The sequence below is a fragment of the Bidens hawaiensis genome, unplaced genomic scaffold, assembly GCF_021521415.1.
Source record: "Bidens hawaiensis isolate Kalapana, Puna unplaced genomic scaffold, B.hawaiensis_p1.1 tig00003587_1, whole genome shotgun sequence".
Lineage (NCBI taxonomy): Eukaryota > Viridiplantae > Streptophyta > Magnoliopsida > Asterales > Asteraceae > Bidens > Bidens hawaiensis.
Window position 1 is genome coordinate 1594022 of NW_027491204.1, and position 72089 is coordinate 1666110.

Below are 72089 nucleotides of genomic sequence, written 5' to 3' on the forward strand. Positions count from 1 at the left end.
AAAACTTAGATTGATTCAGATGATAAAGATAACTACCTAGGCTAGAATCCCCAAAGTTACGGTTATTAATTAAATGGAAAACTCAAGTTATGGAACTGGAATCATGAAATAAACCCTTGACAGAAAACCCGAACAGGACCCTTGAACTTCAAGAAGACGCCTATGGATTTCTAACAAATTTTAAGACTCACCATTTTTATGAATTAAACTTCCTTACGGTTATTTAATAACTTATGTCTAAGTATCTTTATGACGAAAACCTACCTTACCGCGCGAAATTCAAAGATAGCAAAGCAGACTCAATTAACTTAATAGACTAAGCTGACAATCAAATCGAGACGGACTCCTTACGAAGACAAATCTAGTAAGCCCGACAAGCAAAGATCTATCAATAGCCTATCACCTTACAGCTTTCTAGGCTAGCAGCTCACTTTTATTTGTTTAATTGATTTTATTGTTTCTATGATTTTAGTCGATATTAATCACAAACTAGTCAAGAACACATAGTAAATGACCTAACAAAACCCTATCCTATGAAACAATCAACAAGGGCAATGTGAAACAATAAATCCAAGTAAACAAAACCAAGCAATCATACGCATTAATTAAATCAAACTCAACAATTTACTTAGAACATAAAATCCATAATGAAAAGAAATCCAAATAAAATCAAACCGAACTAAGGTTCATCACTACCTAGGTAGTTTATGGAATTTAGCATAACATCATAAAGTCTAAATCAAACAAAACAAGTAATACTGAAAACATAGTGAAAATCTAATAAACGAAAGATTAAAGGCGATAAAACCCGTAATTTCCAAACTTGAACGTAAGTCTTCACCGGCTGTCCTCTTGCCTTCAAAATCACCAATAAACTCGAAAAATAGCTCCAAGAACTCTAAAAATCAGCTGGTGGCTTCAGGTTATGTTCAGTTTTAAGTTAAAGATGTTTAAATACCCCAAAACAAGGCCCAACTTGAAGCAAAAACGAATAAAATCCACCAGCAGCATCCGTATGCGCCGCGAGACCAGGAATGGGAGACTGGCCGCGCGGCGTGTCTTCATAAGGGGGGCGGTCAGACCGGCCCGGTCTGACCGGTTCTCTGTTTTGACCCTTCCTGACGCGTTCCGGATCTCCGTTTCGGCTATTTTTAGCTCGTTTTTTGTCCTTTTTGATCACGATCAATTCCCGGAACCTACGAAACATAATAGTGTTAGTAGTATACAAATGTCGACTAAAAACGAACAAAAACTATTAAAATATTAAATAAAATATACACGGGAAACATAAACATTTAGCATTATATCAAATATCCCCATACTTATTCTTTTTTCGTCCCTGAAAAAGTTTGATGTAGTTGGATCAGAATTGGAAAATTACAGTCTTACAAACATATAGGTTAATTTTTAAAGCTCAGAAAAACGCAAAAACCGCGATCACCGATATTGTTGTCCACTTAAACCCATGCCTTAATCTTTACCGGGACAAATAAGATCCGACAATAATAGTACTCAGTGGTTTACACAACTAAGACCTGCTTATTTTCAGCTTTTACCGGACCAAGTCACCCCAAATTGACTTAAACCTCAAAATTACCAGAATTAAAACTTGTGTTGCTCGTTTTTTTCATGAATAGTTAAGACGATTAAGGGTATTGTTTATCCAACTAAGCTTAAGCATCAAAGTCTACCAAGCAGCCATTAGATACGATTAAGGTTCAATTAATTAATAGCTAGAGTTCCCCACAACCTGACATACCCCCGTTATCAAGCAATATCCCGAACCCATCACCATAGGTGAGCATGCAAAATTTCATCTGTAGGGCTTACATATAGCGTGTCCCTTGTGGTCCGTTTCTTAATGGTAATGAGACGCGAGCAACGGGACCCCACATGGCTAACAGCGTGGATGATCAAGTCTGTACTGTATTTGTATTTTTGTGATCATGTTTATAGACTTATAAGGGTTTGCTCTTTTTGGCTTTATTTTAAATATCCACAACCCCACTTAGGAATTGTGAATACCCAAATAAATAGATTGCATACAGACCCATGGTCTCCGGACCCGAAGCATCCCATCAATACAAGATTTAAGGTTATAAAACCATACGCTAATGAGGTGTAAAACACTAAACTAGTAGTTTAAGATTTATATCACAGGCTACACGACATACTCTAACGTTAAACCTACCCAAACATCATATGATAATGTATTCAGATTTTTTTAAACTTTATAACATTTCCACTTTTTCATACCAAAATTTGAGGCTTGAGTATGGCCCGACCTTTCATTACTTATCTTCCATGGACAAAACGCTTTACCCACAAAATATTTCCGTTTTGACCATTTTATCAAATTGCCCTTTCATTTTCAAGGCTGAGCCTACCGACACATCCCAAGTTAAGTGTGTTTTTCTTTTATTTATCTCATATTATTAGTAGTTTGAAAAACCAATTTCCAATAAAATCATCATCTCCCACTTTAACGCAACAAAATTTAGACTCAAGGGACATTTTTTAAAACATTTTTCAATTATTATTATTTTTTTATTTTAAATCAAACTAAAAACTCAAGTACGAAAACGAAAACAAAACAAAAATTAGTTAAAACACTTGTGTCCCATCCCCACACTTAAATTTTGCATTGTCCTCAATGCGGGCACGAGAAACACGACTCGAAAAATTAAAAGAAAAGCTAAAATTATAAAAATAAAAAGAAAAAAACCTAAAAATAAAAACAAGGACATAGAAATAAAAACATAAAAATAAAGTACAATGGAAAAGACTTAGCTGGCAATATGCGAGACTGTCAATGTGTCAGTCTATTTCCATGGGTGCTCTCCTCACCGACCGCTCAACATTGAATTGGTAACTCATTCCCTCTCTCTGAATGGACACGGCCACTCCTCTCGACAAACCTAAGTAACAGCAAACATAACATCTAAAAAATAAAGGTTACTTATAAGTTTTCAACATCCACCAACTTCCAACCCGCCAATACAACCAAATAGTCCAAAATAATATAAGTACAGACCAAATAAAAAAAACATCATAAAAAAATAAAAACAAAAACATCATAAAAGATAATAAACCCCCATGTCGGCTCGTCAACTCAAGACTCAATCCTCATCCTCCTTTTCCTCCGACTCATGCTCAAAATAGGGGAATGGTTCTGCATTATCAAATTCTGGATGACCCGGACCGTAAACCGGTGCTCTATAACCATAACCCGAACCATCTGGGGCACTCGACCCGCTCGGACCCGCAACATCCGGCTGTCGGAGAGAAGCAGGCAAACTAATCCTCAAACTAGTCATCAAATACCTCATATGCTCATCTTGCCTTCTCTGATTCGCTTCTATCATCTGCCTCAACTCCTCACGCTGCTCAGTCATATACCCCCGAATCTGATCAAAACCGGATTCCACCCGGTCATACAATGACTCCATAGTAATAGTCTCGGGACGAGGCTCTCTGACCGGAAACTGAACACCCGGTCTCTCGAACCTGTGTAGTGGCCTCTGGTGACGTGTAGGTAAACCGGCTCTCATAGCCGCAGCAGCCTCGGTGGTCAGCGGTGGATGAATCTACGTGTCACACCCCAAAACACGGCATAGGAGTATGACGGCTATGTTGGTACCACAAGTGTAATAAATCAGAGTTACGTTCAATTATCGGAAGACTTGAAAAACTTGCGGATTTAAGTTGTAAATATTTACATAAACAAAAGTCGGGGATTTAAAAAAATTCCCGAGCTAAGTTTATAGATTACTTGTTTACATTACAAAAATCACCACTATTAATATATTAAAGTTTTATACAAAAGATCCAAGCCATCGGATTAAATATAGCCATTCGACACTCCAAGCGCTAATCTTGTTCACCTGCAAAATGTAAATAATATACGTCAGCAACGAATGCTGGTGAACACACCTCGATACTACGCCTGCCTCGGCCCAACGTGGCTTAGGAATAATAAAGTTAATTAAAATATTTATAAATTCAAGTCTCTACTCTAGGTCACCTCAGCAAACACCGCAGCGTTCGACTTAGTTAAGTACCAGTAAATATACACAAAGATCGTACTTCCCGCGGGAAAGCATCCTACGATCAGGGTGGTGCGATGTGCCCATCGCGTAGTACCACCTATGAAAGGATCCAGACATACGTATACCACAGCCTGAGGGCTAGGTTTATACTTTCATTTATAATGGTTTTAGGAACACATAGTTTCCTTGTAAGCAATTTTCATATAACATGTTTGACTCGTTTGAAAACAAGTTTATAAAAGTTTAGGGGCGTATTCACCTTATCGCTTTGGGATCGGCTTCACTCACCGTCCGAGGGTCTTTCCCTTTTTATCTCGCACCTATAGTACGAGTATAAACATTTGTTAGTCGGATATATAATCCGGCTTAAGACCTTTAGTCTTATTTTATATCTCTACCTCGATGAACCTTTAGTTCATGTATTTCTTTTACTTGAAAACCTTTAGTTTAAAAGTAAATTATAAACCTTTAGTTTATATAAAAACCCGACGTTTCTTCTTCTTAAAGAAACATATTCTTTCTCTTTTATTATTTAAGAATACTCATTATTACTTAAATAATAATTTCATAACAAAGAATATAATCATATATACTTATACACATATATTTGTCAATTCATTTTCTTATTTCTTTTCTTTGTTATGTTTGTATTTCTTTTCTTTATCGAGGTATTGAGTATAACCTCGACTTAAGGCTTAAGCCTTTAATATAAAATTATATTATATTCATTTGTCATTACGCCTAACCTTTGTTGGCGTTTCGGAAACCCTAAGAACTCAAGCAGCACTCCAATGTAGCTTCATTTTTCTTGATCAACTTTGGCACTCTAACGACAACACCAATCTTCAACAATTGATTGCACGCCTTTCGAGAACAAACACCTTCCTTGGTCGTATGAGGGGGGAGGGTGGCACGCACTTCGAGGAAACGTTGACACAGAAATCGAGGATCGGGACACGTTTATCGAGGAATCGGAGCACGTTTTACGAGGTGGATCGAGGGTGTGGTTTATATATTCTAGAGAGATGTTAGAGAGATATAAGAGAGCTATGTTTGGGATGTGAATGGCTTGAACCTGAAGCCTTCTATTTATAGGCAAAATTTGGAGCCTATCGCGATACGCGATAGCCTCCTGGCTAAGCCTATCGCGATGTAGGCTCAGCCAGTCACCATGTAGACCTGCCACGTGGCGACACGTGGCAGGCGTTGGCCGCGTGGCGACACGTGGCGGACGTGTTGCCACCGTGTGCCACGTAGCACACGTGTCACAACCTATCAGACCACGTCATCGCGATACACGATGACGTAGGTTCAACCAGTGATCGCGTATCGCTGTTGACCCTTCCAGAAGTTTTGACCAAGCCCCATCGCGATACGCGATGGGCTTGTCTTTTGCCCCGTCGCATAGTGCGATAGGACAATAAATCCTAATATTCATTTTAAACCCAAAGGTTTGGAAATTGAAAATTTTAGTCCCTATACTTTGGAAAGTTTACATTTTGAACTCGAAATTTTCTCGATGTTACATCCTCCCCACCTTGAAAAAAATCTCGTCCTCGAGTTTGCTTTACAAGAACAATTGGGGGTATTTCTTTCTCAATTCCGATTCGAGTTCCCAAGTATATTCGGGCCCTCTATGCGAGTCCCATTTTACTTTCACAATTTTCAATGTTCTTCTTTTCAATTTCTTTGTTTTCGAATCTTCTATTTGAATTAGAAGTTCTACAAATTTTAAATTTTCATTTATTTCAACGTCTTTTAACGGCATAGTTAATGATTCATTGGTCAAGCATTTACGCAGATTCGAAACATGGAATACATCATGTATCCCTTGCATTTCCTCGGGCAGTCGAAAACGGTATGCAACAGTGCCGATTCGTTAGAGTACCTCAAAAGGACCAATGACTCGAGGACTTAATTTTCCTTTCTTACCGAAGCGAACAACGCCTCTCCAAGGCGAGACTTTCAATAATGCTTTGTCACCAACTTTGAATTCCAACGGCTTACGACGGACATCGGCGTAACTCTTTTGGCGATCACGTGCCGTCTTAATTCGTTCTCGGATTTGGAGAATCTTATCGGTGGTTTCTTGGACTATCTAGGGTCCAGATAATTGACTGTCTCCAGTTTCAGACCAACACACGGGCGTTCTACATTTTCGACCATATAACGCCTTGAATGGTGCGGCTTGGATACTTGTGTGATAACTATTATTGTACGAAAATTCCATTAGGGGTAAGTGGTCATCCCAACTTCCACCTAAGTCGATCACACAAGCTCGGAGCATGTCTTTCAACATTTGAATCGTCCTTTCACTTTGCCCATCGGTTTGAGGATGATAGGCAGTGCTAAGGTTTAACTTTGTACCAAGCGCTTATTGGAAGCTATTCCAAAAGTGAGATGTAAAACGACTGTCTTGGTCAGAAATTTTGGACAGCGGTACTCCATGTAAAGCAACAATGTTGTTCACGTAAATAGGCGCTAGTTTGTCCATTGAGTACGACTCATTGATGGGTATGAAGTGTGCGGACTTTGTTAATCGATCCACCATTACCCAAATAGCATTGTGTTGTCGAGTCGTCTTTGGGAGTTTAGTGATAAAATCCATAGTTATTAACTCCCACTTCCATACCGGAAGTTCGGGTTGCTGAAGCAATCCCGAAGGCTTTTAGTGTTCAGCCTTGACTTTCAAACACGTCAAACATTTCGCCACATGCGAAGCGACGTCCCTTTTCATCCCATTCCACCAATAGTTTGCTTTGAGGTTATGGTACATTTTGACGCTTCCGGGATGCATCATGTATTTCGACTTATGGGCTTCATTTAAGATTTTCTCATGCAAGCCTCCAATGATTGGTACCCAAATCCTATTACCTAGTCTAAGGATACCATCGTCACTTTTGACTAGCAAGTCAATGGTGCCGTTACATTTTTCATCGGAGATTTGATTTTCATTAATCGCTTGAGTTTGCGCGGATGTGATTTGTTCAAATGGATCGATTTGGAGTTCTAGGCGCAACGCTCGGACTCTTTTCGGCTTTTCGTGCTCTTTACGACTTAAGGAATCAGCCACTACGTTGGCTTTACCTTCATGATAGACTATCTCGCAATCATAGTCGTTGAGAGTCTCCATCCAGCGTCGTTGACGCATATTGAGCTCTTTTTGATCAAAGATATGTTTTAAGCTCTTATGATCAGTGTACACGGTAAATCTTACTCCATATCTTAAGTGCAAAGATTATGGTGCCTAACTCTAGATCATGAGTTGTGTAATTCTTCTCGCGCACCTTCAATTTACGAGAGGCGTAAGCGATTACTTTCTTTCGTTGCATTAGTACACATCCCAAACCAGAATGGGACGCGTCGCTAAAGACTACAAAATCCTCAGTACCTTCTGGAAAGGCCAATATAGGTGCTTGGGTGAGCTTTTGTTTAAGTATATCGAACGCCTCTTGTTGCTTTGTTCCCCATTCATACTTGATGTTCTTACGAGTTAAGGAAGTTAAGGGAACAGCGATTCGAGAAAAGTTTTCAATGAATCTTCGGTAATAACCAGCCAAACCTAAGAAACTCCGGATCTCGGTTGGCGATTTTGGAATCTCCCACTTAGAGATAGCTTCAATCTTAGCGGGATCGACTTGAATTCCGTTGACGTTAATGATGTGTCCAAGAAATTGTACCTCGTGCAACCAGAACTCGCATTTCTAGAACTTGGTGTACAACTTCTCGGTTCTAAGAATTTCAAGCAACGTTCAGAGATGGACTTCATGATCGGCCTTGGACTTAGAATAAATAAGTATGTCGTCGATGAATACGATAACAAAGTTATCCAAGTAAGGCTTGCAGATACGATTCATCATGTCCATGAATGCGGCTGGAGCATTAGTAAGTCCAAACGGCATGACCATGAACTCATAATGTCCATACCTTGTTCGAAAAGTAGTTTTCGAGATATCCTCATATTGGACTTTAAGTTGGTGATAGCCGGAACGAAGATCGATTTTTGAAAAGAAGCTAACACCTTGAAATTGGTCAAAAAGGTCATCGATTCGAGGGAGTGGATATCGGTTCTTGATTGTGACTTTGTTTAACGCACGATAGTCAATACACAAACGCATGGAACCATCCTTCTTCTTGACGAAAAGAATTGGCACTCCCCAAGGTGACGAACTTGGTCGGATGAAACCTTTCTCCATGAGCTTATAGAGTTGTTTCATTAACTCCTTCATCTCAGTTGGCGCTTAGCGATACGGAGCTTTGGCGATTGGAGCAGTACCGGGAATGAGATCGATCCTAAACTCTACTTCGCGATCGGGAGGGATTCCGGGAAGTTCATCAGGAAAGACATCAGAAAATTCGGAAACTATAGGTACATCCTTTATCTCCTTTGGCTTTGACTCTTCAGTGACGTAGGCCATGAATGCTAAGCATCCTTGGTTTAAACATTTGTTAGCCCTAATCATGGAAATTATGCTAACTTGGCCAGCGTCTTTGTCCCCTTTAATTCGAATCGTTCCTTTATCGGAGGCTTGAAGTTCAATGGTTTTGCTATTGCAGATGATACGGGCATGGTTATCAGATAACCAATCCATACCAAGTACAATATCAAAACCAGCCAGACTCATTGGTAACAGACAAATAGGTAGTATATAACCAGCCAGAAGAATTTTTCCGTTTTCAAGGGCTTCGGAGATCTTAACGATTTCGCCACTAGCAGTCTCGACGCTTAGAGTTTTATCTAACTTTATTAAAGGTTCGTTTAATAGACTACAAAAACTATAATCTATAAAACTCATATTCGCACCCGAATCAAATAAAACTCTAGCATAGGTGTCGTTGACTAGAAACGTACCGGTGATGGTTTCCATCAAGTCAGCGGCTTTCTTTGTGTCGAGTACGAAGACTCGAGCGTATCCTTTTCTATCCTTGCCACTTCCACCCACACCACCAGTCGCGGGTTTGTTCTTTGGGCATTCAAAACTCAAGTGCCCCATTTCCTTGCAGTTGAAGCAAGTCATCTTTTTCTTCCAACAATCAGCAACATCATGACCCGGTCGTTGACAATTTTCACACACTTTTGTGGACGGGGCGAAATTGCATCGACCCTTATGATATCTTCTACATGTCTTGAACGGCATGGCGTTTGAATTGAATCAGCTTTGGTTTACACCTTTGCCTTTGAATCGATTGTTTCCTCCAGTCCTCCTCTGATCATTTGTTGACATAACCTTCTTATCCTCCTCCTTGTTGCGGACCATGCCGCCCATCAAATAACCAGCTAACTCCATCGCGGATTCAGCGGTTTGTGGTAAGTGTGACCTTACCATGTCGCGGATTTCACGCGGCAGTCCCCAAATATATCGGATGACTTTTTTGGACTCGGGATTTACCACCTGGGGAACCAGACGACAATACTCGTGAAATTTTGTATTGTATTCACGAAGGTTTGTCCCCACGACCTTAAGATTTAGGAATTTTGTTTGGATTTGGTCGGTTTCATGCATGGGACAAAATTTTCCCATCAACAGAGCCTTGAATTCTTCCCAGCTCAAACCATACATCATCTCTCTCCCTTTGCTCATCAACAAAGCATTCCACCACTAGAGCGCCTCTCCCTTAAACATAAGGGCAGAGTATTGAATTTTCTCATTGTCGGAACATTTGCTCGTTATCACAATCGTTTCCATCTCCTCAAGCCATCTCACGGTCGTGATGGCTCCTTTGTCACCATGGAACTCTTTTGGTCGATAGTATTTGAAATCTTTAAACGAACACCCACTAATTTTGAGTTTCTTGAACTCTCGCCTAACTCCACCATCAGCGTTAAGACTCATGAACACTTTCTTCCCTATGCGAAGGTCTAGATCGAGGTTTAGAAACAGATTTTCGGGAAGGATTAACAGAACGAGAATGTTTCGAATTTCGAGATTGAAACCTAGCCATGGACTCTTCTCTCACCGCATCCTTAATCATTCTTTGTATTTGACTTTTATATTTATCGGGGATGGGTTCTTCTTGTTCTCTCTCGGGGCCTTTCCCCTTTTCTTTTAATTCTTTTTCTCTTCGTATCATCTCAATGTTGTTACTTTGTTCAGATATTTTATCGTTTTTCTTTTCGATTTAAATATGAAATTCAAACAACGTTTTCTTAAACATAAGATTTTATTATACATATATATATATATATATATATATATATATATCACAAAGGATATATATATATATATACTTATTCCACATTACATACATGTATATATATCGTTCCAACGATATATATACTTATCATCCTATCTTTATTCTTAAGAACGTTTCAACGTTCTTGATACATACATCTCACATATCATACATGTTTATTTTACACACACAACTTCATTTGCCACCATCTTCAATCTTTCAAGAGCCTTTTCACCACCTTTGTCAGCTTGTTACACTTATGAAGAAGCTTCTCTCCCATCTTCTTCTAATATCCCTTCCTCGGCTACCTTCTTTCTCCAATCGTCGGTTTCGTGCAAAGCACGATCCAAATGTTCTTCATACGATTGCGGGACTTTGTCGGGGTATCCATATTGTGGAGGTGGGTCGCGGTAACCCAATGTCACCATCTCGTAGTGATTCCTCGGTTCATGATACGGGACCTCAGTCATGTTGGATGCAAGGTAGAAGAAATTCTTAGCAGCTTGGTTTTGTTCTCGAATCTCATCAGCTTGCTCTTGAATCGAGGGAATTTTTCCTTGGAATGGTGGGAAGCTTGACGAAGCTTGGTTCCTGAGTTGCTCCACATATTGAACATACGGATCGACGGAGCCGTAGCTTGGGTTTTGGGAAGTGAGTGATCCATCCATTGAGCTTGATATCTCGTTGGGATTGTTGGGATGCTCTTCTTCCGGTTCTTCCTCATTCTCTTCCTCGGGATCCTCCTCTTCTTCGGGGTCCTATTCTTCTTCGGGATCATCCTCCTCCTCGGGTTCTTCTTATTCTGGTTCATCTTCCTCCATGGGTTGTATAGTTTCATTCTCCATTGAGGGAATTTTGAAACTTTCGTAGGGCATCATTACCCTCATCTTGGGCTTGCGGGACGGCCCTTCGCCATTGTTGGGTTGCGAGCTGAATTCGTTCATGGTGGAGCTTCCAGTAAGCCACCTTCGTGGGTCAGAGTGGCATTGCATCCAGTCGGAGGATGGGGATCTTGGTTCTTCCTTTATTGGTCGGTTTGAAAGGAAGGCATATGATGGGTGTGTATTTGGTAAATATCCAGTGGGGTAGTATTGCGGCTCTTGTGATGGTTGATAAGTGGAAATCTCCAAGGGATGGTACGTCGGTATTTCAGAGGGTTGATACATAGGTATGGTTGGTGGATGGTAACTTGAGTGTCTTGGTGGTTCAATTCCTTGTTTTGGTGGACTATCAAGAACGTCTATTGGATAATGTCTACTTCCGGAGTAGTACACAGGTTTGGTCAAGTCGTTTTCCATATCTTGGTCAAAATACGCTTCGTAGTATCCATCACTCATGTTATCCTCGGGGTAAGGTTCAGCGATTCCCGCTTCCTTGGCTTTGCGTACATAGTTTTCCATCCAACTTTTGAATGACATCTACATTATGGGAGGTTTAGAATGTGGAGGGAAATAAAATGTTACCAGCCTATCTTATCCCTAAAACACATAAACAATTATTTCCTATACTTGGATCGAAGCTTAGGTATTGTTTTATGATACCCAATTCGCTAAGATTGATGGCTCTGATACCAACACTTGTCACACCCCAAAACACGGCCTAGGAGTATAACGGCTATGTTGGTACCACAAGTGAAATAAATCAGAGTTACATTCAATTAGAGGAAGACTTGTAAAACTTGTGGATTTAAGTTGTGAAAATTTACATAAACAAAAGTCGGGGATTTAAAAAAATTCCCGAGCTAAGTTTATAGATTACTTGTTTACATTACAAAAATCACCACTATTAATATATTAAAGTTTTATACAAAAGATCCGAGCCATCGGATTTAAATATAGCACTTCGACACTCCAAGCGCTAATCTTGTTCACCTGCAAAATGTAAATAAAATACGTCAGCAACGAATGCTGGTGAACACACCTCGAGACTACGCCTGCTTCGGCCCAACGTGGCTTAGGAATAATAAAGTTAATTAACACATTTATAAATTCAAGTCTCTACTCTAGGTCACCTCAGCAAACACCGCAGCGTTTGACTTAGTTAAGTACCCGTAAATATACACAAAGATCGTACTTCCCACGGGAAAGCATCCTACGATCAGGGTGGTGCGATGTGCCTATCGCGTAGTACCACCTATGAAAGGATCCAGACATACGTATACCACAGCCTGAGGGCTAGGTTTATACTTTCATTTATAATGGTTTTAGGAACACATAGTTTCCTTGTAAACAATTTTCATATAACATGTTTGACTCGTTTGAAAACAAGTTTATAAAGGTTTGGGGGCGTATTCACCTTATCGCTTGGGGATCGGCTTCACTCACCGTCCGAGGCTCTTTCCCTTTTTATCTCGCACCTATAGTACGAGTATAAACATTTGTTAGTCGGATATATAATCCGGCTTAAGACCTTTAGTCTTATTTTATATCTCTACCTCGATGAACCTTTAGTTCATGTATTTCTTTTACTTGAAAACCTTTAGTTTAAAAGTAAATTATAAACCTTTAGTTTATATAAAAACCCGACGTTTCTTCTTCTTAAAGAAACGTATTCTTTCTCTTTTATTATTTAAGAATACTCATTATTACTTAAATAATAATTTCATAACAAAGAATATAATCATATATACTTATACACATATATATTTGTCAATTCATATTCTTATTTCTTTTCTTTGTTATGTTTGTATTTCTTTTCTTTTATCGAGGTATTGAGTATAACCTCGACTTAAGGCTTAAGCCTTTAATATAATATTATATTATATTCATTTGTCATTACGCCTAACCTTTGTTGGCGTTTCGAAAACCCTAAGAACTCAAGCAGCACTCCAATGTCGCTTCACTTTTCTTGATCAACTTTGGCACTCTAACGACAACACCAATCTTCAACAATTGATGGCACGCTTTTCGAGAACAAACACCTTCCTTGGTCGTATGAGGGTGGAGGGTGGCACGCACTTCGAGGAAACGTTGACACGGAAATCGAGGATCGGGACACGTTTATCGTGGACTCGGAGCACGTTTTACGAGGTGGATCGAGGGTATGGTTTATATATTCTAGAGAGATGTTAGAGAGATGTAAGAGAGCTGTGTTTGGGATGTGAATGGCTTGAACCCGAAGTGTCACACCCTCAAAATCCACTAACGGAGTTTTACCGTCAGAGGGTGTGAACTAACAGGATCGGAATCATTAGTTATAATCAAACCATAAATAAAGTTTTCAAACCACGAAAACGTTTAAGTGTAAATAAATGCGGAAGCGTAAAACCTTTAACCAAAAGTTGCGTAGTTGCGTCACGCAGGACGACTTATAAACCCAAATAATAATAGTTTAAAACAGTTTGCAAAAACAATAGCGTTCAAAGTAATGCATGATCCTATACCGCGTGCCCGCCTCGGCTACCTGAGAATAACATACTAAAAGTGTCAACACGGGGTTGGTGAGTTCACAAGTTTATATCAATAAAGCGTTTACGTTTGCGTTTTGCGTTTTGCGTTACCAGATAGTGTTAAATCAATTATATATCTATAGGTAGCTAGCCTATAAAGCAAGTATTACTAAGTGTTCGACACCGAAGCTGACTGTTTATCATGTGCCTTGCCACCAGGTCTATCCCGACCATGGTAATGTGTTAGCCAAAATTACACCCACTCGACCTCCAGTCGAGCTTAGCGTTGGGTGGGGTTTGTCAAACCCAGTAGTACTACTCAACAGTGACTCGCTATTATCCAATACTAAACGGTTCGGTGTGTGAAGGACTTCAGTTGTTTCGTTTGCCACTTAGCCTTTACAAGTGATATATAACAATTAACAAAATCTAATAGCGTTTCGGAGTATGTATTCTCCCCCAAGTGAAAAGCGTTTAAAAGAGTGAAAAGGGGAACGTGAAACTCACTGTTTGCGAAGAATTTCAAAAACAAGTCACCCAAGTGATGCGCGTCACAGAATACCCTCACTAGCGTTCTAAAACAACAAGGAGATTTTCTAAGTGTTGGAACTATTATCGAGTCTCTAGACTCGGCACATAATATCTATGCACAAGATACGGTTCGTGTTTCGTTTGTGAATTGTGTGTGTCTCAACAAACACATTTGTGATACGTTACATGTGTGAGCAACTATTTACGTGTCAAGTATTAATAGTGTACATTTCTAGCAATTATTCCCCGCAAGGGCAATTTGGTCAAAACATAACAATTATCTAGAAATTAGCACGTTTCATGTATTTTCACAAAGTTCAGCAGCTAGTTTCAGCAAGACAGAATTCTACTTGAAAGATTACTCTATTCAACAGATCATAGCAGTCAAAATCATACATGAGTTAGGTTTCCAGAACATATTTTATTGTATTTTTATTCCACATAGATCTCTCACAATGTCAAAACATTACAGCAAACTCACAGCAGTCAAAATCATGCGCAACAGAATGTTATTTGTTATTCCCGTTAAATGAAAAATCCAACTAATGCAAGACCAATTGGGTTAGGTTCTTAACTCAACATGTTAACTTCCAGAAGTGGAACCAACCCATTTGGTATTGTAATTCATTAGATATGCTAATTACAAAACAACTTAACAGCAGGTCTCACAATTCAGATTTGCACTTCAGTTTTGTAAAATAATAAAAGTTAACTTTTACTCGTCCAAAAATTACAAACTTGGACTTTATAGAAACTAGACTTAACATAGTACCTTGTAGTGTTAACAACCTCGACCAATTTCCACATTAACATTTAGTTACAGTTGTCTAAACATAACTTACAATCTGTCCAGTACCAGTTTTGACCTATAATCACATTTAAATCGTTTGAGCAACCAAAACACCTCCAAATTAGGCGTGGTTGGGTTTTCTTAAAACTAGACTCAGAGAACTACCTTTTAGACTCATAAATAGCTCGGTTTGCTTTTATATTTAACAAGTTACATGTCATTCAAGTTTAACTATCTCTGCTGTCAAAACTCAGCAAGCACAAACAATCGCCTAACATGCATCCTAAGCATACGACATAACTCCAACATGCAATAAAAATCATTAACCATAAAAATCAGTAGTAACCCTCTAGGGTTTTCAAATAATCAATGATTTAACATTCTTACACTGTTTAAAATCACATATGATCATCACAATCAATAACCAACGCATAATCAATCATATAATCAACCCTGGTTCATCCTACTCATAATTTTCGTGACCTAGGGTTTTAGATTAACCCATTAAAGATCAAAATTAAACATGTATAATACATAGGATAGTTGTTTATACCTTCCTAGCACCTTAATCTTCAACCAAACTTGAAAAATCTTGTGTGTATGTGTGTGTATGATTGACGGCAGCCAAGAGAGCAAGGGGGGGCCGATCGGGTTAGAGAGGGAGAAAGAGAGTTAAGGTTTTGGTTATTATTAAATAATAACATGTTACATCAAGGCCCCTCAACTTCTAATTATTACTTTTCTAGCCTAAAGTGACTTGTTTGCATCTTGAGTTAACGTTTTATACAATATGATCAAGTAACACATAAGCCTAACACTTAATTATCACATAATTATTGTTTGGATGTTTTTCGTTTATTCACCAATGGTTTGCGTCAACTCGTTTGCGTTTCGGTGCAATCCCGAAAGACTACACATGTAGTAATTGTCAAGCGTCATTTAAAACTCTATTTTAAATGAAAGGAGATGTACGTTATAGATCAAGTGATCTTAAGTTTGAATTGACGGAGTTTGGATTAACGGAGTTAACCTGAAATTGACTAGTGTCACACGTAGCCTTCTATTTATAGGCAAAATTTGGAGCCTATTGCAATACGCGATAGCCTCCTGGCTAAGCCTATCGCGTATCGCGATGTAGGCTCAGCCAGTCACCATGTAGACCTGCCACGTGGAGACACGTGGCAGGCGTTGTGCCGCGTGGCGACACGTGACGGCAGACGGTGCCATCGTGTGCCATGTAGCACACGTGTCACAACCTGTCAGACCGCGTCATCGCGATACGCGATGACGTACGTTCAACCAGCGATCGCGTATCGCTGTTGGCCCTTCCAGAAGGTTTGACCAAGCCCCATCGCGATACGCGATGGGCTTGTCTTTTGCCCTGTCGCGTAGCGCGATAGGACGAGAAATCAGAATTTTCATTTCAAACCTAAGGTTTGGAAATTGGCAATTTTAATCCCTATACTTTGGAAAGTTTACATTTTGAACTCGAAATTTTCTCGATGTTACACTACGGGCCCAACTTAACATCCTACCACACTAACGGGTCACTCGCCTTCAAATTACCCGCATTTCTCAAATCCTTGACTCCCACAAACTCTCTTCCGAGTCCCAATCTCATGTACTTCGGTTTAAACCTATCAAGCACACCCAAATTTTTAGCAATAACTGTAATGTATGGGCCCATGTAAAGCTTTGACATATTTTTGGTTCCACCACGTCTCGTCCGATGAAACGAACATGCTAAAAGACTTGTGTAATTAATCGGGACCTGATCTACCATCGCCAACAAACAAAATAGATCCAACCAGTTTACTTTGTTATCGCCCGAACTGCGACCAGTCAACGTATTTACCAAAACCCGATGAATAACCCGAAGCACCGGATCCCAAATATCCGAGCTCACCATCGATCCTGAAAACGGAAAAATCGCAATCTTGTTCCAAAACGCAGCCAACTCATCCTGACCAAAACTCACCTCCTGTTTACTTGTGAACGCACCCAGAATACTTGTCAGAAACCCCGGCTCCTTCACCTCATCCTCTGTATAAAACCCACTCACTGCCGCAAACTCCGCCATAGTCATATCATACAACTTTCTTCCCAAAACAAATGACACCGCATCCGACTGAGCAAAATTACCATCTTTATATTGAAACGTGCTCAAAAATTCTAATGTCAGCTCATGATATTGCGGTTCGTTTAAACATAGCATGGCCATAAATTTCAAGCCCAATAACTCCTCAACTCTCTCTCTCTCTTTGTCCAATCATACTCAACAAATTCCAATCTATAGTCTTAAAAATGAGAAAATCCGAATTAATTAACTTACACACTCTACCATATTCTTGCGAATTCTCCTCGAACTTAAGCAATGGACTATCCATAAGGTTTGGAGCTCTTCTATTTGCCACAATCGCCCCGGGTTGGTATACAATCTCACGAGTACTTGACTCCATAAAAATAACCGGGTCCGGCTCGCCTCACGGTCGCGGTGCCGGACTCCTTTTGCGTTTTTCTGCCTCTTTCGACATCCTAAACACATTTAAACAAGCAAACAAACATGGGAGTAAGTAAATAAACTAAAAATAATAAAACAAAATATTTTTTAAATTGTCGGATTTTAAATTTTTTTTAAACTGAAAATAAATTAAATTTTGAAATCCGGGTCACAAAATAATTCAAACCGACTCATTTAAATGAAAATTAAGTATGCGCGAGCGGTTTATATTTTCACTAAAAAGCTAACGGAAAACCACCATTTGTAGGACTTTTACTAGTTTATAAACCCGAAAACATTCATACCGACTCAACAAACATCACCTCCTCCCGGCACTTTAATTGTCCCAATTAAACCCAAGTGCTAACAACCCAAAAAATTGAGTCGAAAACAGCGGAAACACACTTTTGGTAAAATATATATTGCATAAAAAATTGTGTTCCGACTCGTTTTAACTACTAAAACATCAATAGTTCAACATCTCAAACCAAATTCCAACGCTTGATACACTCGGTATCATCCCAAACCGACCCAACTGCAACCGCAAAAAACAAATTTTCAACATATTCCAACCCAACCAACCGCACCCAAAATCTCAACTAAACTACCAAACCAAACCGCACCCAAAAACGAACCTAAACAGCTTACTTAAACAAAACCCGACAACAAAGTTAGAAAAATCAAAGCTAAAACTAACATTTGAATATACAAAGATTACAAAAATTACAAGAAATCATACCTTGGATAGTGAAAACCCGGATGAACTTGCAAAAAATTAAGAATTAAAGTGTGTGCAAGTGAGAGGATTGGTGAATTTTTTGTTAAAGTTGATGGTGGGTTATGATATTAGGGTGATATGAAGGTGATTTGGAGCTTTAATTTAAAGATTAATGGTGAAAAAATGGTGGAATATGATGGAGAAGGAGATTAAATCGCGGTTAGGGTTTTAAAGAGAAAGATGGATTTTGAAAAATATGAAGATTGATATAAAGTGGGTGCTTGGCTTTAAAATAATCTGGAAACCCCCCCTAGGCGCCGCGCGACCAGGGGTAAGTGCCTGGCCGCGCAGCGCGGCGCTCTTTTTTTTGTGCCCAGATGGTCCGCGGCGCGCGGAGATATGGAAGAGGCCCGTCGCGCGCGCGACGGGCACTTTTGGTAGAAACTTTCGACGTTTTTGGAAGCCTTTTTGCCTTAGAAAAATTTTTAGAAAATTACCAACTCTTTGTAAGACTTACCTGGTATCCTTCGAATCCTCGTAAAACCTCTCGTTTTGTTGGTGATGATTCCTTGCATTGACTCGACGACGCAACAAAGCTACAAAAACTAAAGTTAGTGACTCAAAGAACTAAAAATAAACTAAAGAAATTATACAAACTCTACACTTGAGTTTTCACTCAAGACCCCGTTTCGATGATTTAGTTTGATGGATCGAGGGGAGTTTCCTCCACCTCAGTTGAATCCTCCGGCCCTCCAAGATAATGCTTTAGACGATGTCCATTTACTTTCCACGAAGTTCCATTGTCCGGATTCTCTAACTCCACCGCTCCATACGGGAATACTTCCTTCACCAAATAAGGTCCCGTCCACTTGGATCTCAGCTTACCTGCAAATAACTTCAAACGAGAATTAAATAACAACACTTTATCACCCTTTTTGAAGTCTTTACCTCCCTTTAAACGTCGATCGTGCAACACTTCCGTCTTTTTTTTTTATATCCAACGATCGAGAATACGCCGCATCACGAAGTTCCTCTAACTCATAAATTTGAAAATACCTCTTCCTTGCGGCCTAAGTAAGATCAACATTTACCGTCTTTAATGCCCAAAACGCTCGATGCTCTAACTCAACGGGAAGATGACATGCTTTACCGTAAACTAACATAAAAGGTGTAGTACCCAACGGTGTCTTGTACGTAGTTTTGAATGCCCATAGCGTGTCATCCAGTTTCTCTGACCAATCTTTCCGACTTATTCCCACCGTCTTCTCCAAAATTCTCTTCACCCCTCTATTAGCATTCTCGACTTGACCATTCGTTTGAGGATGGTAAGCGGTAGAGGTGCGATGAGTAACTCCATAACGAGCTAATGCTTTCTCCATGACGGAATTACAAAAATGAGTGCCTCGATCACTAATAATCTCCCTTAGAATTCCGAAACGAGTAAACAACTTCTTTAAGAGCTTTACAACAACTCTAGCATCATTCATGGCAATGCTTGGGCTTCAACCCACTTGGAAACATAATCTATCGCCACTAAAATATATTCGTGACCACCGGAAACGGGAAACGGTCCCATAAAGTCTATGCCCCAAACATCAAATATTTCAAGAATTTGTATAGGGTTTTGAGGCATCACGTTTTTCGATGAAATATTTCCGGTGCGTTGACAAGCATCACACATCTTAACAAATTCAACCGCATCTTTTACAACCGACGATGAATAGAAACCACTATCAAATACCTTCTAAGATGTGGCATGCGCACCATGATGACCTCACGTTAAACCTTCATGAACATGCTTTAGAATATTCAACCCTTCTTCTTTTGACACACATCTTCTAAGAATCCGGTCACCACCAATCTTGAAAAGAAATGAATCGTCCCAAACATACCGAGTAACATCCCGGAAAATTTTTTTCTTTTGTTGTGTAGTCATCCCTTTCAACACAAGGCCCGTAGATAAATAATTTGCAAAATCGGTGAACCATGGCAAACCTTGCTTTTCGGCGGTAACAAAAACAATTGACTCATGCGGGAATCTATCACCAATCTCTTCCTCACGAATCTCTTCTCTCTTCGGATCCTCTAAACGGGAAAGATGATCCGCTGCAACATTCTCCGCCCCCTTCTTGTCTTTAATCTCTATATCAAACTCGGAAAGTAAAAGAATCCATCGTATGAGACGGGGCTTCGCGTCCTTCTTGTGAAAGAGAAAACGCAAAGCTGCATGATTGGTAAAAACGGTGGTCTTAGAAAGTACGAGATAAGACCGGAACTTGTCAAATGCAAACACAACGGCTAAAAGTTCCTTTTCGGTGGTGGTGTAGTTTTCTTGGGCATCGTTCAACGTCTTGCTCGCATAATAAATGGGGTGAAAATGTTTCTCACACCTTTGCCTCAAAACCGCTCCAACCACATAATCGATCGCATCACACATGAGCTCAAAAGGTAAATTCCGATCCGGTGACACGAGAATAGGAGCACTTATGAGTTGATCTTTCAAAAACTTGAATGCCTTCAACCACTCCTCATAGAACACAAAAGGGACATCTTTCTCTAATAATCGGGTCATCGGGCGGGGGATCTTTGAAAAGTCTATAATAAACCGCTTGTAGAAACCCGCATGACCGGGAAAACTTCTTATAGCCTTAACATTTGTCAGTGAAGGAAGCCTACAAATCGTGTCAATCTTCGCCCGATCCACCTCTATACCATCTCTTGAAATTTTATGACCCAAGACTATCCCTTCCGTCACCATGAAGTGACACTTTTCCCAATTCAACATCAACTTCGTCTCGATGCACCTCTTCAACATCCTCTCAAGATTACCCAAACAATGATCGAAAGAGTTACCGTACACCGAAAAATCATCCATAAAAACCTCCATTGACGTCTCTATCATATCCTAAAAAATTGCCACCATACAACGCTGAAAGGTTGCCGGTGCATTACACAACCCAACTGCATGCGACGATACGCATAAGTACCATACGGACACGTAAAAGTCGTCTTCTCTTGGTCTTCCGGTGCGATTGGAATCTGAAAATAACCTGAAAAACCATCAAGAAAACAATAAAATTGCTTACCTGCGAGACGCTCCAACATTTGATCAATAAATGGCAACGGGAAGTGGTCTTTTCGAGTAGCATCATTCAACCTCCGGTATTCAATACAAACCTGCCAACCAGTAACCGTACGCGAAGGGATAAGTTCATTCTTCTCATTCATGATAACCGTCATCCCCCCTTTCTTTGGAACAACTTGAGTCGGACTTACCCATGGAGAGTCCGAAATCGGATAAATCACTCTGGCATCCAACAACATAAGCACCTCTTTCTTGACAACCTCTTGCATATTTGGGTTTAAACGCCTTTGGGGTTGAACCACCGGTTTATACTCATCTTCCATCAAAATTCGGTGGGTACAATAAGCGGGGCTAATACCTTGAATATCTGAAATTCTCCATGCAATCGCCCCTTTATTCATCTTCAACACCTCTATCAACTTCGACTTCTCTTCCTCACTCAACTTAGAAGAAAAAATTACGGGCAAATCTGGGCCCTCTCCAAGATACGCAATACTCTAAATGTGACAGAAGAACCTTTAATTCCAACGGAGCGGGTTTTTCCACCTCTTTTTCGCAAATAACCTCACTGCAGAAACATCATCTACCACTTCTTCCTCACTATCCTCCATAATTTCCGTCAACTCTTTCTCCACATCCATTCCAACCAAATCGGTTCCACAAATAAAATCAAGGCACTTATCCAAACCCGGAATAAAAGAATTAAGAAAATATACCGAATGGCATGGACCACTAAAATTATCATTATCACCCGGGTGCTTCATCGACTTTGCAATATCATAAGTAACATTCTCATCATCGACCCAAAGTGTGATCCTCCCCTCATACACATCAATAAGAGCTTTAGTCGTTCTCAAAAAACGGCCGACCAAGAATAATGGGAACCTTCTCGTTGGCCTCCATGTCAAGTACCACAAAATCAACCAAAAATACAAACTTGTCAACTTTTACTAGCAAATTCTCAATAATACCTCGCGGATACTTAACCGAACGATCCGCCAACGACAACGACATACGAGTCGGTGTAAACTCACCCAACTCCAACTTCTCAAACAACGAATATGGCATAAGATTAATACTCGCACCCAAATTCGCCAATGCTTGACTCATCATATCACTTCCGAACGTACACGGGATTTTAAAGACACCCGGATCAGATAATTTTTCCAGGACCCGGTTCAACACTACCGCCGAACAATCCCCGCTAAGTGGAATAGATGAAACCTTTCCCAACTGATCTTTTCTCTTGAGCAAGTCTTTCAAAAATTTCGCATACTTTGGCATGTGTTGGAGGGCTTCAAAAAACAGAAGATTAATCTTTAATTGTCGGAACATATCTAGAAAATGCCTGTATTCCCTCGTGTACTTTTGATTCTTGAGATGAGCGGGATAAGGAACATGGGCAATATTAATATCCGGTGGTGGCCGAAATACAACCTGCTTTTTCTCAACTTGTGGTTCAATAATTGGTGTTTTAACTTACGACTTACCCGGAGCCTCCATCTCAATCTCTTCATCTACTACTTCCTCTTCTTCAACTCCAACCCTTTCTTTAACAACCTCGGGACCCAAAACCCTTCCGCTACGAGTAGTAATTGCCTTCAATTGTGCGGCCGGATGCGGCTGAGTAAAACCCAAAAACTGTCCTTGAGGCCTTTCATCGAGACAACGAACAATATCACCAACGGACCTTTGAAGGTCAAGCAAAGAAGAGTGTTGATTATTGAAGAGTAAATCATGTTCGGCAAACTTTTTCTGTGTAACTTGATCACTCTCCAAGATTTGCTTCATCATCTCCTCTAGACGTCCCATTCCTCCATTAGAATCCTGCACATTATTTTGAACATTATTACCATTGTTATTATTATTATTATTGTACTGACCTTGACCTTGATTATATGAATTTTGGAAGCCGGGCGGTGCGCCCGCGGGACGCCAGTTGGAGTTATTCTGATTTGGGTTCTAGCAGGTATTCCAATTTTGATTGTTGTTGTTGTTGTAATTGTTGGGAAACCTATTCTGACCACCCACAAAATCGACTTGTTGATTCATCACCGGGCACTCCAACGTACCGTGCCCGCCTCTACAAAACTCACACTTATCCACCTTAGTCTTCAGTTCCTTCACCTCTCTAGTTAATGATTCCAAAGCAGCAGCCACAGTAGTATCCAGATTAACCTGGTGTACACCTCGAGAAGATGAGGATGTACTGCTAAGTGCTAACGGGAGTGGAATTCCCGAGAGGTGGCGCTTTGGTAAAATCAAATTGAGCAAAGCTTCCAAACATCTCGTTGCATTCGGTGACATTCTTCCTTGCCATTAAATTTCCTCCCGCAGCAGTGTCGAAACGAACCTGGGTCTCGTATTTCAGCCCATTGTAAAATTTCTCCACGAGAGCCCATGGTGTGAGACCATTCTGTGAGCAACGAGCTAGCATGTTCTGGAAACGCTCCCAAGCATGACAATACTGTTCATCCGGCTCCATGTGAAACGAGTGAATCTGATCACGGAGAATAGCCGCTTTAGCCGGTGGGAAGTATCTCTTGATAAATGCATAACGTAGCGATTCCCAAGTGGTGAATGTGCCAGGCGGCTGAGTGTCAAGCCAAAGAGTCGCTTTCCCTGCAAGTGAAAAAGGAAAAAAGATGTAAGAAGATGGCATCGTCAGTTGCACCTTGAAAATTAAAAGTTTTCAAAACGCGGTAAATCCGGTTAATGTGTGCCGGTGCATCCTCGTCATCACGCCCATGACATTGATTAGTCTGAACGATATTGTTCATGACGTATGACGGAATCTACCACGAGTTGGGATTGTCAATCTCGGGGGTGACGATGCATGATCGGTTTCCGGTTAAGCCATCGAAGGCTTGAGCAGCAACTGTTCTATCGTCGGCCATTTGGACGTCTGGTTGACTTCTCGGATTTTCTGGTGGTGAACTGTGCAGTGACGATTTTGGTGTAGAAGTAGCTTCTGACGGTTGTTTTTCTGCTGACGAGCTGGCCTCGGTCTTGAACGGAGAAAAATCCAGATTATCCAGCGGTGGTCCCTGCGAACGAAGATGTGGCATATACCTGAAAAACGCAACAAACCACGTAAGTAGACTAAAAAATATAAAAACTAAAACAGAAATAAACTGAGATTAAATTAGACTCCTACGACTTAAACGAAAATAAAACAAATAGCACGTATCTAGCAAATAAGTCCAATTAAAGAAAATAACGCAATCGCTAAGAATCCCCGGAAACGGCGCCAAAAACTTGATGTGCTAAAAGTAGTCAAATAATTATTAACTAAAATATACTAATCTAAACACTAAGTAATACTCTAGACCCTTAAACTACTAACCGGCAAGTGAACCGGTCGACTCTAGTACAGCTAAGTAAGTCCGGATATTGAACCCACGAGACTCTATAAATTATGAAACTAGCAAACAAGACTCAACTACAAGACACGACTATTTATTAATAATATTTGAGGAAGAATTATTATACTAATTAATCAAAACTCTAAATAATTAATTAACTAATAATTAAAACTTACTAATGATTAATTAACTTAATTAATTAATTAAACTAATAATAAACTAATAACCCTAACCCTAATTTATATAATAATAATAAAACATAATCATTACTCTTAAACTAATTAATTTAATAATAAAACCTTAACCCTAATTACTTAAACTAATAAACAATTAAGAAAACTTAGATTGATTTAGATGATAAAGATAACTACCTAGGCTAGAATCCCCAAAGTCACGGTTATTAATTAAATGGAAAACTCAAGTTATGGAACTGGGATCATGAAATAGACCCTTGACAGAAAACCCGAACGGGACCCTTGAACTTCAAGAAGACGCCTATGGATTTCAAACAAGTTTTAAGACTCACCAGTTTTATGAATTAAACTTCTTTACAGTTATTTAATAACTTATGTCTAAGTATCTTTATGACGAAAACCTACCTTACAACGCGAAATTCAAAGATAGCAAAGCAGACTCAATTAACTTAATAGACTAAGCTGACAATCAAATCTAGACGGACTCCTTACAAAGAACTAAATCTAGTAATTCCGACAAGCAAAGATCTATCAATAGCCTATCACCTTACAGCTTTCTAGGCTAGCAGCTCACTTTTATTTGTATAATTGATTTTATTGTTTCTATGATTTTAGTCGATATTAATCACAAACTAGTCAAGAACACACAGTAAATGACCTAACAAAACCCTATCCTATGAAACAATCAACAAGGGCAATGTAAAACAATAAATCCAAGTAAACAAAACCAAGCAATCATACACATTGATTAAATCAAACTCAACAATTTACTTAGAACATAAAATCCATAACAAAAAGAAATCCAAATAAAATCAAACCGAACTAAGTTCATCACTACCTAGGTAGTTTATGGAATTAAGCCTAACATCATAAAATCTAAATCAAACAAAACAAGTCATACTGAAAACATGGTGAAAATCTAATAAACGAAAGATTAAAGGTGATAAAACCCGTAATCTCCAAACGTGAACGCATAAGTCTTCACCGGCTGTCCTCTTGCCTTCAAAATCACCAAGAAACTCGAAAAATAGCTCCAAGAACTCTAAAAATCGGCTGGTGGCTTTAGGTTATGTTCAGGTTTAAGTTAAAGATGTTTAAATACCCAAAACAAGGCCCAACTTAAAGCAAAAACGAAATAAAATCCACCAGCAACATCCCTAGGCGCCGCGCGACCAGGGATGGAAGCCTGGCCGCGCGGCGCGGTGTGTCTTCAAAGGGGGGCGGTCAGACCGACCCGGTCTGACTGGTTCTCTGTTCTGACCCTTCCTGACGCGTTCCGGATCTCCGTTTCGGCTCTTTTTAGCTCGTTTTCGTCCTTTTTTATCACGATTAACTCCCGGAACCTATGAAACATAAAAGTGTTAGTAGTATACAAATGTCGACTAAAAACAAACAAAAACTATTAAAATATTAAATAAAATATACACGGGAAACATAAACATTTAGCATTATATCAACTAACAATAACACCCACAGTAAAATTAAACCAAGTCACAATTAAAGCTTCAAAAACTCATTTGCACCAACATGAGTATCATTTGCACCAACATGAGTATCAAAATCTCATTTATCTTTTGACAGCCTTAAAACGCAACTACACTCTTTTGACAGCATAATATACAGCAAGAACAACCTTTTTAACAGGATTATAATGAGATGAAACTGCACTTTGAATACATTAAAATGTAACAAAAACCGCACACTTTTGACAACACAATATGCAACAAAAACAACAGTTTTTAACAACACTTAATGCGGAAAAACTGCACTTTTAACAACATTAAAATGCGGCAAAAACTTCACACTTTTGACACGAAAACATGCAAAAACTGCATATTTTATAGTATTAAAGTGCAGCAAAACTACACTTGAAAGATCCATTTTTCAGCCTTCTTTTGGTTCATTTACTTGACAATTTAAAAAACTTACATAACCGAACTAAGAAGAATTAAACCTAATATGGTTAAATCCTAAGCCATAAGCAAACCTCAAAAACATGAATTTTCTACTAGAATACACTAAATAGATTTGATGGAATGTGAACTTACCCCAATAACCATTTATACACAAACCAAAGTGAGCCTGCTTCAGATCATCCAATTAAACTGAACTGATTGAATCAAACAATCAGAAATCAATTAAACTGGATCGACTGCATCAAATAATAAAAACATGATTATTTAGAAATCGATTTAATGAATAGATTATTGAATCGATTGAGAATGAAATAGAAATCAAAATTGAAACTGGTTAGCCACGAGGATGGAATCGACGGTTTCGTGTACTGGGTCCGGTGGGGAGAGGTAGGGTCCAGGAGGGTGATGATCGACAGTGCAAAGGTGAAGAATGGGAGGGGAGATGGTGAGGAGGTGGAGCGTGTGTATCTTGTCTGAATGGTTCAGCAACATTTTCCAACTGAATGGTTCAGATGTGGCCTGAATCGTTAAGAGGTTTTAATAAATCAACCAAACACCACCATATCTTACCGATTCAGACTTGAGCCTCTGAATGATTCCATTCAGAGGCAAACAAACAGGCCCTTAGATTGCAACAAGCCATACCTGGAAAAAGGACAAACAAACAATCAACATTATTACCTAGAAATGGATACTCAAAATCAATTTTGACAGGTTTAAATTGCAAACGAACCAATAATTTTAAAAGTTTACTTGTTATCAATACATGAAGAATGATTGCATTTCTGTAACCTCTAATGGCATTTTCAAATCCATCACAACCTGGAGAGAACAAAAGATGTTGAAGATTGATCGATTTAAAAGATCAATTGATTGTTCAACAATCGACATTAGGTTTGATACATACCTTTAAAGTTGAAGAGCAATCGCTTCCAAAGGAAATGTTAAGCAGAACATGCCTACGGTGAAAAGTAAGACATCAGAATAGGGTTTGAAGATCATCGCCGCGATTTAAATTTTGAAAAGAAATAAAATTAATGAAATACAAAATTAGAAAATGTCATGTGACACTTTGAAGACATTTGGTTAAATATAAAAGAGAAATTGGTGGAAATCCACTCTTTTATTATATAGGTAGAGATTTTGAAAAGAAATATAATTAAGGTAGAGATTTTGAAAAGAAATATAATTAATGAAATAAAAAATTAGAAAATGTCATGTGACATTTTGAAGATATTTGGTTAAATATAAAAGAGAAATTGGTGGAAATCCACTCTTTTATTATATAGGTAGAGATTTTGAAAAGAAATAAAATTAATAAAAAATTAGAAAATGTCATGTGGTAACTATTATTTTAGTATTATAAATTTGTTAAAAATGGTAAGGTTTAATGTAGGAGTGATAAGTGTTAAAACTTGTAGCCTTTTATTAGAGAGTATAAATAGATATTAATTGAAAATTATAAAAATAATATTTAATTATTGTATATTTACATTTGACTAAACCATTAATTTAAATCTCTAAGTTTCTTGGGCCAGTGAGCATCCAATAAAATAGCCCATGAAACATAGGGTTTATCGACTATAAGCAATTACAAATAGAAGGCTTTCTTATAAATTATAAAATTCAACAAGTACAAAATAAACCCTAGCCGCCTCACACCTTGAGTCCCCCCCCCCCCGAACCCACCACCCAACCCAACACAGCCGGAGTTTCGTTTTTGTTGATCATTTGGTGATTCCGGTATACGGGGTATCACATTTTGTTGTGGATATCATTAGTTAAATAATTCACTCGTTCCTACAAGAATAAAAGGTAAGACAATTAAAGTGTTTTAATTGTTGTTATTTTTCAATCCCTTTCTCCAATTTCTTTTGTCATCTAGAATTCTGGTTGGACGTTTTATGTTCGATCAAAATGGTAATTCATGGTTCAATCAGTTGTTGCATTAATCTTGATTTAAAAAAGTCACAACGAATTCCCAACAATTACAATGTACACCCAAAATCAAAACGTAACAGTCGTTTTCCAATCGATAACTACAAAGTTCACAATTGTTTTCTTATGTGCGAACATAAATAGTTTTCAAATTCGTTCTATATTTGAACAAATGATCACCTAATTATAGCATTCCAAAAATCATCATCTACGTAAGAAAAACCGACATCTCCCGTTACCAGAAACTAAATGATATAATGTATAACAATAAAGAAAAACACCTTCATTTGAATGGATTAATATTCTAAGAGTACAAACTATAAACCACAAATGTAACAAAAACACAAGAGCATACCAATTATTTAACCTCTTAGACCATGTGTAGTGAGACGTTTTCCCACCCAAAAAGCCCGCAAAGCGTCGGGAACACCGCCCTGGGGCGTTTTGGAGGGGTGGAGCGCTTCCCACAAAGCGTCGGTGGGGGTGAAGAAGTTGATGGTGATTTGCTGCTTTATTTGTTTTTTTTTAAATATAAAAATATAATAAGGTAATAATTTGAATGTGCTCCATCCACTACACCATTTTTAACTAAAAACACCTATAATGACATGACGTCACATGACACAAAACGCCCCCATAAAGACTCCGTCCCATCCACTACACTACGTTTCTTGAAGCATAAACTAATCTATTATCATGATAATAACTAGGGGTGTTCACGGTTCGGTTTCAAACCGTGAAACCCCCCAAACTGGTCATCGGTTTGGTTTCACGGTCGGTTTTTTCTTTAACTTTCGGTCGGCCGGTTTCAAGAATTCCAAACCGTAGAGAACGGATTGGTTTACGGTTTATACCAAAAACCGATCGTATAAAACCGGACTGGACCGTAAGATTTGACGCTATATATTTTAGTCTTTTATATATATTTTATGAACATTATTTTAATATATGTATTGTTTTTAATAGTTATCTAATCTCATATCCCATGAACTTTTTTAATCAATTAACTACTTCCAGGTTCATATAAAAATTTGTTAATACCGTTGCTGCATATACTTTCAGTGTTTCACAGTAATTTAACATCTAAACATTAATAACATTACTGCTTATTAATTCCATAACTCCATCTAACATGTTAACATGTGCATACACATTTATATATCTTCCAGCTCTATAAATTAAGTCCATTTTGAATAAGCTCTTAATTTTATAATTTCTAAAGGCTTGGCAAGCTCAAACCCATGAAACCAAACCGTTAGTAACAGTTCGGTTTGGTTCGATTTTAATTTTCGATAATAAAAGCCGTTACTAACAGTTTGACTAACGGTTTAACCTAAAAAACGTGTTTGGAAGGTGAACACCTTGATATCCTTTTTAAAAGCCCCATGGGGGCCCACCACAAAATACTTTTCACACTATTATTGCTTCATGTTCTTGTTCTTCTTTCTTTCCTCTTCCTTAATTTTCCCCCATGAAGAATCAGAATCAGAAGAATCAGAATCAGAATCAGAATCCTTCGGCTTCTGCTGCTGACGAAGAAGACGGTTACAGCCGCCGGAAAACCTTCAATTGCTGCCGGAAACACTCCATACAACCGGAAACCCCCTAATTAATTAACCCATCGATTCGATTCGATTGTTATTGGTACATTATATATATGCAAATTAGGTTAATTTGTAAATAGTTTTAATTGAATATAGTTAGTTAAAGTTTAGTTTTCTGTTTTTATAATATTTTGTTTGTAAAAATCCAACCTAACATTTAAATTTTCTAAATTTATTGTTGTTTATGTTCAGTTTCTTTTGTTAATGGTTTGTTTTATAAATCATGCTTTAACTAACAACAATTAATCTAACTTGTACTTCCTTCACAACTTTAATGCTAAATGAACGAACATGAACAAGGCTTCGTTTGGTTCATTTACAACCCTAATTATAGCTGATCAATGATCATTCAGTTTCAGAGTGAATTATGGATTCTGTTATTAAGTCTTTGATTTTGATGTAAGCATGTGAACTTGAGGTGTATGCTTCTGTTTTAGCTAAGGTTTTGTACATATTGATTTGGCTTGGCTATTATTTTTTGTTTAGATTTAGGTTTAATTGATATGCCTGGCTGGCTAATGTGGCTTGTCTGTTAGCTCCAAGCCTTAATTTTTTATGAATCTTTAGAAGATCACGGTGTTATATTCCAAGGAAGGGAAATACAACACTGGATTTGGAATTCATATGTTCTCTTGACTCTTTTGAAGTCACTATCATATAAATGATATGCTTTCTTGCATTTATGGTGTGAGTGGTTTTGTTGAATTTTCTACTAATTGACAATTTCCTTTTTTGTATGCAAATAGATGGCCAGTTTTGAAGAACATGGAAGGTGAATTGCTGAAGCCATTAAGAGAAGGTACTTTTAGTTCAATTTCATGGTACTCTTATTCTATGTCAAGTTTAACTTATCTATACACGTGCATAGCATAAAGATAAAACACAATTTTCGTTTTATAATTCATTTTGAATTGTTTCGTTATTGTGCTTCGATTCAAAACTATTTATTTATTTTTAAAACTAAAGTATATTAAAGAGCGAGTGACAAATGGCACGGACATTGTTTTAAACTAGTCATTATTTGTGCTTGAAATATTATATGATGTAAACACACTAAGAACCTGCAATCCCTCCACAACGAATGATCTACTTATAGGTAGCAAACATGTATAAGAAATCATGAGTAAGTAGGGCAATTGGTTATTATGCATAAAAAAACAAACTACAGAGACTTGGTCAAATATCAGAACAATATCACATTATCACTAATCATAAATACAAGACTTATTTCTTTCTCTCCTCTTTTGGACACATGTCAATACTCTTTGAGTGGGATGGGCATTTTTTAAGGCTTTTGCTATATACTCATATCTCACTTAGGATTATGTAGATGCATGGCTAAAAATCATGATAAAACTTATGTAAAGGTGCTTTTGAGCTCAGTTTCAAACTATGCATGTTTGTGGGCTAATTTATGGGCTTTCAAATAGTATTAGCCCAATATGTTTTGTGCATGTATCTTCTTGTTGTGTTTGTCGCATCCTCATAAATTTTGGACCGTCACACCGCTAATATCTTAGTTGTCATTACTTTTCTCTTTCTTTTTTCTTTATATATCACAAGGAAGGCAACGTACAAGAATTTGAGATTTTATATACCATAATTGTTCTTGAGTTTCTTACGATCGCTTTGGTATAATTGATCAATCTTTGTGTATGTGTTTGTTTAGAAATATTAGGAGTTTTTCTTTTCCTTGTTTATTTGCAATTTTGGTAAAATCTTTGTTGATTTATGTTGTTTTTTTGTCTTTGTGCTTAGATAGATTCTTAGTTCTATTGTTGAAGCCATCAAGAAAAGGTACTATTAGTTCTATTTGAAGTGTTCTTGATTATGCCAAGTATATCATATATATGCACTTATATAGCATTACTATTAATCTAGTTTCACCGTTTAAAGTTCAGAGATATATATCGATTAGTATATTGATTTAGATTTTCTTGTTTTGGTGATCCGTTACAAAATTATATCGTTAGACAAAGGTATTTGTAGTATGAGAAACTTAACTAGAGAGGTATAGTCAAATATAACAACATTATCACAAGTCAGAGTTACATCATCTCTCCCTCTCTCTATGTGTCTTAGATACATGTTAAAACTCTTAAGGAGTGGGAGGAGCATGTTTGAAGGCTTATGTGATTTAAATATATGACAATATATAAAGAGGTGTTTTTGAGCCCAATTACAAACTATTTGTATTTGTGTGCTAAAGTATTGGCTTTCATATAGTTTTAGCCCAAAGTCAAACTATGTATGTTTTTGGGCTAAAGTATAGGCTTTCAAATAATTGAAGCCCAACTTCAAGCTATGTATGTTTGTGGGCTTTGGGCTTTTAATAGTTTTAAGCCCAAATTCAAACTATGTATGTTTGTGGGCTAAAGTATGGGCTTTTAACTAGTTTTTGCCCATTTTTAAATTATGTATGTTTGTGGGCTTTCAAATAGTTTTAGCTTAATATTTCGCAGTCAGGCATCATTTTATTGCGTTTGTCGTATTCTCATAAATGTTTTAAACTTTTACACAGTCACACCACTAATATCTTAGTTGCCATTACTTTTCTCTTTTTTGTTTTTTCTTTATATATCACAAGGAATGCAACTTACAAGAGCGTGAGTTTTTATATGTTTTCATCGTTTTTGAGTTTGTTGCGACCGCTCTGATATAATTGATCAATCGTTCTGTATGTCTTTGCTTATAAATAATGAGTATTTGATTTCTTGTATATCTGCAATTTTGGTAAACTGATGACTAATCCTGTTTCCCTCTTTGTGCTTAGATAGATCCTTTGCTCCATTGTTGAAGCCATCAAGAAAAGGTACTTTTAGATCTGTTTGAATCATTTGTTGTTCATGTCAACTATACCATTTTTATTACATATATAGCATAACTATTAGTCCTTAAAATTTTAAAGATTTATAATTGATTAGTAGATTGATTTAGGTTTTCTTTATTTTAGGGCTAATTGGTTTTTAATAATCTAACCTTTTTGCAGTTGGCCGATAATTATCCCACCTCAAAAAACCAGACCCACCTTGCACCCCATTTTTTCTCATGGGTCTCCCGTTAAAAAAACCTTAACTCCGTTAAGTTTTTTCTGAATTTCAAAATGATGCTTTAGGGATTTTGATCGGAAGAAGGATACGAGTCAATTGATGTAAAACTTTCCTCGAAACGGTGCTCTAAAGGACGAAACAATGCTTCAATTCGGGTGTTTAAACTTCCAATTAATAAATATCAAGCCGTTTGAAGCACCATTTCGAGATAAGTTTTACATCAATCAACTCGTGTCTACCTTCCGATCAAAAGCCCTAAAACATCAGTTTGTTTAAAATTCAGAAAAAACTTAATGGAGTTAAGTTTTTTTTAACTGGGGCCCAATGAGAAAAATAGGGCGAAAGGTGGGACTTGTTACACACATTTTTTAAGGTAGGATTTTTATCGGCCAACTGCATAAAGGTGGGATTTATAAAATCCAATTTGCCTTATTTTAGGGGTTTGTTTACTTTCAAGCTGGTTCCGTGCTTTAGCATATCTCTTCGTTTTCCTTTTTACTACTATTATGATTATTAGTAGTTTATTCACAACTTTTGGTTATTGTTAGTATATTATATTAATAATGTACCATCATTGTGAGTGGGATTTTAACTAGGCTTGTAAACGAACAGATCGTTCGGTGAACTGTTCGTGAACCGTTTGGCGGGAAGTTCATTTATGTTACGAACGAACACGGACAAAAAATTTGTGTTCGTTTAATTAAACGAACGAACATGAACACATGTACCGTTCGTTCATTTATGTTCTTGAACGTTTGTTTATTTATGTTCATTTATGTGTTAATAGAAAATAATTAAATATTTTTTTGGATAAGTTATCTACTTAAAAAGTTTTCTATTTGTTAATTTGTGTTAATTTATGTTTGTTTGTGTTCATTTACATTTGCTCATTTATGTTCGTTTATCTTTGTTCAATTATGTTAAACGAACATAAACGACCACAAGTGTTCATTTTTTAAATAAACGAACAAAAACTTAAATATTCGTTCGAATAAGCATTCATGTTCGTTTAAAGTTAAATGAACGAACACTAACATACACTTGTTCATGTTCGTTTGATTTGTTTACATGCTTTTATTATTGACGCTGATAAATATATCGATTTCAATTTCTAGGTTTTTCCGATTTTATTTGTGTTCGTGAACACATTCATTTCCTTAATAAACAAACACAAACATAAAATCTCATTCGGCAAGTGTTCGTGAAAAAAATATTTCCTTAACGAACAAACATGAACAAGGTCTTGTTCGTGTTCGTTCGGTTCTACAGCCCTAATTTTTACTGAGTACCTTTGTTTGTTTGTATTTTAGGGTTCGTTTCAAATTGTTTATTACACAAAAGTAACTATAGTATGAGAAACAAATGCGGTCGCTTTTTTTTTTAATCTCTATAAAGGACAGCTAATTACCATATTTTCTTCATGTTTACTGAGATTACATTGCCATTTTTTTTGTCAATGATTTGTTTAAATTGTGTATCAAGAACTTGTTAAAAATCATTTCAGGGATTTATTGGAATCTTGGTAATGGAATCTGATGAGAATCGCGGAATTAAGAAAGTTTTTAATTTTATTGGAACCAAAAGGGTTGGTGAATCAAGCAATTCACTTTCTGTAAACAAGAAAAGCAAGGCTTCTGAGAATCTTGAATTTGATGATGACCATGAAAGAGAATCAGTCCCAAAACTGGACTTTGATCTCAATTTCTCCATGGATGATGAAAATCATGTTAATGATGCTGAAAATCATAACAAATTTGTTCAATTGTTTAATCTTAATGGCCCGATTAAAGAGGTTATCTATATATCATCCGATGACGAGGAGGATGACACAAAGTTAGTTATTTCAAGAAATGATAAACAAAAGGGTATTGAAGGTAGTTCTATTTTTGGTCTTGATCTTAATCTGGGATTTGATAATCAAAATCTGGTTGAAAGAAAGTACACAGAAGAAGAAAAAGGAAAGTCAAAAGTTGAATACGTTGAGATTGACTTTTTCTCATTATTGCTCGAACGTGACGCTCCACAAGCCGATCCAGTTTATGAAGCTATTGAGCTCAACCCCAGACAAACTCCCGAGCCAATAAACTTGCACCTGCAAGTTGTAGAAGTCCCAATAATTCAAGTAAAGAAAACCGCGTCTATAGTAAAAATTAAAAAACCTGCTGATTGGTTAAATCTCACTCCTGTTTATGATTATTTGAATAGTCATATAAACAGGGTGTTCTTTAACGAAAATTCAAATCCGTTTGGTGAAATGAAGGACGCTATAGATAAATACGTTAAATATGAAGGTGAGAAGTTGGTTGACTGGAGTCCTCGTTGCTTTGGAATTCGTCCTCGTGTTGTGCCTTCATTGCTGGATCTTAGTTTGGATGTGCTTGTGAAGAATGCTGATGCTATTTCTTCCTTTGACCATGTTCCTGAATGGATGAGAAAAAAGTTGACCAATTTGCTATGTGAAACGCATAAAATGGATATTCATATACTCAAGTTGCTTTTTAAAGGTTCTCCTAGTGAAATACGTGTCAATAGTTGTGCTTGGATGACACAAAAACAACTCACTGATGCACTTGGAACATCCAATTTGCAAAACTTAAAAGTAAGTTTGATATTCAAGTATTTATATGTTAGCAGTTTATAGATGTATGATACGTCTGCTATATTTGACACGCTAATTATTTATATAATGAATTGGGTTATTGCTCTAAAATGTTTCCAACTTGACTCGTTTTGTAATTGTTCATCACACGCAATTACAAAACGTGTGAAGTTGGTACACATTGGTGCAGTGAACCCCAATAAATTTGAAAGCTATTGGAAAACAAAAGTTTCGGGTTGACCCAATCTGTCTAACTATATATTACATGTAGAATACACATGGATATATTTTTGGTACATATTCATATTAGTTTAGGTTGAATTTTTCAAAGACATATTTTTTAGTCAACTAAACAAAACAGGGAATAACATATTTATTGAATGCAAATGATGTGATTATTTTAGTTATTTTTTGTTACATACAGGGAGTAATATAATTATTGAATTCAAATGATTTAATTATTATTATTATTATTATTATTATTATTATTATTATTCAATTGCTTTTTGTTACAAACACGGAATAACTTATTTATTGAATTCAAATGATCTGGTTGTTATTTTTAACTATTTGTTGTTAGAAACAGGGAATAACATATATATTGAATTCAATAGTTCGATTATTATTTATTGTAATTATTCTTTGTTACAAACATGGAATAATATATTTATTAAATTCAAAAAACTTAAATATTATTACATCTTTTAATTATTTTTTGTTATAAACAGGTAGTAACATATATATACTGAATTCAAATGAGTTGATTATTGATTATTAGTTTAATTGATATCATCATTCTAATAATAATTTATGCTACAAACAGGTGCTACAGCTAGACTACTGCGGCCGATGCTCATTTGATGACATCATACCTAACTCCTTAGCACAGTCTCCCAACAGCCTACCCTTTCTAGGAATCTTGTCACTAAAAGGCGCGGCCCGTTTATCTGACGACACTCTAAAGCCGCTTTTAATATCAGCACCATTACTCCAATCCATTAATCTTAGCCAATGCACTCTCCTCTCAAACACCGCCATTCAAATCATACACCAATATCTAGAGAATAGTCTGAAAGAGCTTTATATAGATGAGTGCCCGAGAATCGATGTCTCGATTTCTGCATTCTCATTCATAACATTTGATCATTTGGAAGTTCTGTCAGTAGCAGGAATCGAAACCGTATCTGATGGCTTTGTTAAAATCTTTACAAGTTTCTGTGGAAAGAAGTTGAAGGGGCTTAATCTGGCCGGTTGTGTGTAAGAATTTGATTAGATTTTATGTTTTTTATTCGATTATGTGATTTATTTAAACCAAGTTAAGTGTGTGCATGGTCGGGTTGGATCGGTTTTGGGCTCAAATTAAACCAAAAACCGAAATTTCCGTTCGGGCTTGAATTTTTTAGCCTTAAAAAATGACCCAAAATAATTGATTTGAGCGTAAATCTTTTTGTTAATTAATAATTAACAGAATATCGTACATTTGGGCTAAAAGTACTTGGGGTTACACTATTTATTAAACTCTTATTAATTATATAAATTCAAAATAAAAATGTGAAAATCTAGATTTGGTTCAGTTCAAAAAGTTTACAGAATTTGTATTAGAGAAATAGAGAAGTTTTTTATTAAAAGGCCAAAATACTCTTGGATTATTTGTGTTACTGTTAAGAAATGACCAAAATGCCCTTGTATTTACAATTAAAAATTACTTTTTATAAAAAGTTGATAGAAATTTTGGATGGGTTAGCGTCAGCGGGCTGGACTTCAAATTATACGAAAATGAAACTATTGGACTAAAAAAGTCAAATTTAAACTAATGGACTAGAAGGGATACTTAAGTTAAACCGTATTGAAATATAAATTTTGTTTTTTATTTTTATTCGTTTATGTACTTTAAGCTAATTGTTTTTTGTTTTGCAGATTGTTAACAAATGCCTGCTTGCAATTTATTGGGGAATGTTGCCCGGTTTTATGTTCTCTGGATGTTTCAAATCTGAGTAATTTGACAGATTTGGGTTTGTGTTATCTTGCTGTCGGGTGTAAATCGATTGAATCGCTTAATGTTACCCGTGCTGATTTCAGGTACTCTTTCCTAGGGGTGTGCATGAAACTGAAGAAACCAATCCCAATCATAAACGAGGGTTTGGTTAAATGTTTTCCTAAAAACTGAGTTTTCGGTTTGGTTTTGGTTTCGCATATAATAGAGAACCCAAACAAAAAATGATGGTTTGGTTTTATTTTGTGTAAAAACCAAACTTTTGGTTCGGTTTTGGACTTTTGGTTTTGCATGTAATTAAAACCAAACTGATCCAAATTTTTGGTTTTTTCAATTTTAGTTTTGAGTTTTAAGTAATTTATAAGAATTTAATGAATAGTGTACACATATTTTGGCTTAAGTTTAGCATAATCAATTAATTATTAGTTAACAAAAAGATTTAAGCCCAACTTAATTGTTTTGGGCCAAATTTTGTTATTGGCTCAAAATTTCAGCCCAAATGGCAAAATCAAAACTGAAAATTCGTAATAAACTACAGTTTAGTTTATAGTTTATACAGAGTGAAATTGAGATTGTTATGATTTCTATTTCCTGCATATGATTATGGTTTATATTGTGTTGTGGTAGTGATGAAATTGTGGCTGCTTTTCTGGAAACGTCTGGAAAAAAGTTAAAAGAACTCTCTTTTAATCATGTTGGCAAGGTATCTAATATATGTGTGTATGTAAATGTGTGTGTGGGTGTGTGTATAGAGAAAGAGGACAGTTCAATACATAACTAATGTTAACATGATGTCCATGAGGTACTCGACTCTATTATTTATATATTTTTTATTTCAAATATTAATATGATTTTACATAATAGTAAATATTATGTGCAAATTTTGATAAAAAGTAATTAAATAGTATTTATAATGAACTATGCATTGAACTATGTATATATAATCATTCAGTTCATTTACAGCATGTGTGATGCACTTTGCAAAACGACTGTTTTCATTTTATGCACATTACTTACAACTGCAGATTAGTTTCAAAACAGCGTTCTCCCTTGCAAAATTTTCCAAAAATCTTACAACTTTGGATGTGTCATGGTGTCGTGAGTTAACTGATGAGGCAATGGGCTTTATTACCGATCACTGCTGCTCATTAAAGCAGCTCAAAATCTTTGGTTGTACCCAGGTAAACAATCCATCATATCATATTCTTAATTCTTATTATGGCGTGTTTGGATTTTTATGTTTTGGAATCAGTTATTTGATTATTGTGAGTTGTAATCAGAATATTCAGTTTTTGAATGTTTGGATAAACGAATTCTGTTTTTAATTATCTAGTTAAATACTTTCATACCATCTACAAACTTAACCTTTTTTTTATTTTAACCAATTTGCTAAACTTTCAGTCTCATTTCAGTAAAGTATTTCTTTTTTCTTTCAAAAAAGTCGCTTTTATCTATTATTCGTAAGCCTGGCAAAACGGACTCGTCAGGCGACGGAGGTTTGGGTCAAATTGGGTTCGGAACAAAACGGGTTGTTTAAATTCTTTCTTGAATATAAATGGTCATAAATTTTGGACATGGTATTACAAGTTCATCCACGCGTTATTTTCTAATATGTATATTCTATATCACATAATCATTTTGAAAACACAAATCCAATTTGCATTATGACTTCTGTTGAGTTTATGTTTGCTGACTAACATCATTGTCTTCCAACCCTGATCTTGACCGCCATCTGGTTGGTGCTCAGAATGCAACAACTGATTGAATGTTTTATTTGGGCAGCTTACCGAGAGTTTTCTCTTTGGACACTCGAACCCACAAATGCGCATTGTGGGACGGGACCTGGTTCCCTTGACAGAACGTGTGAAAATGCTGGAGCTGGACGAGATGCTGCTTCAACATTCTGTGCTGAAGACTCCCGAAAATGGGGTTTAAACTTGTTTTTTATTGCTTCCGAAATGATATAAGCCGCTTAGCTTACTTGAAACTCAAGAATAAATGGTATAACAGTTTGTTGATCAAATATGCCGACGATGAAACTTTAGTAGATGATCAAATATGAAGTTTTAAGTATTTTAAACTTATATATTTTGATATTTTAATTTTTTGATAGGTAAGTATGGTTTGAGTGGATATGTGATATTATCCCCACAGGTAGTGTTGTAGTAATTTCTAGCTGCTAATCGGGCGGTGAGGTGGCAATCTTGACTCAAACCATTTCAAATAGGTCAATTTGGGTTGTTTTAAAAAATAAATGGGTTGGTTTGGGTGAGAGATTCTAACTAAATGGGTCAAAATGAGTCATTTGAAATTCCATCTTGTTATTTCGGGTCGAAATGGGTTGGCAAATTCAAAGAAATTGGTCAATGTGGGTTAATGTCCTAAGAAAATGTGTCAGGTTTTGGATCGAAACAGGTTTCTGCATGAGACAGGTTTCGGCACGAAACAGGTTTCAGATTTGAACGGGTTCTGTTCAAGTTTCAAACTAACACGAGTTCACACGGGATGGGTTGGATGTCGGTTTCTTTTGTTTCTTTTTGGTTTTTTGTTTCGCTTTTGTCCGTTTTTTCAGTTTCGTTTTTGTTCGGTTTCAATTTTTTAAGTTTTGTTTTGATTGATTTTTTCCATTTCGATTGATTTGGTTTGATTTTGGCCTTTTGTTTTGGTTCAATTTCTCGGTTTTTTTATGGAGCGAGGACAACGGATGAAACATTTTAGTTTTTTTCTTTTATCGTTTTTGATTTATAATATAAGTTATGATTTTTTATTATTATTATTTTTGAATATTTTTTAGGGTGTTTTGATCTTAATAGAAAACCCTCAAAACAAAATTCATAAAAAAAGAACAATAAAAAAATCATTACTCAAAATATAAATAAAAACAAAAAATCTAAAAAAAAAGAATGTTGGATTTTAATAACCCCTATTGAATGGTTTTGGCCGATAATAATCTCTATTCATTTTATCGCCACTGACAGTCCCAAATTCAAAAAAGTTGGCCCCCCAAAGGTCCCCCGTTAAAAAGGACTTAACGGCGTTATATTTTTTTCCGAATTTCAAACTATCTTTTTGGGCTATTAATTGGAAGGAAGATACGAGTCGAATGATATAACACTTAGCTCCAAACAATGATCTAAACGACTTAATTTTGGTTATTTGTAAGTTCAAACACCCGAATTGAAGCATTGCTTCGTCATTTTGAAGCACTGTTCTGAACTAAGTTTTACACCAATCGACTTGTATACTCCTAATGATCAAAAGCCCTAAAACATTGGTTTGAAATTCAGAAAAAACTATAACGCCGTTAAGTCATATTTAACGGGGGACCATTAAGGGGCAACTATTTTGAATTTGGGACCGTCGGTGGCGATAAAATGAATAGGGATTATTATCGGCCAATACCATTCAATAGGGATTATTAAAATCCAATATTCCAAAAACAAACTAAAAATGTTTACGACGTTATCTTCATTTAAAAAAACCCCGAAACCCGTTTCGACCATAACCTGTTCTGACCTAAATCAGAACAACCCTTTTTTAATTGACTCATTTCGACCCTAACCCGTTCTGACATAAATCCGTTTCGACTCATGACTCGTTCGATCCAACCCAACTCATTTGCCACCTGTACCCACAGTTTATTGGCCTCGACAAATGCATCAAGCTTCAACTAGGGGTTGTGTAAGTTTAAATGCTTGCAACGATTGAATATGCCATGTAAGGGAGTATGTGGACCCGTTTGGGCTAAAGTAGAAAAAAAAACTAAATATTCGTTATCTGATATTTTGAAAATCGTTCGGTCTTGGTTTGGTCGTTTGGCTTTGAAAGTTTTAGAAAATATAAGTACTGAAATAATAAATTTTGGATTGAAACTTTCGGCTAAACAATTATTTAAAAAATTATATGGGTTCAATTTGGTGTTTACGGTTTCGATTCTTTTTTTCTCGGTATTTACAAGTCCGGTTGGAATATAGGGGATGAGTGCATGCAAAACCGAAATCGAATTGAAAATTCGTTTTTTTAGAAAACATAAAACCAAACAGGAGGTTTTGGGTTAGGTTTGGCTAGTCTTATTCAGTTCGGTTACATCGGCTATTTCTTTACGAGTTAGGTTTGTCATTTTTATTTTTTAAAATATATTAAAAGTAAACAAAATAATTCAATTAAAATAGAGAGGCAGGTAAACGATTAATAAACTATACCCTCTTTTGAATGCAAAACTGATCCATTCAAATATATATATATATATATATATATATATATATATATATATATTTAGTGTCATGGCATTTTGCCATTTACTTGCCTAGTTTAGAGCGTGTTCTAGATGGGTCAAACCAAAGATCTAGGTTTGCCACAATATCGACCTTATAGGTGCATAAACCCGCCTCCTCAGTTATAGTCATTTTATGTTTCGTTTACTCACATCATCTTGATCCATATCAATACAAGCTTCTTTCGCCAAAAAGAAAAAAAAATGTTATTTAATATCTTATACTCGTTTTTATGTGTTATATACGTATGAGACACTCATGTGACATCTCAATCCAAATCAATACAAGTTTGTTTCATAAAAAAACAAGATACATGCATGAAACTCTACGGATTCCTTTTATAAAACAAACCTCAAAAATCTTTACACTTCAAAATGAACATAAGAAGTACTAAAAGAGCAATGATCCCGCCCAAAGATCCTCCTACTCGGTATATCCAGTAAGGATCAAACCGTGTAAGACTTTGATCCAAATAACATGAAAAAATTGCAACAACAATCAAGATCAACAAAACTAGAACCAAAGAAGTGGAAATGCTAAGAAAGGTTTGTTCTTCAAGCTCAAACTCTTCAATCGTTTGCGGCCTTTTATCGATGAATAAAGGTGAGATGACACATATGAGTCCCAAGCTTATAGCCACCAATCTTTCTGTTGATGAGTGTCTCCTGATTGAGCCTACATGGTCCATTTAGTAGGGGTTTAGTTTAACAAGTTGTGCTTTGCTTACTTTCTTGTTGTCTTTTATATATGGGAACTTGATTCCATCAAAGTTCATCAGGATAATATCTTTTATATGTGGGTACTTGATTCTCAATTCCATTAGGGAAAATAGTATAAAAGTTATACGTTTTTAGGATTTTTGTGGCAAAAGAGTGTGAATTATATTCTTGAGGTTATTGAGAATGTTTAAAACTTGATTTTGAAGTTATAAACGTGAGTGCCTATGAATTATTCGTTGATAAACCATATTGTCACGCAATAAAATCGATATATTTGGTCGCATTGAGTGCAAATCATAATAGAACTACACGATTAAGCATGTTTCAATTGAACCAACTCATGATGTGTAACCAAAAATAACATCATAAAATTTACATGGATAAAACGAACAATACTGATAGAGGGTTAGATTTTAATCGGTTATGGATGCATGGTTTCTTAACCGAGGACTAGATTATTATACCTCACTCTTTTAAAGACAAAATATTATCTAACTTTTTGATACCGCTAGGCTAAAGACCCTTTTGATCTTGTTATATAATCAGCTACTTGGTATAACTATTTGAATCTTGACCTAGCCAATTAAGATTTATTTATTATTAATATTTTAATTTTTAGTAGAAGATTTAGAATTTTATACGCAAAGTCGAAGTGGATTTTGTTAGAAATCAATAGCTCTCATACACAAAAGTTAAATGAATCAGATATTAAAATAGTTATTTATATTAATTATTAATGAAAGTAAAACGTTATATATATATGTTAAAAACTAAAGTCGGTGCTACTCTAAGATGAAATGCTGTTCAATATATGTATAAACAAGTTGTGGTTGTTTATTTTAGCAGTGTGGTACCATTGTACAAGTTCTTAAGCCGGAGTTACCTTTTGTATATGTGTATCTCTTTACCGTGGAAGTAAAACAAGTGTTCACAAACGCAGCTCTACTTTTTATTATGCATGTACATTTACTCTTTTAGGAGGCGTCTCATGTTTTCTTCTCTTTGAAAGTACCGTTTGGACATAACTAAATTCCTACAAGAATGCTCATTGGTGGCCATAAACAACTGGATAGTAATTTTGTCATTTTATCTTTTATTCTGTTGCTGAGTTTGACTTTCCGTTTCAGAAATTGAGATACAAGTGTTACTATTTATATTTTGACCCATTTTCTTACGTAATAAGTGGATTCTTTGTATTTTGGATGATAAAATGTACACTGTCAGTCAAGTTCTGTTCAACTGCTCTTTATGACATACATATATATATGTCCATAGTTTCTTAAAATCATTAATCATTCCATATTTCCATACCATATCTGATAGGAAACCGGTTATTCAGCAAAAATAGGAGTAGTGGAGCAGTTTAATAACTGTTAGTTAGAATTAGTATTTATAACATGTTCTGCATTTATTTTGGGATGTCGATGTTTATGTTAATTAAAATTCGGGTTTGTTAACCTTGTAAATTGGAGATCACCCATCTCGAATCAGGCCACTATCCATTTTAATTTCAGTATTCAAGTTCTTAATTTTGAGGTTCTATCAATATCCTTTGGCATCTTGACAAGAACAAAAATCAATTACTACTTACTGCAAGGCCAAATCTTAAGGTTACAAAAATCCATACCACTTATTATTATAAGTCTCTGACTTGTCATGTGTTTACTTAATTTTTTAATAAGTGATTTTTGAATATAAAGTTATGCATTTGTTTGTTTACATCAACATCAACATCAACATCAACATCAACTCACCCAACCTCTTTAACCAACTTCACTGTAAATGGTTAAAAAAAAACTTTACAAAATTCTATTTAAGTGTAATGTATACCTGCATGCATTCAGATGATCTTGTACCTGGAAAATGGAAACATGAAATTCCATGTCTCAGTAAACAAACTTGGTAATTAATTATATATGCTAAAAATAAAACAAACAAACCTGCTATAGTAGAATATTGACTGTCATGATCCAATTTAAAACGAACGACCAATGCCTGGAAGTTCAGCTAGATCGTCTCCCTCCATTAACCAAAATGTGTGTGTGTTGTTCATCATGCATGCAATGCAAATGTTAGAATATTATTATTAAACACTTGCAGTTTTCAGAAACTCGTCAACCATATTAGAAAAAAAAATTAAGTACAAACCTCAAATCTCGATTAGTGTTTACCATAAAAGGTTGATGGCAGGTCATACGAAAATAAAATAGCCATTACCTTTGTGAACATGCAAGAAAGAACCTGAAATAGAAGATAAACACAGCTTTAATTAAAAAGGTAGATAAATAAAAAGTTAAAAATATATAACAAAGATCAAAATGACACAATTACCCTCCAAGATCAGATTGCTTTTGTACCAAATAGAACCACTAACAAGAGCATCTCCTCTCCAAAGACGTAACCACATATGGGAAAAAGGTACAATATAAAAGCCTCTTTCAAAAAGCTTCTATGAAGTTTGACCAGATTAGTAATTTTCAAGATATTCATTTCTTTGAATCGTTTTCAGATAACAAATTGTATTTAACGCGACTTCTTATCATCTCTAATATTTTATCTAGTACCTCGACAAACTTACTAATACAAGGAATGAAACAGATTATAATAACCTTGGAGTCCCAGAGAAATCGTAGCAGCAGAAAAAGGCGGGGACAAAAACGTAATTTCAAATGCCTCAAAAGAGAGTAGATATCACTATAAGGGTTCAGCTTCTGTTTCTGGAACGTTTGTTGTTGGTTTGTGCACATTGGTGTCAACTTTTCTTAAAACAGCCCGTTTTGACTTAAATCTATATTCGTAAATTTCCTTCTGTCCCAAACCAAATTAAACTTTTTGTTAACCGGCCCGTTCTGAACCAAACCCAATACAACCCTTGCCCATTTTGCCAAGCCTAAATAACCAAATCTAAAACTGTATTTTATTTATGGTTTTGACATGAATCTTGTATGTATTACAAATGAACTTATCTTTGTGATTTAAGAATGCAAATTACATCACCCTCTGCATTATGTACGAACCAGCAAACCGTTTACAACGAATCTCAAATGTTGTTCACAAAAGCTTGATGTCAGATTATATCTATGTCTAGAATGTTTATAGTAAAAGTTTGATGTAATGTCATATATAAGCCTATGAATGAAATAAACGTTACCTTTGTGAACCTTGCACCGTGAGATCATTCAAGCTCATTATTTAAAGACTCGCACAGACCACCATAACTCAAAAAATGCAATAAAGAACAAGGAGTAGAAGATAAAACAGGCTTAAAGAAGGTAGATAAGATAGGGGTAAATATATAACAAAGATCAAAATGACACAATTACCCTCCATGTTAGAAATAGAACCTCTAATAAGAGCATCTCCCCTCACAGACGTAACTACTTAAGAAAAAAAAAGTACAATATTGGGTCAAGAAAGAAAAAAAAAAGACAACTTTCAAGATCAACCCAAACCGACCCACACCAAAAATACCAGCTTAACCCACCCACTTTGCAGCCTCTACAAAAGCATGAAGTATGTTTGAATGATTAAACTTTAATTGTACTCGCAACAGTTTTCTAGAACCATTAGTTTGTCACCAAGAGTTATTGAAAAAGATGAAGTATTTGCACATCTGTTTGACTTTCTAAAGTCAAAATATCCAGATTCATAGTTGAATAATAAAATCATTAGAGTCAGAGATTGTAAGAAATCTTGAACAAAAACAAATTATTTGCATAAAGATTTTACCCTCAAATTCTAGTTTTGACTTTCAAAAGTCAAAATACCATTTCACTTTCAAAAGGTTAAAATCAGATTTTGAGGGTAAAAACTGATTTGCCCTCCTCCTTTGCCCGGGCTAAATTGACGGGAACATTTTTAAGATATAAACCCTCCTCCTTTGCCCGGGCTTGGGACCGGCAATAATAAACTTCCAAGTTTATAGTCGGCGGAGTTAAAAAGTTTACACCGTCTACCCACCACCCACTAAAGTACCATTTATGAAAAAATGTACTTTATTAGAGATGAACAAACACGGACGCCAAGTTGCTGCCTTTCGTTCAAGACGGGCTTCAACGAGACTCATTTGTGTTTCTTTTTGTTTTTTTATATATAATAAACATGTCATTTTGAAAAGTCTCAAAAAGTGAACATCATCTACGTCCTATTGATCCTGCTGGTCGGTTATTCCCCATCGACCCTATTGGTCCTATTGACCCTATTGGTCCTATTGACCATTCCCTATCGACCCTATTGGCCCTATTGCGTTCACTTTTTAAAGTTTCAAAAATAACATGTATTATTATATTTTGAAAATCAAAAACAAACAGAAACAAGTTCCTCTTGAAGCCCATCACGAATGGACACCAACAACTCCTTTCCTCGTGTGAATTGAGACCAAAAGCAACCTTACTCGCAATTAAAAATTAGATGTAAGTAAAAAAAACCATTCATGATAATGTGTAGAATTCTACTAATAAAGGTTAAAAAGGAAAAACAACTAGCAGCTCACTGAAATAAAGCAGTTAAATTTAACAAGGAAAAAAATTGTAAAACATAGCAAGTTTGGGATTAAAGAGTTTACATTACCAAATGAAGTCCGTTAGGCATCCGCTTCCTATGGAAAGCAGGTTAGTATTCCAGACCAACTATAAGAGTGAAAAAAGAAAATCATTTTAACAATTAAAAAACTAATTACCTCAATCTTTCCGATTCCCTTAGTTTGTATCCAGACCAACTAGCAGCTAATTTCAACAAAAAAGATATATTTGACAAAAGAAGAGCAGATGATAATAAGTTTGGGATTAAAGAATTTACCTTTTACCAAAAGAATCCTGTTAGGTTTTCACATCCCAAATAGCAACTCCTGTTAGAAATCACATTGGCAGTTGAAAGAGTAAAAGATAAATCATGTTAAACGTTTCACTCTTGTATCTGAGCCAACTAGCCGGTCAATTGGATAAAGTAGATGAATTTGACAAATAAAAAGAGCAAAACATACCTGAACCAGTTCCGCCATCTTCATTTCAGATCTTGTATACATGTGACCATCCATACCTGAATGGCAAGGGATCTATGATCAAAATCATTTCTACCGAAAAGTGTTTATTAACTGCTGTTACAGTATGTTATGTTACTTACAAGATGATGAGAATCAGTGAACCACAACTTTCCACACAAGATTTAACTCCTTTGGTTCAACATCCGATAAACCTAAAAAAATCACACATTAGTAGACATAACCCCGTATGAAAAAATTGTATTCTAATTATAGAAATAAAGCACAGCAGACACCAAGTTGCTATTGTTCATTCATGGCGGACTTCAAAAAGGGCTCATTTCTGATTGTTATTGTTCTATAAATATGATAAAACATCTCATTTTTACGACGGTAAAAAATGAACGCTATCTACGTCCTATTCACCTGGCTGGCCAGCTATTCCTATCGACCCTATTGGCCCTAATATCCCTATCTCCTATTGGCTTTCATTTTTTACAGTTTAAAAAATGAGATGTATTATATATAAAAGAAAAAACAAAACAAAAAAAAAGTCCTTTTGAAGCCCCCGTCATGAATGGATACCAACAACTACTCAGGTGAACGTGTATCTTGTATTTGTTATATAAATGACGTGTAAAAACAACAAATGTTATAGTTAAAAACATAGAAATGAACTTTCTTTATAATCTAGGAAAGCAAATTAACTATACCGCCCTGCGTTATGTATAAGCCAGCAAACCGTATACGGGGGAAGTACATATCCCTAAATGCATTTAAGCCACCTTATGTTAGTGCTTCTCATCATTGTTTGATAATCACAACCTGTTCAAATCATCATCATCATCGTACTCAATATATCCCACCAATAGCAAAGCTATGGTAGGGTCTGAGGAGGGTAAGATGTAGACAGCCTTACCTCTACCCCATAGGGATAGAGAGACTGCTTCCGGTGAGACCCTCGGCTCGATAGTAGTTTTGCATCAAGCCTTGGACATAAGACACATGACACCTAACCATCGGGACACCGACCGATTGGTGCATGTACACTTGTCTTTCGGCTATCAACGCCACCACATGATGCCTGATTAACCTTCCGCCACTTTTAACATTATTTTCACGAACTAAGCAAAATAACGTCAAAATTAGTGCAATTTCACTTTTGCCCACCCGAGGGTTCACACATATATACATTATATGTGTGCACCGCAAGCAGGGCGTCACAACCTGTTCAAATGTTATCCAAAAAAGATAGAAGTCAGATCATATTTATGTCTAAAATGCAACAAAGAATAATGAATAGAATACAGAACACGCTTAAAAATCGAAACTTTTTACCAATGTTAGGCTTAAAAATCGAAACTTTTTACCAATGCTAGGCTTAAAAATTGAAGTTGTTTACCATCCTAAAAGCCTTGATACAGTATAGCCACGATATCAAAATATGTCAGAAGCAGGCAGTAGGTTTAGAATCAGTAATCATGAACGTGGTAATATATAAAGATGACAAATTATGCATATTACATGCAGTATTACCTTGTAAAATCTATGGAGAGAGAGAGAGAGAGACCTGAAAATTATCAGCCAAATCATCTCCAAATAGGTGGTTTTAAGTTCTTTTTGGTGGCAGGTACGGCCAAGGTTTTCTTGGTAGGAAGCGACTTTAAGCCGTTTTTTGTAGTTGTAACAATTGGTTTTAAAGTTTTTTTCATTGAAGGATCGGGCACTTTTAAGGTGTTTTTGGTAATCAGCAGTTTTAGGGTCGTTTTGGTGGAAGCAAGCGGCTTTAAGGGGTTGTTTGTAATCGGTTTAAAAGCCTTTTTCATGAAAGGATCGGTCACTTTTAAGGTGTTTTTGGTAATCAGCGGTTTTAGGGTCGTCTTGGTAGAAGCAAGCGGCTTTAAGGGGTTGTTTGTGATCGGTTTTAAGGTCTTTTTCATGAAAGGATCGGGCACTTTTAGGATGTTTTTGTTAATCAGCGGTTTTAGGGTGGTTTTGGTGGAAGGAAGCAGCTTTAAGGGGTTGTTTGTAGTTGTAACAATCGGTTTTAAGGTCTTTTTGGTAGGAGCGGGCACTTTTACGGTTTTTTTGATGGAATGAATGGTCTTTTTTGTAGGAGCGGACACTTTTAAGGTTTTTCTGTCGGAAGGAATGGCCTTTTTTGAAGGTTGTTGAGTAAATCGGTTAAAAGGCAGCTCTTTTGGAAATGTGCCATCATCATCATAAGTCTGTTAAAAATAATAAAAAAAAAAGTAAGTAAAGAAACAATGTTTCACTAATTACCTAATCATAAGAATAAATCAACCATAATAACCTCAAATTTTCAATGAAATCACTACATACAGCATATAATAAACACAAGAAACATATAATTCAAACAATATTAACCCTAATGATAAGGTTCATATTATACAGATTTCAGGTTTAGTGAAGATTTAACAATAATAAATACAGACTGGTGGACTTAATAAAACAAAGGTATTGAAACAAACAATATTAAAGGAAGGAAATCAGTATCTATATATGACAACAGTAAGCACATGATAACAAATACTAACAATTAAAGGTTTTCAAGATCTAACAATTGGTGGAGTTAAGAAAACAAGATAAAAGTAGGAAACAATATTAAAGGAAATGATAACTACAACATACATATAAATTATTCAACAATCGAAGACCAAGATACATTCTTTCTTTCACTAATGAAGCATAATAATTAGCAGCCCTAATCTTGAAATATTAAAGGAAGAAAGGAGATGACTAGAGCAAGCATGCATATATTAGTGAAAACTGAACACCAAGAACATATAATTAAAACAATATCTCTTTTAGTAATTAACTCTAATCAAAACAATCAAGCATATATAATAAATGATTAGCCAACCCTACATAATCTTGAAATATTAAAGAAAGGAGATGACTACAGTAGCATATAATTATCATTATAATAGGTTAAGTGAATATTCAACAATCAAACACCAAGAAACAATCTTTCTTTGACTAATTATCCCTAATCATAAGAATAAACCCTAATAAACTTTAAGTCTTGAAAGAAATCAGTAAAGACAGATTGAAGACAAGAAACATTGGTTTGAGTGAATATTGAAAAATCAAAGACCAAGAAACAATCTTTCTTTTAGTAATGAACCACAATAATTAGCTAGCCCTAATCTTGAACTATTAAAGGAAGATAACTACAGCAACCAAGCATGCATATATTTCAAGAATCAGAAACATGTAATTCAAAGAATCCGCTTTTAACATGTAATTCAAAAAATCAGCAAGCAAGCATGCATATATTTCAAGACGGAACATAAATGAGAATTCTTACAGTAGTAGCATAGGCAGGATCTTGTATTTTTGTGAGATATGATCTTATTGGGGTAGAGGTCATAGAGTCAAGCTCCTTTTGTAGAGCATGTAGGCGGCGGATGCAGTCCTGGCGAAACTTTTGATGTGAGTCAACAGTACCAGCCGCCTCCACCTTGTCTACTAGAGGTGAGAAAACATAAGTAGGTGTTTGTTTAACAACGGAAGATGTCGTTATCTCTTTTTTCCCAACAAAGTTGTCATCATCGTCATCATCATCCTTTTGCGAATGTGTTATCTCCGAGGAAGCCTGTTAAAATTATAGGATCAGTCAAGAATATTTAACAAACAATATTAAAGGAAGGAAGGAAATGACTATATATGTCTATGACAACAGCAAGCACATGATAACATATACCAATAAATTATAGAGGTTTTCAAGATTGAAGAATTGGTGGAGTTAAGAAAAGAAGATAAACGTAAGAAACAGTATTAAAGGAAATGGTGACTACAGCACGCATACATATAACATATTATTCAGCAATCAAAGACCAAGAAATAACCATTCTGTCTTTCTTTGACTAATGAAACACAATCAAGCACCAAGAAGCAATCTTTCTTTCAGTAATGAAACATAATAAATAGTTAGCACCAAGAAACATATAATTAAAACAATCTTTCTTTGTTTTCAGAAATTAACCCTAATCAAAACAATCAAGCAAGCACATACAATCAAAGAAAGAACAAGAAACAATCTTTCTCTCACAAATTCATAAGAATAAAGCATAATAATAATAATAATGAACCCTAATATTCAAGAAAATCGGTAAAGACAGCATATAATAATAGTAACAGTAATAAAAATGATTTGTTATCCGAAATCATAAGAATAAACCCTAATAATCTTCAAATCTTCAAGAAAAACAGCATATAATAAAAATAATCATAATCAGTGGAACTGAAGAATGAAGCATCAGCAAGAAACAATCTTTTTATATTAATAACATGAATGGATTAGATTGAAGGCAGACAAGGAGAAAGATATAATTGTTTGTTTGTTTGAGTGATTATAAGCCTACTACTAATAATAATAATAATAATCATAAGATGAAAGAAAGCATAATAAGAATAATAATAATAATAATAATAATAATGAATGAAGCCTAATTGGTAATAAACCCTAGTTAATTATGACTTACAGTAGTAGTAGTAGTGTGATGATGAGATGAAGATGAAGACAGTAGTAGCGGAGGAAGAAGAAGAAAGCCTTGAAGATGGAAGAACATGCAAGAAAACAAGAGAACATCGCCATTGCCGCCGTGATCATCGAGACTGCCGTTGCCATTGATGATGATTTCGAACAAGAATCCATTCGATTCAACAAGATCAATTGAATCCAGAAAGAAAGAAAGTGAACAAGAAAGACTGTGTTTGTTAATATTTCTCAACTTATTATTATTATGATTCATCAATGCCGATTCACCCCCTTTTATATTCATTATTGGAAATGTAAATGTAAACGGAGAAGGCGGTCAATATATTTGGTTAACAGTAAAATGTCATATTCACGTTTCTCAGTTCTTGTCAATTACATTCAAATCACTAACCCATTAAATTTAATCTTTAAGTCAGGGATAGACATGTCTTTTCACTCTTTTTTTTATTAAAATACTTATTTCAGTGAACTGCGGTTTCCGTCCCTTTGGTTTGTCCAAATCTGCAGTTTTATTCCATTAGTTTCAAATTTGAAATTTTCTTTACTATGGTTTCATTTCACTTGCAATTAAACCTGAATTCACTAATCTTATTAAGTCTGGTCGTTAAACTCATCAGTGTGCCCTTCACGTGAGGGGCAGTCTTGTTCCTTATTTTTTTCCTTTTTCTCCAAATACACCTCAGTCCCTCACGTGAGGGGGCTTGCGAATTAGGACTGATCAGGTTTTTTTGGGAGAAAAACAACAAAATTGGTCATCACGTGAGAGGCACGCAAATGGGTAAACGATCAGACATAACGAGATTAATAAATTCGGGTTTAACTGCAAGTGAAATGAAACTACAAGGACGAAAATTACAAACTCGAAACTATTTGACTAAAACCGCATATTTGGACAAATCAAAATGACGAAAACCGCAGTTCACTGAAATAAGTATTATAATAAAGAAATAGTGAAAATATATGTCTACCCCTGACTTAACGATTAAATTAAATGGGGGTTATTGTCTCACCTTAGTATGTTCGAGTGGAATTCGTGGGTACCGTTGAAAGTAACTGTCTTTTCTTGGAGGGCTCGCTTAAATTTTCCCGAAAATTTATTTATGATTTTTTTTCTTGTTTTATTTTATTCAAACTATTGTTATTTAAACCAAACCAATAAATTTATTGTTTATTCAGTCTTTGATCGTTAATTAGTTAAATGAGTTATGAAAACTTTTCAGCATGTGTAATTTTGACCCTTTAACTATATTCCACCCTATCTTGATTAACAAGCCAAAGCTTAGGGACTCAAAATGTAAATTTGCTTCAAAGCATTCTCTTCCCTCTCCCCTATCCCGTCGGCCAAGAAACCCCCACCGCCTTCCATTTTTCCGATCCTCCAATTAAGCCGAAAATCATGGATTACGACTCTTAAACTTGTTAACTGATTAAATGCATATCGATCACGACCTAAATCACGTAATTATACAACTAATAGTTAACCAAATCGATGTTTAACGAACTGCGGATATACATTGACGCCAAACCCCTATAAATACTAGTCTATAATTCAATTAAACGAAACCACACCATCCTCCCGTCATTCCGAGTCAAAATCCTAAATCAATTTCAATGTACAAGCTGTCTAAGATCAAGTTTGATTCCGTGTTTCAAGCCGAAAACCCCAAGGTTGTCTTTCACTCTCAATACATCATCATACAAGGTAATTAATATATAAGTTTATCAAGCATGGGTTGAACGTATTTTCATCTAATATATTTTTTAAAGCAAACTTTTATATAAAACCACACTGGTTGAAAATTCCTAATCAGAGACAAAACAAAATTACATACTAAATAACGGGTTTTTTAGCCACACCACCAAGTTCATGTAGCTTAACATTATGAGATGAGAAGCACAAGAAATAAAACCGATACACTGGAATCAAAATGACTTTTTTTGTTGTTATTAGAATAAAAAAACCACTTCATTTTGGGCACTCCAGATAATCCAACAAGTAGGGATGGCAACAAAAGCCTGGGCCCGACCAGTATACCCGAAACAAATGGGACGGGTATACCCGAAACCCAATGGGTATGGGATTAGGATTTAAAAATTTTCGCGGCGACGGGCTGAGTATGAGATTAGATGATACCCGACCTGATTACCCGATAACACAAACCCGTTTACCCGAACCATATGCCCGAATCATATACTCGAAAAATTCTTTGTATTTTGTAGGTTGTAACATATATATAAAAATTATAATGATATTATTTATTTATTGTCATGCTTATATATGGAGTGTATTATATTTATATTTTGTAATAATTGTTGTAAGAACAAAATGTATAATATAATTATAATGATAAAAAATGTGCTTGAAAGTCTTTATGGGTATACCCGACGGGTAATAACCCGATAGGTAATGGGCCGTGTATGGACACGGGTTTACAATCTGGTATGGGCATGTGATTACCGAACCCGGCCTATTGCCATCTTTACCAACAAACTGTAAAAATAATCATCTTAACATTTTTTTTCTTTCTCGCCCAACCAGTAGAATCCAACAAATCAATAACACTTATAATGCATTAATTAACCAGAATTTCTAAATCCAACCATCGGACAATAGAATTCCAAATTTTCATCAAAGATTTTAATAGATGCTAGTGATTGATACCAAATTAGGTTAATAATAACAAATTGTAACATCCTAAAATTTATAATGTTGAATAAAGAAAGTTATGTTAGTGATTTCGCGTTTTTAATTATTAATATCGGGTAGGAGCGGATCAGGGACTTGGATTAATTGAGATGGGTTAAATGAGAATGGGATTTAAGGGATATAAATATCCCCTAAACCCAAAAATATCTTCATTTTACATCTATTCCTTCACACTTCCAAAACACACACACACCCCATACACAAGCCGACCGGCGGCCGAGATCCGAGGAGAGAGAGAGAGGCCGAGAGCCGTAGAGAGAGAGACCAAGATCCGAGAGAGAAGAGAGAGCGGTTGGTTGTGATTAAGCAAGGAAACAAGATCCAACAAGCTCAAAAAGGTAAGATTCTTGAACTTTGAAGTTTAAAGATCCAAGCTTTTTAGTGTTAAGTGGCCGGAAATGGTCGGGAAGCGTAGTGGGTGATATTGAACCATAGCGGGGGTGTTAAAATCGCTCGAAATGTTGGACAGAAACCAAACAGCAGGCTGTCTGGGCAACTTCGCCTTCATCTGGGCAACTTCGCCTTCATCTGGGCAACTTCGCCTTCAAGCGATGAACTTCGCCTGCAGGCTAAGTTCGCCTGATGACAAGTTCGCCTGAGGTTTAAGTTCGCCTGATGACAAGTTCGCCTGAGGTTTAAGTTCGCCTGATGACAAGTTCGCCTGAGGTTTAAGTTCGCCTGATGACAAGTTCGCCTGAGGTTTAACTTCGCCTAAAGCTAAGTTCGCCTGAGGTTTAACTTCGCCTGATGACAAGTTCGCCTGAGGTTTAACTTCGCCTAAAGCTAAGTTCGCCTGAGGTTTAACTTCGCCTGATGACAAGTTCGCCTGAGGTTTAACTTCGCCTAAAGCCAAGTTCGTTTAGAAAATAAATTAAAAATCTAATGAAAAATGTGTTAAGACAGTTAATGGAAATAAAATTTTTCCAAGCTGACCTGGCAGCTCGACCCCAGCCAGGGGCTCTGCCCCTTGGACCCTGCTAGGGGCTGCCGCCCCTAGACCCCGCTGCCAGGGGCGCTGCCCCCGGACCCCCGTTCGTTGTGGGTAGTAATTAAGACTAGAAAGATGTTATAAGTAGTGATAGTTAAATTGATATGTATACTTGTTATACAGTCAGCCGTGCACAACTGAAGAAAGGGATTACGCTCAACGGAGAACGTAACCGTATTCAGGTGAGTTTCTAGCCCCATTTATGTGTTACGTTTTCGAGGCTGTGTGCATACTCAATATGTTTGTTAATACACTTATCCTAAGAGATAAGTGTATGCCTTATGTGGATAATGTGAAATGTATGAATGATTGCTTGATAGTACGTGAACGATCTTCGGATATTGCACGTACTGTCAGGTTGTAACGCTATGTATAAGGTAAGTATGTTATGTATGTTTATGTGTATGAACATGATAGAGATAATAGAAGAAAGAAATGATAATGTATGGTTACGAAAAGGGTACCGAGCCCTACTAATACTCGAGGTATGATGTATGGTTGTATGGTAACGAAGAGGGAATCGAACCCTTCTAATATTCGAAAACTAGGGACCAGACCCTTATAATATCTGTGATGATAGGGACCAGACCCTTATAATATCTGTGATGTTAGGGAATCGAACCCTTCTAATATTCGAAAACTAGGGACCAGACCCTTATAATATCTGTGATGATAGGGACCAGACCCTTATAATATCTGTGATGTTAGGGAATCGAACCCTTCTAATATTCGAAAACTAGGGACCAGACCCTTATAATATCTGTGATGATAGGGACCAGACCCTTATAATATCTGTGATGTTAGGGAATCGAACCCTTCTAATATTCGAAAACTAGGGACCAGACCCTTATAATATCTGTGAGGTTATAGGGCGAAAGGCTCTTTAAAAAGTATGATTTTGTATGTAGGGAAAGCATGAAGGTAAAAATGAACGTATGATTAGGAATGTAAAGAAAGTATGAAAGTAAAAATGAAAGTAAAAGCACTTAAGTGTGTATGAGAGAAAGTTAAGAGGTTAAGTATGAAGTGTAAAGAATGTATTGTATGATTATGTGATTAACTAGAACTCACTCAGCGTAGCTGACTTTTAGTATGCACGCAGGTGAGTAGGATGAGACAGCTGGCTTGAGCGGGGACACATGGCAGAAGGATAAGAGCCTGGCATCTGAAGACTTACGATGTTTTAATTTTAATGTTTTAATGTGAAAGACAAAGGATGTTTTGAGACAAGTTATGAAATATTGTAATGTTTTATGAAAGTTTTATTTTCCGCGTAAATGTTGTAATCAACTCTGATAGTTAGAACTGTGTTTATGAGTAAATCCAACACGAAAGTAGGGTTGCCGGTAACGGGGCCTTACAAGTTGGTATCAGAGCAAAGTTCGAGAGATTTAAGCATCCTACATGCTTAGACTCGAACAGAGTATGGGATATAAGTAAGAAATGAAAGAAGATGCCAGTCCAAGAATGCCATGTGTCGCTCAAGCAATATCAGTAAAGGTAAATTGTATGATTAAATGATATATGTTAATGAGAAAGAAAATATATGTGAACAAAAGGGATAGGAATAGTTGATTGTTGATTTGACTAATTGCTTAAGTATAATCAGCACAAATAGACTCATAAAGGGAAGTGTATAGGACACGGAAAGCAATGTGATCAGCTAGTCACAGCTGGCCACTGTTATTACCTGTTAGCCTTGCCATCCTTGTTCTAAATAGTTCCTTGAATGATGATGTCTGTGTTCTTCCTTTTAGAATACAATGGCTGGAGCTGGAGACATTGTTGGAGCCGGAGGTCGCACTGGACGATGCGGCAGGCCTCGTCGTGTCCAGCAACCTTCGGTTGAGACCGCTTCCAACACTGAAGCTGAAGGAAGCGCAGCGGGAAGGAACCCGGAAAACAATGAAGGAGTTCAACTGGATCCTGCAATTAAAGCAGCTATTGTTCAAGCTGTAGCCACTGCTGTGAAAAATATTACCCCGGGAAGGTCTGCTGGAAGCCGTGAAAGAACTGTTGAAGGGGCGGGTGGTAATGGTAGGAAGGATGACGAGAGGGAAAGGGGTGACTCAAGTGAGGTAAGGTCTGTGAAAGATGATGACAGGACGAAGGGCCGAGGCGGTTGCAACTATAAATCCTTGAAAGGTTGTGACCCGCCTAAGCTGACTGGTTTAGGAGACGCAATCGCTACTCTTCAGTGGATAACCGCCATGGATAAGGTTATCCGCATTAGCGAGTGCCGTCCCGATCAAGCGGTAGGTTATGCTACTCAATCATTCGAGGATGAGGCTATGTATTTGTGGGAGAGTGTGGAGCAGAGGAAGACCCGAGAAGAGATCAAAGAGATGAGGTGGGACGATCTGAAGGAGTTAGTAATGAAGAAGTTCTGTGCTGACGCCGAGGTTGAAAGGGCGGAGATGAAGTTCCTAAACTTGAAAGCTGGGACGATGACACATCGTGAGTACACTACAGAGTTCAATCGAATGTCTAGGCTAGTACCCGATATGGTCAACACTGAGGCTAAGAGAATCAAGTGTTATGTGAGAGGATTACCCCAGAGAGTCCGCATATTAGTCAGGACAAGTAAACCTGCTACTTTCGATTCTGCTGTCGAACTCGCAGAAATGGTCTATGCAGACCTGACTGCAGATGATGTGGTGGTGGAAGACGAGAAGAAGGAGAAGAAATGGGGCCGCTCCTGCTAAACGACCCGGTACTCAGTTATGGAACCCCAAAGATAAGAAGCAGAGAGTGTGGGAGAAGAGATCGTGTAAGACCTGCGGAAAGATGCATGGTGGTGAGTGCAAGTGGAGTAAAAGTCCTGGTGTTTGTCTCAAATGTGGAAAGGCCCACGGTGGGGAATGCCGGATGGGGTCTAATGTGTGTTACAAGTGTGGGATGGTGGGGCATTATGCCAATGAGTGCAGTGCAAAGCCAGCATGTTACAAATGTGGCAAGCCAGGCCACATGGCGAGAGAGTGCACAGATGGTGAAGCTGGAGGTAGTGGAAGGAAGGATGCCGATCAAGCTAGGCCAAGAACTAGAGCCTACACGCTGACCCAAGAGCAAGCCAAGCAGATTCCGGATGTCGTCACAGGTACGTTTTTAGTGAACGGTGTTTCCGCTTCTGTATTATTTGATTCGGGCGCAAACAAAAGTTTCGTAGCCACACCATTTAGTAAACTAGCTAAAATGAAATGTTGCCGAGTGTCTGAAACTTTTGCGGTGGAAACCGCCAGTGACACTTCGGTTAAAATAACAAAAGTGGTTAAGAATTGTAAGATAGAATTGGAAGGACATGAGTTCCCGATTACCTTGTACGTTATGACCTTGGGAGGGTTCGATGTGGTTTTGGGTATGGATTGGTTGTCTGAGTTTGAGGCTCAGATAGTATGTAAGAGTAGGATTATAAGGTTAAAGTCATTGGATGGTAGCGCGGTAACGGTCTATGGTGATAAGGAAAGTTCTGGGCTTAATGTCATTTCGATGATGAAAGCCGAGGGTTTGCTAAGGCGAGGGTGTTGTGCCTACCTGGCGTATGTCGTCAACACTACGGCCGAGACGAAAGAAATGAAAGATGTTCCTATTGTGCGCGACTACCCAGAAGTATTCCCTGAGGATCTTCCGGGGTTGCCACCAGAGCGAGAGATAGAATTTCAGATAGATTTAATACCAGGAGCCCAACCTGTCGCGAAAGCGCCTTACCGTCTAGCACCGTCCGAGATGAAAGAATTGATGTCACAACTGCAAGAACTCCTCGACAAAGGTTTCATAAGACCGAGTATTTCCCCGTGGGGCGCACCAGTTTTGTTTCTGAAGAAGAAAGATGGAAGTATGAGAATGTGCATAGATTATCGTGAGTTGAATAAGCTGACGGTAAAGAATAGATATCCGTTGCCAAGGATTGATGATCTGTTTGACCAACTGCAAGGTTCAAGTTGGTTCTCACGAATAGATCTCAGATCAGGCTACCATCAGCTGAAGGTGAAAGAGGCAGACATCCCTAAGACAGCGTTCCGAACGCGGTATGGACACTACGAGTTCCTCGTAATGTCATTCGGTCTAACCAATGCTCCTGCAGCATTTATGGACATGATGAATAGGGTGTGTCGACCGATGTTGGATAAGTCGGTTATCGTCTTCATCGATGATATATTGGTTTATTCAAAGAGCAAGTCTGAACATGCTGAGCATCTGAGAGAGGTACTAGAGACTCTGAAGAAAGAGAAGTTGTATGCCAAGTTTTCGAAGTGCGCGTTCTGGTTAAGAGAAGTGCAATTTTTAGGTCACGTGATTAATCCTGAAGGGATTACCGTGGACCCAGCTAAGATTGAAGCGATAACGAATTGGAAGACTCCGCAGAATCCGACTGATATACGAAGTTTCCTAGGGTTAGCTGGCTACTATAGGAGATTCATCGAAGGTTTCTCCAAGATAGCCGCACCGCTGACCGGTATGACCCGAAAGTCGATAGTATTCAGTTGGGGAAAGTTTCAGCAAGAAGCCTTTGAAGAATTGAAGAAGAGGCTCACGCAAGCTCCAATCCTTACTTTGCCTGATGGCGACGAGGATTTCGTTGTTTGTGCTGATGCCTCGCATCAAGGGTTAGGTTGCGTGTTGATGCAACGGGGGAAGGTGATAGCTTACGCGTCTAGACAGTTGAAGGTCCATGAAAGTACTTATCCGACGCATGATCTGGAGTTAGCAGCTGTAGTGCATGCTCTTAAGATATGGAGGCATTATCTGTACGGTACTAAGTGTACTATCTATACCGATCATAAGAGTTTAAAGTACTTCTTCGAACAGAAAGAACTGAACATGAGGCAGAGAAGATGGTTAGAATTGATAAAGGATTACGACTGTGAGATTAGGTATTACCCCGGTAAAGCTAACGTGGTCGCTGATGCGTTAAGTCGTAAGAATGAGGAAGTCCTTGCAACAGTGAAGTCATATAAGTTGATCATGAACTCAAGTCTTTTTGAAGAAATCATCAAAGTGCAGTCAGAAGTGTTAGTAGACGAAGGGTTAGTAAAGAAAGAAAGGATTTATGGCCAGCAAGATGAGTTGATGGAAAACACTCATGGAGTTAAAACTAGATTTGACCGTATGTGGATTCCACGCCATGGTGATCTTAGAAGTCGAATCTTAGATGAAGCTCATAAGTCAAGGTACTCAATCCATCCTGGAGCTACAAAGATGTACCAAGACTTGAAAAGAGATTACTGGTGGCCAGGAATGAAGAATGATGTAGTGGATTATGTTAGTAAGTGCTTAACTTGCTTACAAGTCAAGGCCGAGCACCAAAAGCCTTAAGGGAAGATGCAACCGCTAGAGATACCTGAGTGGAAACGGGAACACATCACCATGGATTTCATAACTAAGCTACCTCATACAGCTAAGCAACATGATACCATCTGGGTGATTGTGGACCGTTTGACCAAGAGTGCTCACTTTCTGCCCATACGAGAGGCCATCTCGTCAGAAACGTTAGCAAGCTTGTTCATCAAGGAAGTGGTAACCAAGCATGGAGTACCGTTATCGATCGTGTCTGATAGGGATACACGGTTTACTTCGAGGTTATGGAAGAAATTCCATGAAGCTATGGGGACGAGGTTGAACATCGGTACGGCGTATCATCCTCAAACCGATGGACAGTCTGAACGGACGATCCAAACCCTTTAGGATATGCTACGTGCTTGTGTTTTAGATTTTGGTGGAAGTTGGGATGATCATCTGCATCTGGCAGAGTTCTCCTATAACAACAGTTACCATTCAAGTATTGGTATGCCACCGTTTGAGATGCTGTACGGTAGACGATGTAGAACCCCGGTGTGTTGGGGTGAGATTGGTCAGAAGGAAATGGGAAGCCTAGAAGTGGTTCAAGAAACGTCTTCAAAGTTCGATCAGATCAAAGCAAGAATGAAAGCCGCGCAAGACAGACAAAAGTCTTATGCAGATAAGCAGCGACGACCAATTGAGTTTAACTTTGGTGACAATGTGATGCTCAAGGTCTCGCCTTGGAAGGGGATTATCCGTTTTAGGAAAAGAGGAAAGTTGAGTCCGAGGTACATTGGACCGTTCAAGGTTGTAAAACGTGTGGGTGAAGTAGCTTATAAACTGGATTTACCCGATGAGTTAGAAGGAATTCATTCAACCTTCCATGTTTCTCATCTGAGGAAGTGTCTAGCTGATGACACGTCTCACGTGCCATTGATGGACATTGAGGTTGATGAACAATTGAACTACATCGAGCAACCGATAGCGATCGTTAACCGCAAGGAGAAGCAGCTTCGTCACAAGATTATACCTTTGGTAAAAGTGATATGGAAACACCGTAAGGGATCAGATGCTACTTGGGAAGCAGAGGATAAGATGCGCAAGTTTTACCCTAGTTTGTTTATCTAATAGTTAGGTTTTGGGGACGAAACATCTTAAAAGGGGGGAAGACTTGTAACATCCTAAAATTTATAATGTTGAATAAAGAAAGTTATGTTAGTGATTTCGCGTTTTTAATTATTAATATCGGGTAGGAGCGGATCAGGGACTTGGATTAATTGAGATGGGTTAAATGAGAATGGGATTTAAGGGATATAAATATCCCCTAAACCCAAAAATATCTTCATTTTACATCTATTCCTTCACACTTCCAAAACACACACACACCCCATACACAAGCCGACCGGCGGCCGAGATCCGAGGAGAGAGAGAGAGGCCGAGAGCCGTAGAGAGAGAGACCAAGATCCGAGAGAGAAGAGAGAGCGGTTGGTTGTGATTAAGCAAGGAAACAAGATCCAACAAGCTCAAAAAGGTAAGATTCTTGAACTTTGAAGTTTAAAGATCCAAGCTTTTTAGTGTTAAGTGGCCGGAAATGGTCGGGAAGCGTAGTGGGTGATATTGAACCATAGCGGGGGTGTTAAAATCGCTCGAAATGTTGGACAGAAACCAAACAGCAGGCTGTCTGGGCAACTTCGCCTTCATCTGGGCAACTTCGCCTTCATCTGGGCAACTTCGCCTTCAAGCGATGAACTTCGCCTGCAGGCTAAGTTCGCCTGATGACAAGTTCGCCTGAGGTTTAAGTTCGCCTGATGACAAGTTCGCCTGAGGTTTAAGTTCGCCTGATGACAAGTTCGCCTGAGGTTTAAGTTCGCCTGATGACAAGTTCGCCTGAGGTTTAACTTCGCCTAAAGCTAAGTTCGCCTGAGGTTTAACTTCGCCTGATGACAAGTTCGCCTGAGGTTTAACTTCGCCTAAAGCTAAGTTCGCCTGAGGTTTAACTTCGCCTGATGACAAGTTCGCCTGAGGTTTAACTTCGCCTAAAGCCAAGTTCGTTTAGAAAATAAATTAAAAATCTAATGAAAAATGTGTTAAGACAGTTAATGGAAATAAAATTTTTCCAAGCTGACCTGGCAGCTCGACCCCAGCCAGGGGCTCTGCCCCTTGGACCCTGCTAGGGGCTGCCGCCCCTAGACCCCGCTGCCAGGGGCGCTGCCCCCGGACCCCCGTTCGTTGTGGGTAGTAATTAAGACTAGAAAGATGTTATAAGTAGTGATAGTTAAATTGATATGTATACTTGTTATACAGTCAGCCGTGCACAACTGAAGAAAGGGATTACGCTCAACGGAGAACGTAACCGTATTCAGGTGAGTTTCTAGCCCCATTTATGTGTTACGTTTTCGAGGCTGTGTGCATACTCAATATGTTTGTTAATACACTTATCCTAAGAGATAAGTGTATGCCTTATGTGGATAATGTGAAATGTATGAATGATTGCTTGATAGTACGTGAACGATCTTCGGATATTGCACGTACTGTCAGGTTGTAACGCTATGTATAAGGTAAGTATGTTATGTATGTTTATGTGTATGAACATGATAGAGATAATAGAAGAAAGAAATGATAATGTATGGTTACGAAAAGGGTACCGAGCCCTACTAATACTCGAGGTATGATGTATGGTTGTATGGTAACGAAGAGGGAATCGAACCCTTCTAATATTCGAAAACTAGGGACCAGACCCTTATAATATCTGTGATGATAGGGACCAGACCCTTATAATATCTGTGATGTTAGGGAATCGAACCCTTCTAATATTCGAAAACTAGGGACCAGACCCTTATAATATCTGTGATGATAGGGACCAGACCCTTATAATATCTGTGATGTTAGGGAATCGAACCCTTCTAATATTCGAAAACTAGGGACCAGACCCTTATAATATCTGTGATGATAGGGACCAGACCCTTATAATATCTGTGATGTTAGGGAATCGAACCCTTCTAATATTCGAAAACTAGGGACCAGACCCTTATAATATCTGTGAGGTTATAGGGCGAAAGGCTCTTTAAAAAGTATGATTTTGTATGTAGGGAAAGCATGAAGGTAAAAATGAACGTATGATTAGGAATGTAAAGAAAGTATGAAAGTAAAAATGAAAGTAAAAGCACTTAAGTGTGTATGAGAGAAAGTTAAGAGGTTAAGTATGAAGTGTAAAGAATGTATTGTATGATTATGTGATTAACTAGAACTCACTCAGCGTAGCTGACTTTTAGTATGCACGCAGGTGAGTAGGATGAGACAGCTGGCTTGAGCGGGGACACATGGCAGAAGGATAAGAGCCTGGCATCTGAAGACTTACGATGTTTTAATTTTAATGTTTTAATGTGAAAGACAAAGGATGTTTTGAGACAAGTTATGAAATATTGTAATGTTTTATGAAAGTTTTATATTCCGCGTAAATGTTGTAATCAACTCTGATAGTTAGAACTGTGTTTATGAGTAAATCCAACACGAAAGTAGGGTTGCCGGTAACGGGGCCTTACACAAATAAACACGTACCCAGTGTAATTTCACTCATAGCAACATTATTAACAGGGTTTGCTCCCGACGTGGACCCAACTCAAACTGTAGTTACAAGAAATTGAATCCGGTTGAAGAGGAAGGAGGGCAGAAGGTATGAATTCGAACTGAGAACACCTAGAAAAACTTATGAACGATATGTTGAATCATGTTGTATGACATAACATAAGCGAACTAGTTATATAAATCTATTTGCCACTCATAAATTTAAAATTATGTTTTGAGGAACAATTTATTATATTGAGTACGACTGTGTGTCAACAATTTGTATTGTGTCAATTTGTATTAAATGTAAATAAAGATAATAGCAATTGTATTTATTTTTTATTCATTTTAGGTTGACGGAATTTTTGTTTTTTAAGCTACCGCACTCTCTAAAATTGGATGTCAGAGGTGCACAAAAAACACGACCCCAGAATCGAACCCGAAAAAAATACTTGAAACTGGTTTTTCTAATGCCCAGGTTTTTAATACCTGAACCTGTACCCGACCCTACCCTACCCTACCCTACCCGTAGGGTACAAATAGGGTATGTATTTTAGTACCAAAACCCGTACCCGAAACCGGACCTAATTTATACCCGGTAATAGCCGAAAACCGGAACTAGTTCCATACCCAGAACCGGGTTTCTCCAATACTCGAAATTGGGTATTTCAAATACCTGATCTATACCCTAAAAATACCTTAAAAGTACCCGAAAATCCCCATAAAAAGTGAAACCCCTAATCCGATCTATTCTCGAAAAATGCTGGAAAAAAATCTCGAAAATAGGGTTTTTTCAATACCCGATTCTATACCCGACCCGAATCCTCTATACCCGAAAAATACCCAGTAAAAATCCCGGAAATGGGGTTTTTTCAATACCCAGAAATAGGGTTTTCAAATACCCGGTTTCTATACACGACCTGAACCCCATGCATATGGTATGGTTTTTAGAGACAATGTCCGACCCGAACTGGATTCCATACCCAAAACCGGGTATTTGAAAAACCCGATTTGTGCATCTCTAGGCCTTGTTGCCTTACTTTGATCAAACTATGTTGTCTTAACCGGGTCTACGGTGGATTCAGAGTTTGACTTATACGTTCATCCAGAAAACCATACCACTTAAACAGTCATATTTATTTACATGAAGTATGATACAAATCCACTTTTATAATATTAGTATTATAACAATAAAAATTTAATCAAAAACTAGTGTCTACATTGAAGTAGAAGGCAAGCAGAACAAAATCTCGTGTCAATGACCCTATTCTAATGTAATATTATAAAAATGTAAACTACAATAACTGTTTTTTGGTTACGAATTGATTGTAGTTGTAATCATATAATATGTTTACAAGCTCATTCCTTAAAAGAATACCACCATTCTTCGTTTGATGGACGTGTGCATGATGCATACTCGATGACATGATTGATACAAGAAATTACAAATTCAACAGTTCTAGGATTTAAACATATACTCTTAGTCTATAGTTCAATTAATTGGGTAAGTGGGTATTAGGCAATTACATATTCGTTTAAATTTGGGGACATAATTCATTATGAACGATTGACAAGGATATTACGATGTTTAGTTTGTGAAATCAATCCCACAAGGGTAAGGGTAGCCGATGGTACTGTGAGATGTTAGAAAATCACGTCATCGTTCTATTCCGTCTACAGGAGAGACAATGTGTCGTAAAGAATTTTTGATATCGCTTACGCATTTTCGGTGCCATAGTTGAAAATAAGAGGAAAACTCCACAAGTAAGAGTAACCTCCTATGAAGTTTTCACTCGGGTAACCAATTACCACAAAAAAATCCGCAAACTTCTAGTAGGCAAAGAAATTAATATTGGTTGGCATGAGCAATCAGCTAATTAAAAGGGCATCATCAAAAAATGACTCAAGAATTGAAACACGCTTAGCCTTATCATGAGGTCACCATGCACACTAATTACTTTTACAAAATTGCATTACGAACTCGTGGGATAATTTTGAATGCTTACCCTTGGGCTAATGAATGCCATAGTGAACTATATGTTTACACCCTTATATATAGAGAGCGTGTTGTCGTATTGATGTTAGTTGATTTGTTTTTATTTTTTTAATGATATCATTGTTTACATAAAAGCATCGAACATCTTTAGCCATCGACATGTTTGTGAAAGAATCAAAAGAGTTATTTTTAAAAGGATAAGATTTATTTTGGAGGAACCTAAGTTGAATACATGAGAGACATGTTATCAACACAAGTTGTAGCAACTGATTGAAAGAAGATTGAGGCTGTCAGATAGTTAAGAATGTAATTTATTTATGGTATTAGGAGATAGTTAAGAATGTAATTTATTTATGGTATTAGGGGATTAGTGTGACACTCCGTAAATTAAGTCATTTCCGTACAATTACTAAACATGATTGTTTACATTAATTCCCAATAGATTAAATTTGGTTAAGTTTAATCAGATTGAGTCTAGTATAAGCCCTCACATGTATGTTACATGGCATTAAGTAAATTATAATAGTTACTTAAACTAACTACAGGATGTTATCCGACGAAGACGAGCGTTAGTGATAACCTGTTTAAACGAATCGAACATATATATTTAACTAACCTATAAGGCTTGATTCTATATTATACAAATAATTTTATAATTATATTATAAAATATCAACATTGAAAACGAATTGATTCTACGAGCGTTTATTTTTATTTTATCAAATCTATTTCGTGGAATATCACCGGTACACCCACAAGTTAACCGATCAACAAACGTTGGTGATAAAATATTTAATATCAAAAAAGTATAAAATGAAAGAAATATGAATACACATAATTAAATTATACTTTTTTTTGGTTCATAATAGATTTGAAAGGTTAAAATAAACGAGTCAAAAAAATGTGTATCTGAATTGAAATAGAGATCAACGAGTGACTTGTCATATAAGTTTATTTGTGCTATTACACATCTTTATAACTAAAATTATCTAGCTTTTATAGTAACTTTTCGGTTAATGAGAGAATGGCTATAAAAAGATTTCTTTTGTTTAGATATTAATTTATGAATGCTAATAATAATGCACATCATTTTATGTTGGCAGTACTATATCGAATGAGTAAACCTTACATCACATGGGCTAATGTATTTCTTTTATAATTCAGCCTCAAGATCAGGCCTATGGTGACATACGTGAAATTGTGTAAAGCCCAAAAATGGTTGAAGTCGGCAGCAACAAGAATAAAAGGAAACATAGTCATTATTATGGAGGGGGCCCGACGAACAGGAGGTTTTGACAGGCTTTTGACACAAGAAAGAAGAAAATAGAGAGAGAGTAAGTTGTTGGTTCGAGCATAGATCGTTTGGGTCCAATACCTACTCAACTAAGCATCATCACTATTCGGTTTGAATTTATTATTTTAATCATAAGCTTGGTTGCAGCATTTAATTATTTTAGTTTCTTTGATTTTAAGATGCTAGGCTAAACTTATTAGACTGCCTAGGCTTATGATGAACCATTGTTTGAAGTTTTATTTTATTTTGAATTTGCTTTTCGTTATGGTTTTATGATTCAGTAAAGTGTTTGGTTTATTTGATTGATGCGTATGTGCACTTGGTTTTGGTTATTCGAGTTTTATTATTCCACAAAATTCTTGGTGATTGTTCCATATGATAGGATTTTGTTAGGTCATCTACTGTGTGTTTTTGACTAGTTTATGATTGAATTCGAATAAGATCATAGGATAATATTATTAGTCAAACGAATAAAAGTGTGCTGCTAGCCTAGAAAGCTGTAAGGTGATAGGTTATTGCTAGATCTTTGTTGATTGAGATTGCTAGATTTAGTTCTTCGTAAAGAGTCCGTCTAGATTTGATTAATTAATATTGTCTAGCGAGTCAATTAAGTTCGCCAAATTACCTTTGATTTCCGCGCTGTAAGGTAGAATTTCACTATAAAGGTACTCTATCATAATTAATTAGATAACTGTAAGGAAGTCTAATATTAAAATTGGTGTTTTTAAGAACTTAATAGAAATCCATAGGTGTCTTCTTGAAGGGCCAGGGGTCCTGTTCGGGTTTTCTTTTAAGTGATTATTTAAGATCTCAATTCCATAACAAGCATTTTCCTAATAATTGATAACTGAAACTTTGGGGATTCTAGCCTAGGTGGTTTTTCATCGTCATCTGATTTAAATCAATTAAAATTGTCTCTTGTTTATTTTACTTATTTTTTCTTAATTAGTTTAAATTTAGTTTTATTAAGTAAAACCCCCCTTAATAATAATAAATAAATAGTCGTGTCAATAGTTAAGTCTAAGTTAGCTAGTTAACGTAATTTAAAGAGTCTCGTGGGTTCGATATCCGGACTTACTTAGCTAACTAGAGTCGACCGATACACTTGCCGGTTAGTAGTTTTAGTTAAGCTAAGAGTCTAGAATTATTACTTAGTGTCTAGATTAGCTTATTTTTAGTTAATAATATTATAACTACTTTTAGCACATCAAGTTTTTGGCGCCGTTGCCGGGGAACTCTTGGCGATTGCGATATTAGCTTTGATTGGACTTACTTGCTATATACGTGCTATTGTGTTTTTGATTTTGAGTTTTTAGGGTTTTAGTTAATTAGATTTTTATGTGTTTATTTTTTATTATAATTATAATTATTTTTTATTTTTTGCTTTGAGTCGTAGGTGTCTAATTGTCTGTGTCTTTTGCTTGTTTAGATTCATGTAATTATGTGTGAAATTTGTAATGGACCTCATTTTACCATTAAATGTCCATACAGTAACCTTAATTGTGATACGTGTGGTGATCCTAATTTACACTATGATTGTCCATACAAGGGTTCTCGCTTTATTTGTTATAGATGCGCTGGTTGTCATATGACTCGTGCATGTCCATATAATCGTACTAACCCCTAGGTGCAGCAACAGTCATATGTGGGGTGTTTGACACATCATTATGCTAACCCTTCTGTGCAGCCAGTGCAAAATTTTTCACAGGGACCTTTTCCGTATTATTTTGATAATTCATATCAGCAACCTCAGCAAAACCTGGAGCAGTGTTATGATCAATTTTCTAAAAGCCTTTCTGATGAGGATGTAGCTGCTATGGGTAGGATAGAAAAGATGTTGGTCCAATACATGGCTACAGATACCCAAAAGATGTTCATTGAGCATGATACCATTTTCAAAAATCACCAGGATATTATTACAGATCTCCAACGTCAAGTAGAAGAAATTTCTAGAAGATTGGGTGAAGAAGATGAAATGGAGAGGTTGAGATCCTTGGAATATGTTGAGCAATCAGATGAGGAGATCACTCAAGTAACGGAGACAAAAATGGATGTTGAAGTCCCACCTCCGGTTTCACATGCTATTATTGATTTTTGGAGTGACTCTGATGATGAGATAAACGAAGAAGAGTGGGCTGCTTATCAGATGTCGTTAATGAAGAAAGAAGAATAGAGGATGAAGTGGAATTGGTAGATTCACTTGAGTTGATGTTTGGTGTTGAGGATATGGTTAAGGTTGATAATGAGCTTAATGAGGAAGATGAATTCCTGAATCTGGAGTTGGATGGATTGTTGTATTATGACGGGGGAGACACATTGGATGTTAATGAGGATATTGCGTTTTTCGAGGCCCTACTTGTAGAGGACGTTGTAGATGATATGGTGTTAGAGGAAGAACACCATTGCCGGGCCTTGGACTGTGTTTTGAATCCTGATCGGGAATTAAAACCACGGGAGAAGGTCGAGGATGAGAAATTACCTGAAAACCGAACTTGTGTATATTTTAGGAGATGGTCTACGGGAGTGAAAAGGCCATTAAATGTCAAACATGACCAGTCTTCTCGATACTTACAACGCATTAGGCTCTTGCCAGGTAAGTTTAAATATAGGTGGTCTGACCCGTTACTAATTTTTAATTCTAATTTAATATTTTGCGGTTCCATCGTTGATATATTACTGTTTGATAAGTATCGGGTGGAATTAAACGGGTTAGATAGGGTCCAGATTAAGGAGAAACCTCCTGATTAAGTTCAAGTGTGGGGAGGTTTCGTAGAGTTTGTATATTTAATCGAGTCACTAACGTAATTTTTGTAGTTTGTCTTTGTTTTTGCGTTTTTAAGTTTTGCTAGTTTGAAGATTGTATAAGCTAGAGAGACGATCCCCAATGAAGAATTTAATGAAAAAGACAAGTGTGGGGATGGAGTTGCAGTGGAGCCGTATATTTAATATTTATTTATTTGCTCCTGATTATTCATGTTTTATATATTTGTGGGTTGGGAAGTACTTTGAATGCTTAATATATATCATATTGATAAGATATAGTTCTAGATATTGTTTGTTGAATTTTTGCCACTTACGTTCGTGCGTGAGAGAAGGAGGTACTATTTGCTGAGCACGTTCGTAGTTGGAGGGCATTCATGGAAGAAGACTTTGGCATCATGTTTCATTCACATATTACCAGCTAAGTCTTTTCCATTATCTAGCTTGTTAACTTTTTTATTTTGCTTTTGTTTTTAATTTTTAGATTTTTGTAGTCCGACTTTATTTTTATTTTATTTTAGTCGTCCTTATCCTTGCATTGAGGACAATGCAAAATTTAAGTGTGGGGATAGGATATTTGAGTCGTAGTTTAAATTGAGTTTTATAAAGATTAAAATAATAATAATAACAAAAATTTTCAATTTTTTTTTTGAAAAAAATGTTTTAAAAATGTCCCTTTAATATAGTTTTTTTGTTAAAATGGAAAATGATGATACTTATCGGAAATTGGTTTTTTCAAACTACTAATAATATGAGATAGATAAAAGAAAACGCACTTAACTTGGGATGTGTCGGTAGGCTTAGCCTTGAATATGAAAGGGCAAATTTGATAAAATGGGTCGAAAATCTCTTGTGGGTAAAACGTTTTGTCCGTAGAAAATAAGTAATGAAAGGTCAGTCATACTCAAGCCTCAATTCTTGGTATGAAAAAGTGGAAATATTTTAAAGTTTAAAAATTTAAATACATTATCATATGATTCTTGGGTAGGTTTACGTTAGAGTATGCCATGTAACCTGTGATATAAATCTTAAACTGCTAGTTTTAGTGTTTTACAACTCATTGGCATATGTTTTATAACCTTAATTCTTGTATTGATGGGATGCTTCGGGTCCG

General features: G+C 36.8%; 2 protein-coding genes and 2 long non-coding RNA genes across 5 annotated transcripts; 2 read left to right on the forward strand and 2 right to left on the reverse strand.

Annotated features, from left to right (window-relative positions):
- Positions 1-30816: 30816 nt before the first annotated feature.
- On the forward strand, positions 30817-33136 carry LOC143623893 (uncharacterized). 2 transcript variants are annotated; one of them, XR_013151987.1, is made up of 3 exons: positions 30817-31051; positions 32011-32049; positions 33026-33136. It is a non-coding gene; the product is annotated as an uncharacterized LOC143623893 (long non-coding RNA). The 2 variants fall into 2 exon arrangements; XR_013151986.1 differs by having other exon boundaries at positions 33030-33136.
- A 1682-nt stretch (positions 33137-34818) lies between these two features.
- Positions 34819-39916, forward strand: LOC143623899 (DNA repair protein rhp7-like). The gene is made up of 6 exons (XM_077094698.1): positions 34819-35901; positions 36725-37158; positions 37819-37980; positions 38522-38597; positions 38920-39075; positions 39677-39916. Exons 1-6 carry the CDS (start codon positions 34828-34830, stop codon positions 39827-39829), a joined length of 2055 nt encoding a protein of 684 aa, XP_076950813.1. The 5' UTR covers positions 34819-34827; the 3' UTR covers positions 39830-39916.
- A 2462-nt stretch (positions 39917-42378) lies between these two features.
- Positions 42379-43157, reverse strand: LOC143623894 (uncharacterized). Its single transcript, XM_077094695.1, has one exon. It carries the CDS (start codon positions 42854-42856, stop codon positions 42521-42523), a length of 336 nt encoding a protein of 111 aa, XP_076950810.1. The 5' UTR covers positions 42857-43157; the 3' UTR covers positions 42379-42520.
- A 5064-nt stretch (positions 43158-48221) lies between these two features.
- On the reverse strand, positions 48222-49173 carry LOC143623895 (uncharacterized). The gene is made up of 2 exons (XR_013151988.1): positions 49093-49173; positions 48222-48690 (listed from the first exon to the last, which is right to left on the reverse strand). It is a non-coding gene; the product is annotated as an uncharacterized LOC143623895 (long non-coding RNA).
- Positions 49174-72089: the final 22916 nt, after the last annotated feature.

What these genes read in the sequence shown, in the direction of transcription:
- LOC143623899 (XM_077094698.1), top strand. Translation starts at nt 34,828, where the DNA reads ATGGAATCTGATGAGAATCGCGGAATTAAGAAAGTTTTTAATTTTATT. An exon ending in CCAATTTGCAAAACTTAAAA is followed by an intron (nt 35,902 to 36,724) that starts GTAAGTTTGATA and finishes TGCTACAAACAG; the next exon opens with GTGCTACAGCTAGACTACTG. An exon ending in GTTACCCGTGCTGATTTCAG is followed by an intron (nt 37,981 to 38,521) that starts GTACTCTTTCCT and finishes GTGTTGTGGTAG; the next exon opens with TGATGAAATTGTGGCTGCTT.
- LOC143623894 (XM_077094695.1), bottom strand. Translation starts at nt 42,856, where the DNA reads ATGGACCATGTAGGCTCAATCAGGAGACACTCATCAACAGAAAGATTG.